This window comes from Lolium perenne, chromosome 3, assembly GCF_019359855.2.
Source record: "Lolium perenne isolate Kyuss_39 chromosome 3, Kyuss_2.0, whole genome shotgun sequence".
NCBI lineage: Eukaryota > Viridiplantae > Streptophyta > Magnoliopsida > Poales > Poaceae > Lolium > Lolium perenne.
Window position 1 is genome coordinate 302265845 of NC_067246.2, and position 72089 is coordinate 302337933.

Consider the following 72089-nt stretch of genomic DNA (forward strand, 5'->3'; position numbering starts at 1 on the left):
ATTATATTGGTGATGTAAAATGCACGTATCCTTAGTGAAGAAGTCGTTAGATCCATGCTTCCAGCGCCCAGACTTCGCACAGACGACGCTGACGAGGGTTAACCTCAGTAGTGCCCATGGTTATGGACTTAGTGTTTCAGGGAAAAGAGTTCGCTGGTGATTTCGTCGACTTGTTAGACAAACGAGGTATTGGACGTATATTTTCTAGAGGCTAAGTCGCCAAGACTGTATTAAATCTAGGGTTTACACTTTACAATAAGATATCAAAAGAAAAAAATTCTAGATCTCCTCCCCGATGACTCCTCCTAGCTTTTATATACTAGGCCAGGTCTCAGAGTCATAACCCGGGTCGGTGACTTGTTACAGTGTCGGTTTACCCGAGATGGGCCTATTCTGTATAGCTCTTGGGTTTTGTCTTGCCTTCAGGCTTCATGGGTCTTGTATACTCCTTCCTGGATCCGTACTAGGGACTACAATATCGAGTAACTAATATGGTATACCCATGTCACCACTTGTCTCATTCATCCACACCAAGTGGAATTATAACCACTTAATTCTGATTTTTTTAAATATTCCTAATTAACTTTATCATCAGGTTTTTCAAAATATTCAAAATCAATTTTGAACTCAACTCCTATTGTTTTTTTTTTATTATAGCTTCATGCAAAATTTCATGAAGTAACATCACACCATACATAATATATCTTCCCTTAATAAAAGCAGTCTAAGATGGTAAGACTGTTTTATCAACAGCTGGATCAAATCTAATGGGCAGAACTTTGGTAATTTTCTTTTAAAGAAAGCATTGGCCAAATAAATGGGCCTAAACAACTGAATTCTATCTGCTCCTTTTTTCTTTAGGGATTAGAGTAATAATGCCAGATAAATCCAATCCTCTAACATGGAAAATTGTTAAACTTGTAAGTCGTTGACCACCGAAAATTAAAAGGGCCTTCTATTATTTGGATGGAGTAACAGAATATAAGCTTTTTAAGAACCTTTCTACAATCATTCCTCTTTATGAGTATTTTTAGCAATGTACTCCATAATTGAAACAATGAACTTTTTTTGGTAAATAACCAGTTCTTTCATCAAATTAGAAACACCAGAAGATAAGAAATTAGGTTTCGTTTGAGGTTCAAACCAAACGATTCCAGTCGACGGAGTCGCGGGTCCATGAGGCGTCCGTGGGCATGGCTCCGCGTCAAAGAGCGATTTCTCTGGCTTGAAACGGTCAAAGAGGGTGTTTTCGCTGCCTCGTTCGCCATCCACACCCCGAGACCTCCTTCTCCTTCCTGTACATTTCTTTCCTCTTCCTCTACCAACCCAGACCCAACGCGCCTAAATCTCTCTCCTCTCTACTCCACCACCGCCCTGCCCTAGCGCTGCCGCCGTGCCCTGCCTCGGCGCCAGCCAGCCACCGCCGACGCCTCGGTCCCCCGCCCCCCTCCTCGCCCCATATCCCCCCACCCCCGAGCACCCCCGCGCGCCTCCGCCATCGCCGATCCCGCCCCCCTGTCGCGGAATCGCGACCCTGCCGTCTCCGCCCCATCCGCAACCTTCGGCCATTGGCTTCTGAGGTACGAGCTTGCTTTCACCCAGTGATTACTCTAAACCTCACCGACCTCCACAATTTCTCGGCCGCCCGGCGCATCACCTAGATCCGCCCCTGGTTCCTGTAGTTCGGGATCCCCGTTTATCAATTTCCGGAGATGATCGGTACAGTCCTAGACGCCCCCACATTCGCGGTGACGGCGAGAATTCGCTGCGCCTCCGTGCGCTGTGGTGTGGAGTATGAACATTTCATGTAACCTGTGCTCCGCCGGGGGCCTGTTTGCGCTAGATGGTGCAGCTCACATGATTTCAGTTTGAATTGAACTGGGCAACCAGCCCGTTCTCCCGCGCAACGGAGCAGCTACCCCCAGCTATCTACCTCGTTTGTGTCGTGTTAATGTACCCCTTCAATCAATTTTGGGTGACGATCGTTACGGTTATAGGCGCCGTGGACGCTTGCGAGCAAAATTCGATGCGTCTTCGTGATCTGTGAAGTACGAGAGACTCATGTAACGCGTGCTATGCTGAGGGCATGTCCGCGTCGCGTCAGTGGTGGCGCTACACACATGTTTGTGATGTCAAGTGGTATCACAGCTTGTGCAAAATAGTCGTAGCTTTGTATTTATATGTAAGCAAAATTATATGTTTATGAAGGCATATAGTGGATTTTCATCACAGGTCGCCAACTCTAGCACCGCCACTGGTTTGCGTTAGATGGTGTAGCTTAGATGATTACGTTCTTAATTGAACTGAGCAACCAGCTCTTGTTCCCGCGCAATTAGGTAGCAACCAGCTCATGTTCCCACGCAATTAGGTAGCAACCCCCAGCTCTATACCTAGCTTTTGTTGCATTAATGGACTAGGTAGTCGCACGTCTCCCTGGTTTGGCGTTATTATTGTCTGGATGTTACGTATTAGTAGGATATACCGTAATACCCTTAATACTGCATGCTGGGTGCTAATTGTTTGTACTCGAGTTGAGCAATACTAAACGGGAAGTTACGTCACCGCCATGAAGCGGAAAGTCCAGAGATCTTCGTTGCGTATTTAATATTAGCACCACGTGCTAATTCTCTGTTGGGCTGTTGGTCCTCGTAATATTCCTTGACCATGGCATGCAACTATTTGCACCTGAAATATCTACTCGGCTAAATAACAGCCCTCCTTGCTTTGTGATTACACTCGGTCTAACTGTTATTATTGCACCAAAATACATTTAGAGTCCCCCAGTCAAGATACTCAGATACATAGATCAACAGGATAGATCAAAATGCAGACAGAAATCTGCCAATGCGCAGCTTATGTTTCTTGTTTTTGACCTAGGTAATCAGAGACTTAGGATCAGCAATCATATGTATGTGCATAATATTTTGTTTCTTTGGAAAGTTCGAATGCTTCATAAAACACCAACCTACTGCATATTCACCAACATATATGGATGGTTTTGGTATTCATGAGTTACAAATCATGTAGGCTTACTCTTAAACATATGGGTCCTTTCACAGGGTTGATGGAAAATTTCTCTCCAAGGACTCTGCTCAATAGTATCTCACGCCTCAGTGTCTTAACTTATGATGGCTCTACTACAAGGCCCAAACCTATCCAGAAGTACTGCCAAAATGTATGTGATATCTCAAGCATTGTGAGTCCTCTCATAGAAGATATATGCAAGTCTCCTGAAGATCAGCTCTATGAGGTATTAATAGAGCTTGACACTGCTATTAACGAAGCTTCAGGGCTTATTGGGAACTGGCACCAAACGACCAGCAAAATATATTTTGTAAGTACACATGAGAGAATTTTATATATCCACATTTCACTTGTTCACACTGCATTTTCAGATATGATGCTTCATAATTAAGTTGATTGAAGTAAATCAGTCAGTCTCTCCACCTTGCCATGCTTTGTTTTTAGAAATAACATCAATTCTTACAAGGCATGTGGTGCCTGTTATTTTGCAGAACTTTTGCTCACATGCAATTTGCTGCTGACTAATGTTCTGCTTTGTTCCAGTGTCACCATTTAATCTTCTTCTTTGCTAGCTAACATTTGCATCAACAAAATGACATATCCTTCAGGTTCCATTAATTAAAATCAAAAATTATATTTGATGCATGTTGCAGCATTGATCTCAAGTTCAGTTGGCACTGATCATTTAATTGAAACTGTAGCTGTTGGAACAGCAAATGTGTTACATTGTGGGCCTATGCCCAACAGCTACGTAGAAAACCAGCAGTGCCAACAGCTTGGGCTCAGTTTATATGTGCAGTAGCAACCTCATGTGTGCATACCTGCATTGTGTAGGCATAGAATAAGGCATGCTTAGGGATAAAAAGAGTCTTAAGAGAGGTATTTGTGTTGGATACAGTCAGGTCTTTCAAACTAGGAATGTTTCCTATTAAATTGGGAAGATGGAGTTATCGGTTGGTCAGAAGTTTGTATTGCAATCCAGTGTGTGGGTTAAGTCAGTTACCTGTATAAACTGCTGTCGTGTAACTCCTTTTATCAACAATTTAGCAATTCACTCATTCAACTAAGCCTCAGTGCACCGCTACCATGCCAGGAGTTTGGCCCTGCAGTGGCCGAGTCATGCCAATAATCAATTACATTGTGTGACTCACTTATATGACCTTAACTGTGATGGTCAGTTCCAAATGTTCAATCGATATGTTGTTCTTGTGTAAAATAACCTTCAAAGGTTGCGGGGGCATTGATCTTCGTCCTTGGTAAACATCCAACTAAATGTAATGGCTAAATTTCACCAAGAAGGTTAACGACGTCTTTAGCAGGGCATCTTGTGATTCTTTAGTAGTATTGTGTAAGTGAGACAGCATATCAACGCAAAATAAACAACATAATTATACTAAATCATACACTGTCCTTGGGATACTTGCATGTCATAAAAGTCATATAGCTAATGCTGCTCTCCTGATTCAGTATGTTTTAATTCCATTATACAGGTTTCTCAAATTGAATCAGCGATCTCGGATATTCAGGGATGCTCCCTTCAGTTGTGCCAGCTTGCTAATTCTTTATTACCTTCTCTGACTGGCTGTGCTTGCATTTGTATTCAGGTAATTGAAAATCATTCGAGCCTTTATCTAATACAGTTAATTACTGAGTTATTAGTACTAGCATTGATTTCTCTTCCACATCCAACTCATTGCTTGCCGTCTGTGATCTTCTATTTCTTTTAGAAACTCGAGGACATAAATTATGAGCACGTGTTTGATTTGGCGAAGGAGGTCGCAATGGAGCTAACTGGGAGGGGGACTCAAAGTCCTGCAAACCTGCCGATAATATCAAGTGCGTTAAGTCTGTCAACTAACCTTGAACTATACATGGAAGCTGTTTCACTTGAGAATCTCAGAACAAGGGCAATGCGAAGTGATAACCGCAATGAACTTGATCTAGTTGAGAAGATGATTCCAATGGTCAACTATATGCATGAGCGCCTTCTCAAGGAAACACAATTGCTTAACATCAACGGGGTGCCTATTCCTGCTGATTTTTGTTGCCCGCTTTCCCTGGAGCTGATGTCTGATCCGGTTATTTTAGCATCTGGTCAGACCTATGAGCGGGTTTATATCAAGTTGTGGCTCGATGAGGGTTTTACCATCTGTCCAAAGACGCGCCAAAGACTTGCGCATTCTAATTTAATTCCTAACTATACTGTGAAAGCTTTGATATCTAACTGGTGTGAGTCACATGACATTAAGCTACCTGATCCCGTGAAATCCTTGAAGTTGAACTTTCCTTCAGTAGCCCCATTCATTCAAGATTTGAGCGCGACAGGCAATAGCCCTCTGCATCCTAGTGTTGTGGGTAGGGGTAATATTCCTGGGTCCCCAGAAGCTGACCTGTATATGAGAAGCTTGAATAGAGCATCTCCTCCCCACAGTGTGGCCCATCAGAGCTCTGATGTACATGTGAACCGCCCCGGTCATGAGGCCTCCACTAATCAGCCTTCAGATTATGCAAATGGCTCTGCGCCAGATATTGCAAGGCTATCTCTTGCAAGTTCTGAAGCAAGAGAGTCTAGTTTGGAAGAAAGACATGCTGGTTCAAATGTACAAATTTCAGATCATTCTACAGAGGATGCATCTCATCTGAACGGTGATACACACGACCATCTAGGCAGTTCTTCGGTTAATGGTAGTCTTCCTAATAGTGGCCAGCTTGATGGGGATGGTGACATCGACAATGGGATGATGCGAGTTTCAAGTGATAGGACAAACTACAGCAGTGATGCATCTGGGGAGGTTGCTGACGGTGGGCCTTCTGCCTCTTCTATCCCTCAAAGGGAAAATGTAATCCTGCCAAGATTGGGCATGAGAGGCCAATTTGTTCGGCGGCAAGCATCTGACAGGGGATTCCCCAGAATAATATCTTCCTCATCCATGGATGCTCGGGGTGATCTTTCTGCCATCGAGAATCAGGTACGCAAACTAATTGATGATTTGAGAAGTGATTCCGTGGAAGTTCAGAGATCAGCAACATCAGAGATTCGCCTTCTAGCTAAGCATAACATGGAGAACAGGATTGTCATTGCAAATTGTGGGGCTATAAACTTGTTGGTTGGTCTTCTTCCTTCACCAGATGCCAAAATCCAAGAAAATGCAGTGACAGCCCTCCTCAATTTGTCGATCAATGATAACAATAAGATTGCCATTGCAAGTGCAGAGGCTGTTGATCCTCTCATCCATGTTCTGGAAACAGGGAACCCTGAAGCTAAAGAGAATGCGGCAGCTACTTTATTTAGCCTCTCAGTTATTGAAGAAAACAAAATAAGGATTGGACGATCTGGTGCTGTCAAGCCTCTCGTGGACTTGCTGGGAAATGGGACCCCACGAGGAAAGAAAGATGCAGCTACTGCATTGTTTAATTTATCCATACTTCATGAGAATAAGGGTCGCATTGTGCAAGCTGATGCTGTAAGGCACCTAGTTGACCTTATGGATCCTGCTGCTGGAATGGTTGACAAAGCTGTAGCTGTCTTGGCAAATCTTGCTACTATACCAGAAGGGAGGACTGCCATTGGGCAGGCGCGTGGTATTCCAGCCCTTGTTGAGGTTGTCGAACTGGGTTCAGCGAGAGGGAAGGAAAATGCTGCTGCGGCGTTGCTTCAGCTATGCACAAACAGCAACAGGTTCTGCAGCATAGTACTTCAAGAGGGTGCTGTGCCCCCTTTAGTCGCACTGTCGCAGTCAGGAACACCGCGAGCAAGAGAAAAGGTTTGCCACTTTCTAGAAAAAAATTACAACTAGAAGCAAAAATATTTGCATATCTTTTTGCTAAGAATTTGAATCTGAATTTGATCCAGGCACAGGCTCTTCTCAGCTATTTCCGCAGCCAAAGACATGGGAGCTCAGCAAGGAGATGATCTCACCATAACTTTTTGTAGTGTACATTGAGGCATTTCCGCGGGCTCCTCAAATGGCGGTTATTGTTGTTGACTGACGCTGTGTACTGTTTATAGTCAGATTGGGATTGTGGGTATTGTGGTGGTCGTCATTGTTGTTGAGATGGTGTACTTTTCGGGTGTTTATCTTTTTGTATAGCTTGCCCATTGGTGATTATCGCTGAGGTTTTGTTCTGTACATGCTGTGATTCACACCTTTGATTTATTGCCTGCAGTATTTAACATTCTCTGTTGTAGCTTTCTAATGCGTCTGATTTTGTGATTCTATCATTCTAGACTAAAGCAGTGTGTACTGGTGCTTTGTCCTCTGTGATAGAATATAAATCAGCTGTTGTTGATTCTAGGAGCCGACCTAGCTCAACTCTGCCAGGCGGGTTTATTGATGCGTTGATAGTTGGTGAATTGGAGTTGTGCATTGCAGTGGTTAACCTCATTGTGCAAAGTGAAATTTGCTCTTAACACATTTCTACCTTTGTGAATGAAAGAAGTGATCTGTTCCTTTTGTCACTGTTCGCATTTCATCTGGTCAGCGAGACAAACGGAAGGATGCCAATCTGTGTTAGCTGCGATAGTGATACACGGAGGAACTCTCGTTGACTATTTATATATAAACATAGTTCATTTCACTATTTCGCATGACAGCCATTATTCAGGAGTATATAACATGCATGGAACCAGGAAACTTGACTAAAAGGGACCAGTATGTAGGTCATCACACAGATGGCACATTTGGTAGCTCGCATGCTCCCAGACAGGCCCAATGGGAACGAAAAACCATTGTTTGGATATTTGGAGGAGGTATGCGTTGTGATCAACACGGGTCTCAAAGCATTCCAGAGAGGAACACTCAAGTTGGCAATTTTTTGAGGACCTGAGCGCGACGAAAATCGACAACACCATGCTCGCGGGAGCTCAGCGGGAGATGGCGGGAGTCCGGGAGAAGGCGAATTTTTGACGGTGTTGCGCGGTCACCTCCCGCTTTCGATTATCTTCTCCTTTAGGGCATCTCCAGCGGAGCGACTGTTTGCGTCCGCCCTCTCCAGCGGCGCGATGCAAAGTGACCGGGCCGTCCGCGGAGACGCAAACCTGGCCCAAATATGCGCCAGGTTTGCGTCTCTACGGACGTTGCGCGGACGCGCAAAGTGTCCGCTCGCGTCTTCACCGGGCCCGCCTGGCAGCGAGTCTGCACCGAGGGCACCGCTTCGGCGGTCAGCGCTTCCGCGTCTGCGTCACAGTCTTCGCCATCAATGGCGCGGCTGCCTATTCTGCGCGCGCACTGGCGGGCGGCGGCTGGGCTTCTGCGCCGCCTTCAATGGCATCGTATCCCGCGCGCGACGGCCCTTAAAAGTCCACCGGCAGCGTCGCTCGTTCGCCCACACCACAACTCCACTCGCACCACCACCGCCGCAGCGCCATGGGGAAGAAAAACGACTTCGAGGCCTCCGGCAGCGGCACCAAGAAGATCCCGCTCCCCGTCACGGTGGGGAGGCTCATGCACGGCAAATGGATGCCGTGCGACGACTCCTGGTCCGGCGTGCAGCTTCCTGGCGGCTGGCGGCTCAGCTGCCGCCGGGTGTCCATCCCTCCAGTACCTGCGCGTGAGCCTGAGCGAACCGCGGAGATCCGGCGCAGGAGGCGGTATCTGCCGGCGGACCTCCGCGCCGATCCGGCGTACGCCATCGACTCGGAGCTTTGGCGTACGTACCTGTCCACGGAGACGGACAGGAGACAAAGGGCATGTTTCATGGGCGACAGGGATTATCCCTTCGGCCCTGCACCGCCGGCTCGTCGACAGCAGGCGCCGGCTCATCGACAGCAGGCGCCGACGCGTCGTGAGCAGGCGCCGACGCGACGTCAGCAGACGCAGCACAATGACGCCAATGACCACGAGGACGACGACGACGACGAAGCCTACGCCGCGTACGATGATGACGACAACTACGTCGAGGCGCTCACGTACCATAACGGGGAGGTGAAGGACGACAGCGACGACTACGTCGTTGTCGTCTTCTACTTCGTTGTCGTCTTCCACGAATGGCAGCAGGCCACGGCGGAGGGCCGGAACTTCGACTTCCCGGAGAACATGACGGACGACGAGATGGCGAAGGTCGCCGTCCTCGTCTCCGAGTACGACGCGCCTGTGCAGTCGCCGCTGCCCCGCTACGTCACCACCGTCATGCCGTCGGGCCTGTCGGCGGATGAAGCACTTCGACAAGCGCTTCTGGAGTCGGCGGCGCCTCCTCCACCGCCGCCACCGCCGCCACAGCCTTATGTCTGGGCACCTCCTTCACCGCCGCCACAGCCTTATCCCAGGGCGCCTCCTCCACCGCCGCCACAGCCTTATGTCTGGGCGTCTTAACCGCCGCCACAGCTGCAGCCCTGGGCGCCTCCACCGCCGCCACAGCCGCAACCTCCTCAACCTCGAGCACCGGCGGCGCGCCCGGCGTACGCTCCCCCGGATGGCAACTGGCCGTGTGTCATACCGGAGCTCATCCTGGTCGACAGCGACGAGGAGCAGCACAGCGACGATGAGCAGCAGTAGGCGTTTAGGTTCTTTTTCAATGTTTTAAGTATGTAAATTATGTTTCATGTTTAAAAAAATGATTCGTCCTAAAAAAATGCGTCGTGCCGCTGGAACCACCCCCGACGCAAACGGACGCGCGGTCGATTTCGACCAAAAGGGCCGACGCAAACGGACGGGCGCGGACGCTAAAATGTGTCGCGCCGCTGGAGATGCCCTTAGCCTTCACTGAAAATCGCCATCCCTCTTTGACACCAACGGCGACGGGGACGTAGATCTACCACTCCGGTAGATTCCTTGTAATCCCGCAATGTACCCTCGCTATCCTCTGGAGGAGGAGCTCCTTGGTCTACGGCACCGAACTCGCATCGCCGTGTGCAACGAAGATAGAGATTGATCTCCTTCTTAGGCTCCGGCTCCTCTCCATCGTCTGCCATGATGGAGGTAAACGACACTGTTCTACTCTACTGTCTGGCCTAGTGGTACATCCATTTATCTAGAACTCCGTAGGGTTTATTTGGTCGTTCCTAATCGTAGATCAATTTTATTAGGAAGACCACATCTAGCTTTTGCATCACTGTCCTGTTGTTGCACAAGAAAGCAGTCAAGCGTGCTGCCTTTCATCATCTCACCTGGCAAACCTAAACTACATCTACAACTGTAACAATGTAAAGACTACCAGATGCTTCGGTTGGGAAGATCCCCGTTTTATGCAATTGTCAAAACGTTTAGGGAGAGAGGACAACTTTAAGATAGCATCCACACCTCCATGGAATAGCAACTACCCATGTTTCTTCATGTTGTGGGTCCCAACCAGAGGTTTAGAGTGATCCATATCACATTCCGGCGATCAATGGAAACTATTTCTCGCTACTTCTACCAGGTGTTGTTTGCAGTTGGAGAACTAAGAAGCGAAATGGTCAAGCCTCCATCCAAGAACACACCTCCCAAGATCAACAAAAACTATAGATGGTGGCCATATTTCAGGGTGAGTGATGTCTACGGGTGCTTCTATTCTTGTAGACAGTGTTGGGCCTCCAAGAGCAGAGATTTGTAGAACAGCAGCAAGTTTCCCTTAAGTGGATCACCCAAGGTTTATCGAACTCAGGGAGGAAGAGGTCAAAGATATCCCTCTCAAGCAACCCTGCAATCACAAAGCAAGAAGTCTCTTGTGTCCCCAACACACCAAATACACTTGTCAGATGTATATGTGCACTAGTTCGGCGAAGAGATAGTGAAATACAAGTAGTATGGATGTATATGAGTGGTAATAACAATATGAATAAAATATGGCAGCGAGTAAACATGCAACAGAACAGTAAACAAACGGAGATTCGATGCTTGGAAGCAAGGCCTAGGGATCCTGCTTTCACTAGTGGACACTCTCAACAATGATCACATAATAGAACCACTCTACACTCTGTTGTTGGATGATGAACACCACTAATTGTGTAGGATTACGCGAACCCTCAGTGCCGGAGTTAACAAGCTCCACAATATTCGATATTCATGTTTAAATAACCTTAGAGTGCAAGATAGATCAACACAATTACACCGAGAACTAACATAGCATGCACACTATCACCATCACACTATGAAGGAGGCATAGATCACATCAATACTATCATAGCAATAATTAATTTGATAATCTACAAGAGATTACAATCATAACCTACGCCAAGTACTACACGATGCACACACTGTCACCATTACACCGTGCAGGAGGAATAGACTACTTTAATAACATCACTAGAGTAGCACATAGAATAGTAGTGATACAAAGCACATTGCAATCATAAAGGGATATAAATAAGCACTTCACTATGCTATTTATAACAGTGAATAAGTATTCTGTGAAATATAGCCTAAGAGACCCACACGGTGCACACACTGTCACCTTTACACACGTGGGACAAGGAGTCTCCGGAGATCACATAAGTAAAATCCACTTGACTAGCATAACGACATCTAGATTACAAGCATCATCATATGAATCTCAATCATGTAAGGCAGCTCATGAGATTATTGTATTGAAGTACATAGGGAGAGAGATGAACCACATAGCTACCGGTACAGCCCTTAGCCTCGATGGATAACTACTCCCTCCTCATGGGAGACAGCAGCGGTGATGAAGATGGCGGTGGTGTCGATGGAGGAGCCTTCCGGGGGCACTTCCCCGTCCCGGCGGCGTGCCGGAACAGAGACTCCTGTCCCCCAGATCTTGGCTTCGCGATGGCGGCGGCTCTGGATGGTTTCTCGTACCGTGGCTTTTCCGTATCGAAGATTTAGGTCAGGGACCTTTAAATAGGCGAAGAGGCGGAGTCGGAAGGTCGACGAGGCGACGACACAGTAGGGGGGCGCGGCCCCCCTCTGGCCGCGCCGGCCTACCATCTGGTGGGCCTGTGGCCCCCCTCTGGCGGCTCTCGGGTGTTCTGGAAGCTTCATCCAATTTTAAGACTCTGGGCGTTGATTTCGTCCAATTCCGAGAATATTTCCTTACTAGGATTTCTGAAACCAAAAACAGCAGAAAACAGCAACTGGCCCTTCGGCATCTCGTCAATAGGTTAGTTCCGGAAAACGCATAAAAACGATATAAAGTGTGAACAAAACATGTAGGTATTGTCATAAAACAAGCATGGAACATCAGAAATTATAGATACGTTGGAGACGTATCAGCATCCCAAGCTTAGTTTCTACTCGTCCTCGAGTAGGTAAACGATAAAAGATAATTTCTGAAGTGACATGCTACCAACATAATCTTAATCATACTATTGTAAAGCATATGAGATGAATGCAGCGATTCGAAGCAATGTAAATGCAATGAGTAAACAATTGAATCATATAGCAAAGACTTTTCATGAATAGTACTTTCAAGACAAGCATCAATAAGTCTTGCATAAGGGTTAACTCATAAAGCAATAAATTCAAAGTAAAGGCATTGAAGCAACACAAAGGAAGATTAAGTTTCAGCGGTTGCTTTCAACTTGTAACATGCATATCTCATGGATAGTTGTCAATGCAAAGCAATATAACAAGTGCAATAAGCAAGTATGTAAGAATCAATGCACAATTAACACAAGTGTTTGCTTCTAAGATAGAGAGAAATGGGTAAACTGACTCAACATAAAAGTAGAAGAAAGACCCTTCGCAGAGGGAAGCATTGATTGCTATATTTGTGCTAGATCTTTGATTTTGAAAACATAAAGAGAGCATAAAAGTAAAGTTTTGAGAGGTGTTTGTTGTTGTCAACGAATGGTAGTGGGCACTCTAACCCCCTTGCCAGACAAACCTTCAAAGAGCGGCTCCCATGAATTATTTTTATTTTTGTGTGGCACTCCTTTCAACCTTTCTTTCACAAACCATGGCTAACCGAATCCTCGGGTGCCTGCCAACAATCTCATACCATGAAGGAGTGTCTTTTTATTTTAGTTTTATTATGATGACACTCCTCCCCACCTTTGCTTTCTCAGGCCATGGCTAACCGAATCCTTCGGGTGCCGTCCAACAATCACATACCATGGAAGAGTGTCTATTTAGGTTAATTAATTTGGGACTGGGAATCCCATTGCCAGCTCTTTTTGCAAAATTATTGGATAAGCGGATGAAGCCACTAGTCCATTGGTGAAAGTTGCCCAACAAGATTGAAAGATAAACACCACATACTTCCTCATGAGCTATAAAACATTGACACAAATCAGAGGTGATAAATTTTGAATTGTTTAAAGGTAGCACTCAAGCAATTTACTTTGGAATGGCGGAGAAATACCATGTAGTAGGTAGGTATGGTGGACACAAATGGCATAATGGTTGGCTCAAAGATTTTGGATGCATGAGAAGTATTCCCTCTCGATACAAGGCTTAGGCTAGCAAGGCTATTTGAAACAAACACAAGTATGAACCGGTACAGCAAAACTCACACAAAAGACATATTGCAAGCATTATAAGACTCTACATTGTCTTCCTTGTTGTTCAAACACCTTACTAGAAAATATCTAGACCTTAGAGAGACCAATTATGCAAACCAAATTTTAGCAAGCTCTATGTATTTCTTCATTAATAGGTGCAAAGTATACGATGCAAGAGCTTAAACATGAGCACAACAATTGCCAAGTATCAAATTATTCAAGACATCATACCAATTACTACATGTGTCATTTCCCGTTTCCAACCATATAACAATTTAACGAGGAAGATTCAATTCAACCTTCGCCATGAACATTATGAGTAAAGCCTAAGGACATATTTATCCATATGCAATAGCGGAGCATGTCTCTCTCCCACACAATGAATGCTAGGATCCATTTTATTTAAACAAAACAAACACAAAAACAAACCGACGCTCCAAGCAAAGTGCATAAGATGTGATGGAATAAAAATGTAGTTTCACTAGAGGAACCTGATAATGTTGTCGATGAAGAAGGGGATGCCTTGGGCATTGATACGTCCAATTTGCATCACTATTTTATATCATAATTTGCTGTTATTCATTGATATATTTCATATTGGGACACAATACTTATGTTATTTCATCTATTTTGCATGTTTCATCATTATTGGAGGATCGAACACCGGAGCCAGGATTCTGCTGGAAAAAGCACCGTCAGAACGCAATATTTCAGAAGATCAACTCTGGAAGGAAATTATACCAAAAATCCTATTTTTCAAGATGACGAAGGAAGCCAGAAGGAGGAGCCCGGGAGCAGCCGGGTGGGCCCACACCCTAGGGCGGCGCGGCCAGCCCTGGCCGCGCCGGCCTATGGTGCAGGGGCCCACGACCCTTTGCCTCCTTTTCTTCGCCAAACCCTTCGTCCCGAAGACCTAAGCCACAGAGGGTACCTCGCGAAGAGTTACTGACCACCTCTGCGGGGCGGAGAACACCAGAGAGAAAAGAGCTCTCCGGCGGGCAGGAATCCTGGGGAAATTCCCTCCGGGAGGGGGAAATCGACGCCATCGACACCGTCATCGAGCTGGACATCATCGCCATCACCATCATCATCATCTCCACCATCATCACCGCCGTCATCACCGCTGGACACCGCCACCGCCGTAGCAATTTGGGTTTGATCTTGATTGTTTGATAGGGGAAACTCTCCCGGTATCGATTTCTACTTGTTGTTGATGCTATTGAGTGAAACCATTGAACCAAGTTTATGTTCAGATTGTTATTCATCATCATATCACCTCTGATCATGTTCCGTATGATGTCTTGTGAGTAGTTCGTTTAGTTCTTGAGGACATGGGTGAAGTCTAAATGTTAGTAGTGAACTATGGTTGAGTAATATTCAATGGTATGATATTTAAGTTGTGGTGTTATTCTTCTAGTGGTGTCATGTGAACGTCGACTACATGACACTTCACCATTTATGGGCCTAGGGGAATGCATCTTGTACTCGTTTGCCAATTGCGGGGTTGCCGGAGTGACGAAACCTAAACCCCCGTTGGTATATCGATGCGGGGAGGGATCGCGAGGATCTCGAGTTTAAGGCTGTGGTTAGATTTAATTCTTAATTACTTTCTTGTAGTTGCGGATGCTTGCAAGGGGTATAATCACAAGTATGTATTAGTCCTAGGAAGGGCGGTACATTAGCATAGGTTCACCCACACAACACTTATCACAACAATGAAGATTATTTAGCCGTATGTAGCGAAAGCACTAGACTAAAATCCCGTGTGTCCTCGAGAACGTTTGGTCATTATAAGTAAACAAACCGGCTTGTCCTTTGTGCTAAAAAGGATTGGGCCACTCGCTGCAATTATTACTCTCGCACTTTACATACTCGTACTTTATTCAACTGTTACATCAAACCCCACGAATACTTGTCTGTGAGCATTTACAGTGAATCCTTCATCGAAACTGCTTGTCAACACCTTCTGCTCCTCGTTGGGATCGACATTCTTACTTATCGAAGATACTACGATACACCCCCTATACTTGTGGGTCATCAAGACTATTTTCTGGCGCCGTTGCCGGGAGTGAAGCGCTATTGGTAAGTGGAATTGGTAAGGAAAACCTTTCTTGTTGTGCTGATTTTATTTCTTTCTTTGCTATAAGTCATTATGGAGAGATCTTCTCTTCAATTTCTATTTGGGAAATCTACTACTACTGCAACGGTAGTGGATGAAGCGCCAGTGAGGAAGTGATACCATATAAAATACCTATGAAAATTATTGAACGTGTTATGGATAACCGCTATGAAGGGGATGGAACTGTCCATCCTGGTGATCATTCTTGTTTTTGCATGAATTATGCGGGTTATTCAAATGTGCAGGTATTGCTATGGATGAAGTGAGGAAAAAACTATTCTCTTTGTCGCTGTCCGGTAATGAGGCTCATTGGTATAAATTACTGGATAATGGGGATTCTCTTGAATGGAATGATATTGTGCCCGGTTTTATTCTAAGTTCTATCCTCCAAGTGAAATTCATAAGGATCGGAATCGCATATATAATTTTTGGCCTCATGATGGAGAGAGTATTGCCCAAGCTTGGGGAGATTGAAGTCTTTAATGCTCAAATGCCCCATTCATGAGCTTCTGGTAATGTTATTATTGATAATTTCTATGCAAGACTTTCTTTTCAAGACAAGACCTTGCTGGATACTTCTTGTTCTGGATCATTTACACGCAACAAAGAAGAGTTTAAAAGGGACCTTCTTGATCGGATCCAAGAAAATACGAAGGTTGGTAGAACGACAAGGATAGAGAATCAGGTATAATTTATGATTATAAATGCATTGAAGCTTTTATGGATACTTGATAAATTTCGTAATATGAGTGCTATATATGGTCTTGATTCTCAAGTTGCTGTAAATCTTTATAAAGCTTTTGCCTCTCATTCGGACTTGCCAAAGAAGAATTTTGATAAGGATCATGAACCGTATAAAGATAAAATTGATTCATCTCTTCATAAATGCGGTGTAGTGGAAGCTGCTGAGCGGGTTATTCCGGAAGCTTAGATTGACAAATCTCCTTTCCCTGCTAAAATGAAAGAGTACTCTGTTATAAATAGTGCGGTTCATAAAAGTGAAAAGAAACCTGTAGAACACGAAGAACAAATAAAAAGTTGAACCTGCTTGTTGCAATAGTTAAAGATCTTGTGACTGAAAATGTGGAGGATGGTCATATTATTTTCTCGTGAAGATGCTTCTAATATTGTTTCACATCCTAAGCAACCCAAACAAGCTAGTGTTCCTATGATATCTGTTAAAATTGGTGATCATTGTTATTATGGATTATGTGATATTGGTGCAAGTGTTAGTGCTATTCCGTATGAGCTTTACACGGAGATTAGGCACGAAATTGATTCTTGTGAACTTGAAGATATTGATGTGGTTATTCAGGTGGCTAATAGAGAAACTATTTCTCCAATTGGTATTGTTCGAGATGTGGAAGTTTTATGCGGTAAGATTAAATATCCTGCTGACTTTTTGGTACTTGGTTCTGCTTGCTAGTGATTATTGTCCTATTATTTTTGGTAGACCTTTTCTAAATACTTGTGGAGCTATTATAGATTGCAAGAAAGAGAAAATTTTGACTAAATTCGCTGGTGAATCTTATGAGTTTAACTTCTCTAAATTTACTAAAACTCCTTATAAAGCTGATTTGCCTAGTAATGATTTTAAAATGGAGCAATGTGCATCTATTGTTCTAGTTCCTAATAATCCTTTGCAGCAACATTTGGAGGATAGCGAGAGCGAAATTTTAGGAAAGAAAGAGATGAGCTTGAGGAAATTTTTCTTCGCCAACCTATTCTCAAGCATGATTTACCGGTGGAAGATTTGGGTACAACACCGCCACCAAAGGAAGATCCTGTTTTGATTTAAAGCCTTTACACGATAATCTTAAATATGCTCATATTGATGATAAGAAAATATATCCTGTTATTATTAGTTCTAAGCTTTGAGAGATTGAGGAAGAAAGGTTATTGGAAATATTGAAGAAGCATCGAGGCGCTATTGGCTACACTCTTGATGATTTGAAGGGGATTTCTCCGTCTATATGCCAACATGCTATTAATATGGAAGATGATGCAAAGCCTGTTGTTGAACCTCAGCGTCGTCTAATTCCGAAGATGAAGGAAGTGGTAAGGAATGAGGTATTACGACTTCTTGAAGCTGGTATTATATATCCTATTGCTGATAGTAGATGGGTTAGTCCTGTGCATTGCGTTCCCAAGAAAGGAGGTATGATTGTTGTGCCTAATGATAATGATGAGCTCATTCCTCAAAGAGTAGTTGTAGGGTATAGAATGTGCATTGATTTTCGAAAAGTTAATAAAGTTACTAAGAAAGATCATTACCCTTTACCATTTATTGATCAAATGCTAGAAAGATTGTCTAAAAATACTCATTTTTGCTTTCTTGATGGTTATTACAGGTTTTCACAAATTCTTTGTTAAAGCTAAAGATCAAGAGAAAAACCACCTTTACTTGTCCTTATGGAACTTATGCTTATAGACGCATGCCTTTTGGTTTATGTAATGCTCCTGCTACTTTTCAAAGATGCATGTCTGCTATTTTTCATGGTTTTTGTGAAAGTATTGTAGAGGTATTCATGGATGATTTTTCCGTCTATGGGAATTCTTTTGATAGTTGCTTGCGAAACCTTGATAAAGTTTTGCAGAGATGTGAAGAAACTAACCTTGTTCTTAATTGGGAGAAATGCCACTTTATGGTTAATGAAGGAATTGTATTGGGACATAAAATTTACGAGAGAGGTATTGAAGTTGATAGAGCTAAAGTTGAAGCAATTGAGAAGATGCCCTATCAGGGATGTTAAAGGTATTCATAGTGTTCTTGGTCATGCTTTGGGTTTTATAGGAGATTTATTAAAGATTTCTCCAAGATTTCAAAGCCTCTTACTAATCTTCTTCAAAAAGATGTACCATTTGTTTTTGATGATGATTGTAAGGAAGCTTTTGAAACTCTTAAGAAAGCCTTAACAAGCTGCTCCTATAGTTGAACCTCTGATTGAACTTACCCTTTGAAATTATGTGTGATGCTAGTGATTTTCTTTGTAAGTACTGTTCTTGGACAATGAGTAGATAAAAAACTGAATGTTATTCATTATGCTAGTAAAACTCTTGATGCTGCTCAAAGAAATTATGCTACAACTGAAAAGGAATTATTAGCTGTAGTCTTTGCTTGTGATAAATTTAGATCTTATATTGTTGATTCAAAAGTTACTATTCATATCGACCATGCTGCAATTAGATACCTAATGACAAAGAAAGATGCTAAGCCTAGGCTTATTAGATGGGTACTTCTTTTGCAAGAATTTGATCTACATATTGTAGATAGGAAAGGTCTTGATAATCCTGTTCTTGATAATTTGTCTAGATTGGAAAATATTGCTTATGATCCTGTTCCTGTTAATGATAGTTTTCCAAATGAACAATTGGCTGTAATAAAGGTGAGCTCGCGAGACAGTCCTTGGTATGCTGATTATGCTAACTTTATTGTTTCCAAGTACTTGCCTCCAACCTTTTCAGCTCAGCAAAGGAGGAAATTCTTTTATGACTTGAGGCATTATTTCTGGGATGACCCACACTTATATAAAGAAGGAGTGGATGGTATTATGCGAAGATGTGTTCCTGAGTATGAACAACAAGAAATATTGAGTAAATGTCATGGTAGTGCTTATGGAGGACATCACTGGAGAAAGAACCGCACAAAAGGTTTTACAATCAGGTTTTTATTGGCCAACTCTCTTCAAGGATGCGAGAAAGTTTATTTTATCTTGTGATGAATGCCAAAGGGTTGGTAATATCTCCAGACGCAATGAAATGCCTATGAATTATACTCTTGTTATTGAACCGTTTGATTGTTGGGGATTTGACTTCATGGGACCTTTTCCGTCTTCGGAAGGTAACACTCATATACTTGTTCCGTTGATTATGTTACTAAATGGGTGGAAGCTATACCTACAAAAAGTGCTGATGGTGAGACCTCTTTAAGAATGCTCTTAGATATTATTTTTCCTAGATTTGGAGTACCTAGATATATTATGACTGATGGAGGTTCTCATTTTATTCATGGAGGTTTTAGAAAAACTCTTGCTAAGTATGGTATTAATCATAGAATTGCTTCTGCTTATCATCCTCAAACTAGTGGTCAAGTAGAATTATCAAATAGAGAGATTAAATCTATTTTGGAAAAGACCGTTAATAAAACTAGAAAGAATTGGGCTAGTAAATTGAAGGATGCACTTTGGGCTTATAGAACTGCTTATAAAAATCCCATGGGAATGTCACCTTATAAAATGGTTTATGGGAAAGCTTGTCATTTACCTCTAGAACTAGAGCACAAAGCTTATTGGGCTGTTAGAGAATTAAATAAAGATCCTAAACTTGCTGGTGATAAGAGGTTGTTGCAATTGAGTTCTCTAGATGAATGGAGAAGTGAAGCATATGAAAATGCTAAACTCTTTAAAGAGAAAGTTAAAAAATGGCATGATAGGAGGATTATCAAAAGAGAATTTAATATTGGGGATAAATTCCTATTGTATCGGTCTCGTCTCAGATTCTTTGCAGGGAAATTACTCTCGAAATGGGAAGGACCATATGTTGTCGAGGAGGTGTATCGTTCAGGAGCAATCAAAATTAGCTCTCTCCAAGGCAATGCTACGCAAGTGGTGAATGGACAAAGACTCAAGCATTATATCTCAGGTGATTCCTATAATGTTGATGTTGATATTATTCAAGTGGAAACACCGGAAGCTTTCATCAAAGGACAAATTGACAGTCCGCCAGAACTCGACTTTGAATAGGTAACAGTACTGGTAATGAAAAGTACGCAATTTACTTTTCGAACTATATTTTTGCTGTTTTTGGAAAATATGAGAAATTACGAGTTCGAAACGGAGTGGAAAGGACGCACGAGGGGGTGCCACCATAGGGCGGCGCGGCCTGACCTGGGCCCGCGCCGGCCTATGGTTTGGCCGCCCCGTCGCCCTTTCCGACTCTGGTTCGATCTGGTACTTTCCTTTTGTCGAGAAATTTTTTGCTATATAATCCCCCCAGACCCCTGGAGGTCCGTATATCGTTTTCTCGACGTGTTTTGTTTCGAGTTGTTTCTGCCAGGATTTGCTTCGGATCTAGAGCCATCATGTCTTCGTCGGAAACTCCGAAGGACAGCTCCAGCAAGGATGTTGGCAATTTGTACATGGAGGAGCTGAGGATGCACCCCAAGGAGTTGCTGCTCGTTGAAGGAGAACTGCAGGTCAAGGATGTCCAGGGTCCTAAAGGAGAAGGAAGCCTGGAAGACAGGATGGAGAAGCTAGAACAAGAGGTTTTCAAATACAAGAAGATGGCTGAGCGTGAGGTGGATATTTTCCACAGGATTGTGTCTGAACTCATTGCTGAACATGAGAAGGAAACTGCAAAGCTTTGGAGCGATATCCTCTCACTTCACGACACCACCAACAAGCTCCAAGCACAACTCTATGATTTTCGAATCGAATCGTGAGTATGAAAACAGGTTTAAATACATAAGCCGTGCTGCTAGTTTCAGGATCCCCGAGACCAAGATGTCGTTTCTTGATGGAGAGCCTCTTCCTTGGAAGTTTGATGACGGGAGTTCATCACCACCATCACCGCAGGAGTAATTCATCATCGGTATTGGCATCCCCTTGGTTTGTTCCAAGCTTGGGGGAGTGCCGCGGTATCACATTATCACTACCTTTTTACTTTTATTGTCAAGTAGTATCATATCATGAGTAGGAAAGTTATCATATAAGATGGGTTGCGTTTGGAAGTATCTCTCCTTTAGTTGGTTATCTATGTATCCCTTGGTGTGAGTTATCGTTATGGAATATTAATGAGAAGTCTTATCATTTACATATTGCACATCTTATTCTAGTTTGCAATCTCTACTATATGATTCACCTTGTTGTTAGTATTGGTATCACTTTGGGAGCATTGAATAAATCTATTTGGTTTTGGCAAACATAGCATTGGTCAATAGCAACAACACTTTGAGGTTTAAATAGAAAAGAGAAATACATGTAGATGTTTCATTGTCTTTCTTGTTAGCTCATAGCTTATTATTACGAAGTTAAAATTGTTTGTACTTACAAGGAAGATGCATGATTGTTTCTATCACATGTATATTTGTTTGTTTCCCCGACTCTTATGCTTGCTAATTAACCTTGCTAGCCAAAGACCTGTCGAGAGGGAATACTTCTCGTGCATCCAAACCTTAACCCAAACCTATGCCATTTGTGTCCACCATACCTACCTACTACATGGTATTTTCTGCCATTCCAAGTAAATACTTCATGTGCTACCTTTAAACAATTCAAAACTTAGTATCTCTTATTTGTGTCAATGTTTCATAGCTCATGAGGAAGTGTGTGGTGTTTTATCTTTCAATCTTGTTGGGCAACTTCCACCAATGGACTAGTGGCTTCACCCGCTTATCCAATAATTTTGCAAAAAGAGCTGGCAATGGGATTCCCAGTCCCAAATTGATTAAACTAAATAGACACTCCTCCATGGTATGTGATTGATGGACGGCACCCGAAGGATTCGGTTAGCCATGGCTTGTGTAAGCAAAGGTTGGGGGGAGTGTCATCATCATAATAAAGCTAAAATAAAAAGGCACTCCTTCATGGTATGAGATTGTTGGCAGGCACCCGAGGACTCGGTTAGCCATGGTTTGTGAAAGAAAGGTTGGAAGGAGTGCCACACAAAATGAAAATAATATGGGAGCCGCTCTTAGGAGGTTGTCTGGCAAGGGGGTTAGAGTACCCGCTACCAGTCGTTGACAACAACAAACACCTCTCAAAATGTTACTTTTATTCTCTTTATATGATTGCAAAAATTGAAAAAGCTCTAGCACATGATTTAATCCCTGCTTCCCTCTGCGAAGGGCCTGTCTTTTACTTTATGTTGAGTCAGTAAACCTATTTCCCTCCATCTCAAGCAAGCATTTGAGTAGTTGTGATCAAACCATTATATTGTGATTTGCTACATCATGTCTTTTATTCTTCTTTGTTTAGTACAAGTTTTATCTGAATGAATATAGCTTTGCAAGTTATCAATGATCATGAGAAAACCATTATGATTGAGTATGCAAGTTGTGCCTTATGAACTTTAACATGGGAGCGCTGCTCAATGAGATATAATCATTAATTGTTCTCGACCAAGAACGAAGTTTGCCATCACCAATTATGATTTCTTATGCACCTTTACTTGTGATTACCTTATACTTGTTTCAATATGAGTTATAAGAGATTGTTTACTATAATGTCCTGTGTGAATGAATATGATGCTTCTTGTCCGTATTTTATTCATCGACTCTTCACTCCATAAACATGTGGTCATGTCTATCGAGCTCGGTTCGCTTGGGGACAAGCGAAGTCTAAGCTTGGGGAAGTTGATACGTCCAATTTGCATCACTATTTTATATCATAATTTGCTGTTATTCATTGATATATTTCATATTGGGACACAATACTTATGTTATTTCATCTATTTTGCATGTTTCATCATTATTGGAGGATCGAACACCGGAGCCAGGATTCTCGCTGGAAAAAGCACCGTCGAACGCAATATTTCGAAGATCAACTCGACGGAAATTATACCAAAAATCCTATTTTTCAAGATGACGAAGGAAGCCAGAAGGAGGAGCCAGGAGCAGCCAGGGTGGGCCCACACCCTAGGGCGGCGCGGCCCAGGCCCTGGCCGCGCCGGCCTATGGTCTGGGGGGCCCACGACCCTTTGCGCCTCCGTTTCTTCGCCCAACCCTTCGTCCCGAAGACCTAAGCCACGAGAGGGTACCTCGCGAAGAGTTACTGACCGCCTCTGCGGGCGGAGAACACCAGAGAGAAAAGAGCTCTCCGGCGGGCAGGAATCCGCCGGGGAAATTCCCTCCGGGAGGGGAAATCGACGCCATCGACACCGTCATCGAGCTGGACATCATCGCCATCACCATCATCATCATCTCCACCATCATCACCGCCGTCATCACCGCTGGACACCGCCACCGCCGTAGCAATTTGGGTTTGATCTTGATTGTTTGATAGGGGAAACTCTCCCGGTATCGATTTCTACTTGTTGTTGATGCTATTGAGTGAAACCATTGAACCAAGTTTATGTTCAGATTGTTATTCATCATCATATCACCTCTGATCATGTTCCGTATGATGTCTTGTGAGTAGTTCGTTTAGTTCTTGAGGACATGGGTGAAGTCTAAATGTTAGTAGTGAACTATGGTTGAGTAATATTCAATGGTATGATATTTAAGTTGTGGTGTTATTCTTCTAGTGGTGTCATGTGAACGTCGACTACATGACACTTCACCATTTATGGGCCTAGGGGAATGCATCTTGTACTCGTTTGCCAATTGCGGGGTTGCCGGAGTGACAGAAACCTAAACCCCCGTTGGTATATCGATGCAGGAGGGATCGCAGGATCTCAGAGTTTAAGGCTGTGGTTAGATTTAATTCTTAATTACTTTCTTGTAGTTGCGGATGCTTGCAAGGGGTATAATCACAAGTATGTATTAGTCCTAGGAAGGGTGGTACATTAGCATAGGTTCACCCACACAACACTTATCACAACAATGAAGATTATTTAGCCGTATGTAGCGAAAGCACTAGACTAAAATCCCGTGTGTCCTCGAGAACGTTTGGTCATTATAAGTAAACAAACCGGCTTGTCCTTTGTGCTAAAAAGGATTGGGCCACTCGCTGCAATTATTACTCTCGCACTTTACATACTCGTACTTTATTCAACTGTTACATCAAACCCCCCTGAATACTTGTCTGTGAGCATTTACAGTGAATCCTTCATCGAAACTGCTTGTCAACACCTTCTGCTCCTCGTTGGGATCGACATTCTTACTTATCGAAGATACTACGATACACCCCCTATACTTGTGGGTCATCAGGCATCCCCAAGCTTAGACGCTTGAGTCTTCTTGAAATATGCAGGGGTGAACCACCGGGGCATCCCCAAGCTTAGAGCTTTCACTCTCCTTGATCATATTGTATCATCCTCCTCTCTTAACCCTTGAAAACTTCCTCCACACCAAACTCAAAACAACTCATTAGAGGGTTAGTGCATAATCAAAAATTCACATGTTCAGAGGTGACACATTCATTCTTAACACTTCTGGACATTGCTCAAAGCTATTGAAAGTCAATGGAACAAAGAAATCCATCCAACATAGCAAAAGAGGCAATGCAAAATAAAAGGCAGAATCTGTCAAAACAGAACAGTCCGTAAAGATGAATTTCTAAGAGGAACCAGACTTGCGCAAATGAAAATTCTCAAATTGAATGAAAGTTGCGTACATATCTGAGGATCACTCGCGTAAATTGGCATAATTTTCGGTGTTACCTACAGAGAACGCTGCCCAAATTCGTGACAGACAGAAATCTGTTTCTGCGCAGTAATCCAAATCTAGTATGAACCTTACTATCAAAGACTTTACTTGGCACAACAATGCAATAAAATAAAGATAAGGAGAGGTTGCTACAGTAGTAACAACTTCCAAGACACAAATGTAAAACAAAGTGCTGTAGTAAAATAAACACATGGGTTATCTCCCAAGAAGTTCTTTCTTTATAGACATTAAGATGGGCTCAACAGTTTTAATGATGCACTCGCAAGAAATAGTATTTGAAGCAAAAGAGAGCATCAAGAGGCAAATTCAAAACACATTTAAGTCTAACATGCTTCCTATGAAAAGGAATCTTGTAAATAAACAAGTTCATGAAGAGCAAAGTTACAAGCATAGGAAGATAGAACAAGTGTAGCTTCAAAAATTTCAGCACATAGAGAGGTGTCTTAGTAACATGAAAATTTCCACAACCATATTTTTCTCTCTCATAATAATATCCAGTAGCATCATGAGAAAACTCAACAATATAACTGTCAAGTGAAACATTCTTATCATGAGTCTCATGCATAAAATTATTACTACTCTCAACATAAGCATAGTCAATTTTATTAATTGTAGTGAGAGCAAATTCAACAAAGTAGCTATCATTATTATTATCATCATCAAATATAGGAGGCATATTGTAATCATAATCAAATTTATCCTCCATAACAGGTGGTACCAAAAGACTACTATCATTATAATCATCATAAATAGGAGGCAAAGTATCATCAAAGTAAATTTTCTCCTCAATGCTTGGGGGACTAAAAATATCAAGCTCATCAAAACCAGCTTCCCCAAGCTTAGAATTTTCCATAGCATTAGCAACAATAGTGTTCAAAGCATTCATATTAATATCATTCCCATTATCATGCATATAAAGTTCCATGGGTTTTTTAATTCTCTCTTCAAACACATCATGTGCTAATTCAAGATAAAGTTCATAAAGATCTCTCATATTTTTGTTGTTTTCCATTATGCCAAACTAGTGTAAAATAAGAAACAAAAAGATGCAATTGCAGGATCTAAAGGAAATAGCTTCGAGTACTTACAACGGCGCCGGAAAAGTGCTTAGTAGCCGAGATCCGGAGTGTGAGTACCTTTTACCTTTCCTCCCCGGCAACGGCGCCAGAAAAGTGCTTGATGTCTACGGGTGCTTCTATTCTTGTAGACAGTGTTGGGCCTCCAAGAGCAGATATTTGTAGAACAGCAGCAAGTTTCCCTTAAGTGGATCACCCAAGGTTTATCGAACTCAGGGAGGAAGAGGTCAAAGATATCCCTCTCAAGCAACCCTGCAATCACAAAGCAAGAAGTCTCTTGTGTCCCCAACACACCAAATACACTTGTCAGATGTATAGGTGCACTAGTTCGGCGAAGAGATAGTGAAATACAAGTAGTATGGATGTATATGAGTGGTAATAACAATCTGAATAAAATATGGCAGCGAGTAAACATGCAACAGAACAGTAAACAAACGGAGATTCGATGCTTGGAAGCAAGGCCTAGGGATCCTGCTTTCACTAATGGACACTCTCAACAATGATCACATAATAGAACCACTCTACACTCTGTTGTTGGATGATGAACACCACTAATAGTGTAGGATTACGCGAACCCTCAATGCCAGAGTTAACAAGCTCCACAATATTCGATATTCATGTTTAAATAACCTTAGAGTGCAAGATAGATCAACACAATTACACCGAGAACTAACATAGCATGCACACTGTCACCATCACACTATGAAGGAGGCATAGATCACATCAATACTATCATAGCAATAATTAACTTCATAATCTACAAGAGATTACAATCATAACCTACGTCAAGTACTACACGATGCACACACTGTCACCATTACACCGTGCAGGAGGAATAGACTACTTTAATAACATCACTAGAGTAGCACATAGAATAGTAGTGATACAAAGCACATTGCAATCATAAAGGGATATAAATAAGCACTTCACTATGCTATTCATAACAGTGAATAAGTATTCTGTGAAATATAGCCTAAGAGACCCACACGGTGCACACACTGTCACCTTTACACACGTGGGACAAGGAGTCTCCGGAGATCACATAAGTAAAATCCACTTGACTAGCATAACGACATCTAGATTACAAGCATCATCATATGAATCTCAATCATGTAAGGCAGCTCATGAGATTATTGTATTGAAGTACATAGGGAGAGAGATGAACCACATAGCTACCGGTACAACCCTTAGCCTCGATGGAGAACTACTCCCTCCTCATGGGAGACAGCAGCGGTGATGAAGATGGCGGTGGTGTCGATGGAGGAGCCTTCCGGGGGCACTTCCCCGTCCCGGCGGCGTGCCGGAACAGAGACTCCTGTCCCCCAGATCTTGGCTTCGCGATGGCGGCGGCTCTGGATGGTTTCTCGTACCGTGGCTTTTCCGTATCGAAGATTTAGGTCAGGGACCTTTAAATAGGTGAAGAGGCGGAGTCGGAAGGTCGACGAGGCGACGACACAGTAGGGGGGCGCGGCCCCCCCTCTGGCCGCGCCGGCCTACCATCTGGTGGGCCTGTGGCCCCCTTCTGGCCGCTCTCGGTGTTCTGGAAGCTTCATCCAATTTTAAGACTCTGGGCGTTGATTTCGTCCAATTTCGAGAATATTTCCTTACTAGGATTTCTGAAACCAAAAACAGCAGAAAACAGCAACTGGCCCTTCGGCATCTCGTCAATAGGTTAGTTCCGGAAAACGCATAAAAACGATATAAAGTGTGAACAAAACATGTAGGTATTGTCATAAAACAAGCATGGAACATCAGAAATTATAGATACGTTGAAGACGTATCAGTGAGTACTACTTATGTTCATTCAGTTCATCATACAAGTGCTATGGTCAGAAACATGACCAACTCTTCCTTGCTTCACAATATTTTATTGGGGTTACCGATGGAACTCATGTGACAACAAGAGTTCCCAAAGAACATTCTTCAACGTTCAAGGGAGGATGGGAAAAACTACACCATCTAGAATGTGCCGGCAGCTATGGATTTTGATCTGAATTTTAGCTACTACTAGCTCGTAGGGAATGTTCTGTTCATGATGCAAGCATCCTAGATGGCAGCTTGTTTAGGCTTGATGGATTGAAGATCTCTGAAGGTAAGTTCTACCTAGGGGATGCTAGATATGCATGCTGGTAAAAGGAAAGCATGAACTTATGTTTGTCCGTGGTCTGACATTTTACGTTGAGCAAACCACCCCTGGTTTTAGATGTTTGACATCAATAGCTCAAAATATAGCAAGCCAAATTCAGTTTACGACATTCATGTTAGAAGACAAAAGTACATACTTTGCTCCTGATTGAAGTGCAAATTCACCTGAATCAGTTCTCTATTTATTTTTCCTTTTGAAACAAAAATTCAGCAATAAGACTTTCTATTATGTTTATTTGCAACCTCCACTATTAGTTTCTTTGTTTTCTGTTGTTCTGGCAACTGAAAAACGGGTTTAAACTTTCTTTTTGCCGATGTTCTCCAGTCCATCTACGTTGGTGGCAGAGGCGGGACTAGATGTGTTATGGTACAAGATGGGATACTCACTGGCAGTCTGATAGCACTATCTGGCAAGGTGTTATCTGGTAATAAAATCACTCCTTCTCACTTAACCGTTTACTCTGCATTGTTATGTTGCTTGAAAAGTTTAGTAGGCCTCCATGTCATGTACTCTTATTTTGTTGCCATATAATTATATATTTGTTTCTAGAATTAGCTGGGTGAGATGTCCCTTTAAAAAAAAATTCTATCTTGAGACATCCATATTTGTGTTATGGAGTTCAAAATATTATAACTCTCAAAATAGATAAATCCAGATGGTAAGATTCAAATGTGATTAGCATTGGCATTATGCATACTTATTTCATTGATTTATAACCATACTTTATTTTGGGTTCATTCCTATATCTCATCAAATAGTTTATCATTTATTGTTGTCCCATATAAAGCATATACAATATTCGGTTGCTTGTGGATTGCGGTTGTATGCTACATGTTGTATTTTAGGGATTGGGCAATCAAGATCAGTATCGGAATGGTCTTTTGACCTACTCTCTTTGTTCTACTTTGGAATGGCCCCAAAGGGCCTAGCTGCATCATTGATAACGTCGATGGGGGTATAATTTACAAAGGAGATTTTACAGAAAGGACCCTAAGCAGATGACAAGAAAATCGGTCAAGTCTTTCTCCTCCATGGCTACCTGTCCTTGCCGCCACCAGTGAGAAAACCACTTGGGTCCCACCAGGGAGAAAACCACTTGGTTCCGCGAGCACGAAGGTCGAAGAACGCCAATGAGAATACATTGAAGGGCCTTGGAACTGGAGGTTGTTCTACCTATTTTGTCCTATTCTTGACCGGTATAAAAACTAAAGTAGCACAACTGCACTTAGTTCTAAGTTCTGTTGTACACATTGACTCTTTAGGATGACCAAATTTCTCCAATGTTTATTTTTTATACATATTGATTGTTGATACCCTCGGCCTATAAGTTCAGGGATCTTGCCATTTTTGTTCATTGGCTTATTTGTCATGTTCCATGTCTCCCACTCAGGGAAGATAAATTGATTTTGAGTGGTCTACTAACACCCTATGGTCTAAAGTGTTTCCTCTGCTGCCACAGTGTGTTACCAGTTTTGTTGATCACATGAACTATGAAAATGCATTACTGTTTTGCCCCCCTTTTGCCAACAGCGTGTTATGCCGACAGTGGTTGAGAAGACCCAAATAACTGCAATGCTACCATGACAACCACGTTATGTCAGGACAAAATGCAGGCGGTGATAAGGCGGCACGGCGAAGCGCGCCTTTCATCTAGTATAATGAAAAGTTCACTAAATTAGTAGGCCCATGACTAGTTCAAGTAGACAAATATAATTCATTTATACTAAACTATTTAACTTGCAAACATAATTCAATACAATTTATTCTCTCTACATATGATCTTAACCAATAATGTATTTGTTATAGTTAGGAAATTAACCACATCATAATGTAACAATCAATCAAGATACAATCATTTGTTATCTAATTTTATCTTCCGGTCGAAATTGCACTTGCACTAAATCTGTAACTTACAAACAAACTTATGCTATTCCCTTTGTTTCTTGAAATGTTAGAATTTACAATTATTTCCTTAAATTGTATTCTTCTTGGTGAGAGAAAAAACAAAAAAAACTGCATGTCTTCACAAATAAATGTTTGGCACTCAGATGAACTGCAAATGTATGTACATGCTTATGTGTATTCCAGTTTCCTTAAATATAAGGAGCAGGCTTGAAAGCCGATAGAAGGTTTCTTGAGTACATGCTTTTCTATCTTAGGTGTAAGTAGATAGAAGAGACAAACAATCAATATACTAAACATAAAGTTCTAGAACATACAAAATATCTACGAGGGGTCTGTCCTATATTTTGTTTTTGCAAAAAAGGCCACCGATCTATTAATTATCATCAACAACAGTACAAAGAACAACAGAAGTAATAAAAAATATAAAAAGGTCTTTGGACTGCCTAGCGGAGACTATGAACGCTGGAGCGAGCTGAAGGCACGCCGCCGTTCTCGCCCCTCCATCACCGGAGCCGAGCAAAGCTTGTCGAAGTAAAGCTTGTAGTAGTACGAGAAGTCGTCGTGCTAAGGTCCCAAAGGGCCAACACAACGGAGCAGCAACCAACGCCAATGATGAGAACCGTAGATCGGTAGAGCCAAACATATAATCACACCGACGAACACAAAGATGGACCGGATCCGAGGAGATCCGCCGGATACAAAACTCCACGCGCCCTCTGCTGGCACTAGGTGCACCACCGGAGCGAGGATATGACGGAGAGGACCTTATTCTGTCATCAGAATGTAGCCGCCGCCTCATCATTCCGAAGAAGACACTAAAAAAAAACCTGAAAAGGAACAAGAAACCTCCCGCCGATGAGGGCCATGGTCCGCCACACCTCCAAGACCCTAAGATCACCGACAGCGTCGCCAGCGAGAGGATAGAACCCTAGATGGGTTTCAGAAGTCGCCTCCCTCTTGGAGCCCATAGGTTGCGTACCGGTTCGTGATGGAAAAAAATCTTGTCCTCTAATTTTTGCATTGCTCGTTTACAGGTTAATTCATGGCCAAGTATGTCTTTCACGTTCCTGGATTGCATCACATGCATAATTTGCACTGGGTATCGAAACAAAAACTTTCAACTCAATTCGCATATCGACTTTAGTGTATTTGATCCATATTTTTATAAAAATGATTATCTTGCACTTGGTAAAGTAATACCACTTGGAAAGCCCTGTGCAAGGTTCCTTGCTGGTCACACCGGATAGCGTTCGCCGCATGTGCATGCAAGGACAATGATTTGATGCACATGGATACCAGAGTGTGCAAGGTTACCTCGTATTTATTGGCTAAGTTGTGAGTTAGTAGGTCATGCACGGACAATGATTTGATGCACATCGATACTAGTGATCTTTAAAAGAAAAAAAATCAGAAATCATGTTTTTGAGTTCCAATTTTTTTTTGAAAAAAATTACTATATAGTCAAAGATGTATCCAACAAACCTATAAAATATTAATTTCAAATATTTTATGTTCTAAGCCACACAAAAATAACAAAAGTGTAGATCCAGTAGTCATTTTCAAATCTTCAAAACATATCAGATTTTGTCATTTTTATATAGCACAAAAGAAAAAGAATTTCGGGTTTAGATTTTGCATGATTGTGGGATGTATCACTGATAATGATAATCTCCAGAATTATTTTCATATATTTTTGTAACTTTATTTCTCAAATCTCCAGTTCCTCAAATATCTAAACCTAACTTTATTTCTCCATAAATCATTAACCGAACTAATAAGCATACATGTTATTTCTTATATACAGAAATTATCCTCAAGTCAACATTTTTGTGGAAAAAAAGTCAGCGGATGATTCAAGGTGTCGCCTCAACGTCGTATCCCCTCCCCGAACAGTCGCTACACCTTCCGGCCGAGCGATCATCGCTATCATTGCCTCTCTCCCAGTCGGCCCCATTTCCCCTCCCTCGAACAGAACAAAACTATCTAGAACTAAAACAATCGTGGGGCACTAGTTAATGGACTAGATGCGGAGGGGACGATCTGCGAACTTCTAGGAGCGCTAATGTAAGTTCTAGATGTGGGAGGGGAACTACGTCCATGTGCTGTCCACGTCAGCTCAATTTTAACGGTAAAGATGATTTATGAAAAACTCATGTCCAATTAATAAGTACACGGCTAAAATTCTGTAAATTGCGAGTATCGGGGCTAAATTGAACCAAATGTACAGATACAGGTCCTACTGTGTTTCGTCTGGAGCGTTTTCGCTGCTCTCCACCCACACGAAGAAGACCTGAGAGAGGCTGAGACCTCCATCTCCTTTTTCTCCAAAAAAAAAAAGACCTCCATCCCCTTCCCGTACACTTCTTTCCTCTTTCCTACTCAGCGCGGCTAAAATCTCTCTCTCAGTCCGCCACCGCCTTGCCCTAGCGCTGCCGCCGTGCCCTACCTTGGCGCCAGCCAGCCACCGCCGACGCCTCGGTCCCCAGTCCCAGACCTCGCCCCCGCCCCGCCCCCCTTTCCCGATCCCCCCACCGCCGAGCATCCCCGCCTCCCACGCGCGTTTCCACCATCGCCGACCTCGTTCCGCCTCGTCGCAGAATCGCGTCCCGGCCGTCTCCAACCCGTCGTCAACCTTCGGCCAGCGAGTCCTGAGGTATGGGCTTGTTCTCACCCAGTGATTAGTCTAAAATCCACACACCTTCGCAATTTCTCGGTGCGCCTGTGCGCGCGCGCGCGGCACGTCGTCGTCTCGATCCGCGCGCCTCTGGTTCCTGTAGTTCGCGATACTTGATGTACCCCGTTTATCAATTCTGGTCGATGATCGTTACAGTTGTAGACGCTGTGGACGCCCGTATTCGCGGTGGGGGCGAGAAATTTTTTTTTTCGAGAATATGGGGGCCGAGAATTTGTTGCGCCCTCGTGTGCTCTGAATTGGGAACATTTCGTGTAGCGTGTGTTTGCTTAGATCATGTACCTCAGATGATTTTACATTTCGACTTGAACTGGGCAACAGTCTGATGTTCCCGCGCCATTGAGTACCTGCCACCCAGCTCTCGTCATTTTTTGTTTTGTTTCATTAGCTACCCCCAGCTATCTACCTACTTTTATTGCATTGATGTACCCTTTTATCAATTTTTGGCGATGATTGTTACATTTATAGGCTCCGTGGACACCTGCATTTGCGGTGAGTGATAACTAGCTGCGATTTCATGTGCTCTGCAGTAGGAACTTCTCATGTAGCGCGTGGTATGCTGGGCGCGTGTTTGTGTTAGCATCCGTAGTTTGGATGGTTACATTCTTAATTAAACTGGGGAACCAGCTCATGTTCCCACGCAATTGAGTAGCTGCGCGCAGCTCACTTCCTAGGTTTTTGTTCCATTGATGGAATCAACATCTCTATGTTTAATTGAGGAAGCTACCTTCCCCTTTATTATCCCTCAACTCAAGTACAAACAGTTACCATCCAGCATGCACTATTAATATCCAGACAAATAGTGCAGAATCCAAACTCAATTGCGTGGAACAAAATACATCAAGGTATGCACTCACAGTCTCCAAGTCGCCATATCTGATTACTTTATGCCCCGCTTACTTCTAATTGATTTTATGAAGAAAATGAATGTAGAGTGTGTAAATTGTGTGCTGACATTCCAATTGCTATTTTATCAACAATTTAGGGCATGTATTCATTCTCTTGGTGTGCCATGTTTAATTCATTCAAGTTACTACAATAGCTTCCTCACAGCAAGCTTTTAATTCAGTGCAAGTGTTTTTGTGGATTACAATCTGGCTGTCTTTGGTTATGCATTTCAACTTTCAATATATTTAGTGGTTGGTGTAGTTACTTACTGGTTGACAACAGCATTACAATGATTGCTAGCGTCTAGTGCTGCCTTGTGATTTAGCTTGCAAATCTTTCAAGTGCTCAGTATGTTCCTTCTATTGAAGAACTTCCAGCTGGTTAGAAATATTTTTCAGATGCTCCTTCTAGCATCCTAGTAAATCCTGTAGCTGGTAAGTTTGGTTGGTTGGTGTTGTTTGTTTGCAAATGAAGCTTCTATCTAGTTTGAACTGTTAGTTGCACTTCAAATGTTTGGTTGCGATGAGCTCCTGGCATGGCTAGGAAATTTATACTCCAGTTTGTGCATCTACTTGTGAATTCTACAGAAATAGTCACTCACTGCAATGTACCATGTACTTCTATCCTCACAAAGTAAATTTGTACTTAGGTGATATTCTGGAGGCGAAGAAGTACCTTGGCGCATGCTTTCCTCACATCTCTAAATTGATCGATGATAATCCCACTATAGCACATGGCACTTATGAGTATCTCCTTACATCTCTGCAGGAATACTTTGATGGTAATGATTTATTTGCACTACTTTATATTCAAACTAATTGGGTGTACCGAATTGAAGGTTTTCTCATTTATGTGGTACAGGTGAAGAACTTGATCTGTCCATTGATACTAAGCATTATTTGGCGTCTTTAGCTTGCTTCAGGCTGATGAATTTGAAGGCAACGAATTTGGGTTTTATCATCACTATTGTTGAGTCCTTTGTATCAGATTTGGAAAGGAAAAGAGATCACTTGATGGAGCGACCATGATTTTTGAGTCGCTGAGTCAAGTCAAATCGCCAAGGCTGAGACTCCTGACTTGCTGACTTGACTCAGCGACTAGGGCTTGTATAGTCGCCCCAAGTCGCCTGCAGTAAACGACCAAAATACTCTCATTTGCGAAGCCCATTAAGGCCACATGAGCAAAATTGGCGTGGTCATCTATCCCAGCCAGGCTGACCAGGCCCAGCACGGCCCAGCTAACAACTCCCAGGCTCACCTCTCACTTAACCTAGCAATTACATGAATCGATCCTCCAAGCGCCGCCAGCCGCACTCAGGCACGCAAGCTCGCTCGAGCCTCTCACCTCTCCCCTATTCTTCCTCTGCGACGCCGGCGAGGAGCAGCGGCGACCGGCGGCAGACGGCGGCGGCTCGAGCCTCTCCTCCTGAGCTCAGCCCTTTCTTTCCCATCCCATCCCCTTCTCTCTGAAATACCGACACAGGGAGAGATCCCCCACAAAAATTTTCTGGCTGACAAACAGGGGTGACCGACGACTATTCCCCGCCGAGGTATAGTCGCTGTATAGCCGCCGGCGAGCCAGGAAGTCGCGCGACTCGCTCGCTGAGTCAAGTCGCTAGTGCGGCTCGTCCATGGCAGAACGACTTGGCGATTAGTCGGCGATTAGTCGCCGACTCAAAAATCATGGGAGCGACTCACGCTCCCAACATTGATAGGTGCTGCTTCTGCAAACTAGGGTAAATTTCACTAATCCCATACCCTTTACAACTTCAGCTCTATGTTCAACTTATTGGCTGACACCTTAGCGCAAAAATCGCCAAACAAAAAAAGTTATGTTTGTTGAGCACACCATTACATAGCATACCAAGCAAGAAAAAATGAATACATGGATATAGTCACAGTAGTACTCTACCCGTTTGTTCAACACATCAATCCACGCGTTGCTGCAAGAGATGTGCAACTGCTCTTGAAGTCTTGAGTAGTTCCATCTGATTTCTTTGCCACTTAATTTGCATTTAAATTTTGCATTCCCTCCACTAGCACTACTTGATATATCCAAGCAAATGTAGTAAGTCTAAGCTGGTTTTAGTAAACAAAATCAATAAGTAGGACCTGCTCTGCTGCACCTTCACCACCGCCTCGCCTGGCTTGTGAGCGGGGCGCGGGAGGTGGCCTTACGAATTTTTTTGAAATCTTAATATGGCCATTGATGTGTCCTTACATCTTGTGCAGTCCTCGCTGATGAAAGTCTGGAACTGAACAAATATTGTTGCTGGTTACTGCTTGATTTTTTCAATTCATGAAAGCTGTATCTGAAAATGAACTCAGTTGTAGTTATCACCTGATAGTGTTGCATTCTGATACTGTGCTTTGTGCATTTGTTTTGTAGGTCCGGTGATCACCATGTTGCACATGAAGGGAGTCTGTCTCGGTAGTCATAGTCCTCTTTCATTGCTACTTCGTCCAGTTTGTCGGAATCGAAACTGAGATGTTAGCTCAATGTGCCCGTAAACATGGTGTCCGGAGGGCAAGTTGGGCAGCTTTAGGCAACAATGCTCACATGCCTGAATATTTTCGTGAAACTTGTGATGTTGTTGTGCACTCGTGCCCCTAGTTTCTAGTGATGCTATTGTCGCGGTATTTGTTAGTTGCTCGTCTTTTGGTAACCGTTGAATCAAACTATACTGAAATTTGAATTATGTCTGCCATTTTGGGTTTACATCATTGGCAAGGAGATTTTTTTGTTTGAACTGAAGGAGATGAGTTGGAGCTCTTAGGCTAAATGTAGGCTCGTTGCATGGACCGTCCATGTTGTAAATTTTGATGATGTGATATCTGTCAGAGTTAAAGCATAGCAAACATTGATGTGGTGTTGCTGGCTTTGCTGGAACTGTCGTGAATTAGTCTGGCGAGCTCGAAAATGGCTATGTCAAGGTCCTGACAAGCTCAAAATTTTGACATTGATTGAATCATATATTCCTTATTTTATAGTTCAGACATACTGCACAAACTTTAATATCTTGAATCAGCGCTGGTCCAGCAGTTCCATTGAACTCCCTAGTAGAAAGGATTACATGTGGCTGGCTCACATGCGATCAGGCTTTTCTCAAACATAAATTGATAAATACGATTGCTGAAATTTTCTTAGATTAGTAAGCTCCTGGAATACGTACACAAATAAACAAACAAACAAAGCTTCAAGGCCCTTCAGAAGATCTCAATCTGCACATCAGGGTAGTCTTCAGGCAAAATGTTCTTCAAGACACATTCCCTGCCCGTTTTTATGTCAATATCTAACCCTGCCCAGTATCCAAAGACACGATCATATGCTGTCACCCTCGGTTCTATGGACATGCCCCTCAGAGCCACCGCATTGTCAAGGATGTACAATACCAGCTCAAGCTGACCATTTACGCCGATAAACCCTGAAACCTCGACCTGCTCAAGATGACGGTGGGTGCATGGCTGAATGTGCCAGTAAGCTTCAGGTACATTGTTTAAAAAGCCCGTCGACACATGTGGAAGCATCTGGAAATATAAAAGTTGTTGAAAGTTAGATAACAACACAATCAAGATTAAAAATCAAAACTTACAGTCATCCTCAGTTTAAATTTATCCAACCATTCGAATTACAGTTCCATGTAGTTGGATCTAGAAAAACAAGTGTATCACATACTATGGAAATTTTAAAGTGACAATCATCAAGCAGCCTGAGTTTGTCCCGAAGATAAACAAGAGACATGCACCAGAGGTAGACGGACACTTACATTCAACTCGAGCCTTTGCAGGTGATGGGCCACCTCTAGAAGATTCGCTAAACGAAGAATCCCATTTCGGTTTCTTGAGTCACCCAGAATACTTACAGTCACCTCCAGTTTTATCAAATGATTGTACTTCACCAGACATCTTGAGAATCCAAACACCTACAAGGTCACCAAAACGGCATTTAGTTTACAGAAATGGAAATAAAACAAGCATGCATATCATCAGGCTGGTTGGCAAAGTACCTCAGTGTTTATGCAAGTTCTCACAGACAGTGTCTCCACATGAGACAGGGTCTTTGGAAGTTCAGTTAAGACATGTTCAAGAGTGTCGTCATACCCCATGAGCGCCACGGTGGCTTGTGTTAACTTCATGGATTCACTGAGTGTAATGGGTATGGCCTGACCCGAATAGTCCAATTTCGTTAGATTAGGAGCATTGAATTCCATACCCCGCGGCAGACACTCCCGAACAGATAAATAACTTAGCCGGCAGAGTGGTTGCTGCACTTTCAGATTAGGCATCGGGCAACAACGACTCAAGCGCAAACACTCCAATGCATTGCACTTGGACAAGAGCAGATCAAGATTTCCTCCCAACATGTAAACATACTCGAGATCCAGCACCCTAAGGTTTGCAAAACCATCGAAATCGTGCGGTGGCTTCAAAGACACGCAGCCAAGCTGAAGCATCTCGATGCAAGATGCACACTGACTGCTAAACATACGAACCGGCAAGGTGTATGTTTCCTCCCAAGACCTCACAGAACCCTTGTGCAACACCGGGCGCAAATTAACAGAAAGTATAGACGCCTTCGAATCAAGCGCGAAATTGAGCCATGGATCCAGATATTTCGCGTGCCTTATGTCGAGAGTAAACGCAATCTTAAACCTCCTTAGCCTTGTACCGTCGTGGGATTCCAAGATAGCATTGACACGCCGGATGAACCTGTGCCTCCTCCTCCTGCTCCTGCTGCCGGGCTCGCGGTTCAGGATCGTAGGACCGTCGAAGCATAAGTCAGGATGGCATCTCCAGAGCCGTCTCCAGGTTGTCGACACGCAACTGGTCCTGACAGCATCCTTCAGTGTCAGCCTTGATACTATGTCATGCATAATACCCTGGATGGGGATAGATTGAAAATTTAGTACAAGTTATTAGAGCAAAAAAGAAGTTATGTTGAAATCTGATGTCCTTGGACCTACCTCAGGAAGACTGTCGATAAGAGGCTCAGATCTGCTTCTTTTAGACGAAACAGCTGATCTCATGTTTGCAGGGTGTTGGCGTCTGCTCGACATTATTTTCGCATGAGCTGCTGCTGCAGACTGAATTGATAAATTATGGTCAGTACCTAGTCATACTGAAACTGATACTCTGATGGAGTTTCCTATAGCAGATTATAAAATCAGTGCTTTCTTTTAGGGAGAAGAAAGACCGACGGATTGGTGTGATTAGTTGAGCACTAGGGATAGACACAGGAGATAGCGGTCAGCTAGCTGTGCAGGGATGGAATTTCATAGCCTATTGCCTATATCCATCCATCTATGATCTATCAACTGATGTTCACTAGTACTACGAATCGCTGCAGAGAGCCAGAGATGGAGTAGTTGCATCCTTATCACTGTAATCTTACCCTGCTGCTAACTGGTGCTGGCCGGCGGCTGTGTGAGGAGGAGTCGTAGATTGGCGATTTGGTGAACCCAGATCGACGCCCTCCCCTGTCTTCGGAGCTGCGGACATTATATGGTTCCCCCCTACCGGTTTGGGGTTCCGTTTCCTCTCCAGCGGCAGGCGTCAGCTTATGGCCTACGAGGCTAGCAAGCTAGCGTTGCCGTCTCGCCGACCGCCTCGGTTTGGAAAATTCGCATCGCCGCCGCTCTCCGCAGAGGCTCCCCGCGCTGATTCGCGGCGGGGATGGACCGAGGGAGCAAAAGCCCGGCCGCAAAAGCCATGGCCGGCTCAGATGCAACAGTACAGGGGCGAGTCAAACTCAGCCTGGCCTCGTCTTGACCCGCATCTCGTCATCCATTTTTGGCCCGTTTTGTTAACTGCTCTCGCCCACGTTCTTGCACTAACCGGTTCTCAAAACACCCTCGGACCAGGTTTTAGAGAAACCCCTGGATCGGCCATTTCTAGCAAGCCATCCTCGTCTCCGCAAAACTTGAGAACGTCGCGTTCCCGTAGAGTCACCGCGGGAGATGGCGCGAGCTGGCGCAGGACGGCAAAATCTCGGCGAGATGAATTCGGTTACTGCGTTTCAAATTCGCCACCGTATATAGGGGAGGCTTTCTCACCACCAAATCCATATTCCCCATTTTCCCTTATTTCGAGCTCATCCACCCTTTCCAATCTAACGACATGGCCGACTCTTCCTCACCTACACGGTCGGGCGAGGCTTGCGGTGGCGACGGTAGCTGTGGCGGCGGCTACTGGCCGCGGGTGGTAGTCTTCTTCCTCTGTGTCGATGACTTTGGTTGTGGTAAGCTTCTGTAAACCCTAGCTTTAGATCTAGATCTTTTGGGTACATAGGGGGTTTGAAAGAATTCATTGTAGGACATTCCTTCGTCGCCGATCGAGGTTTTCCAGGTTTCATCTGACTCTACCACGGAGAAGGTTCTCGCCGTTGCATCTGACTCTTCCACTGGGATAGTGGTGCTGCCTGCATCTTTCGCCAGCGTCCCCTGCTTTCCCGACCTTGGTGCTGCGTGTGGCTCCTTTGACTGTAAGGCCGCTCTAACTTTCTCGTTGTACATTGATGTGGTAGTGCTTAAAGACGTGAATGTGGTAGTGGTAGTTCATTGATCTGCTAGTGTTTATCATGTAAGCGATCATAGCATTGGGCTCCCCTGATCTTTCTGCTCCTACTGTCAATGCTCACCAATGTCTTATTTCAACCAAACCTGCTCTTACATGTTAGTTGATGGTTAATACAAGCAAACATCTTGTATTTCCTGTAGTCTATCCGCATGTCAAGTTAGCATATATCTTCTTATCATCAGTGCGTATGTGGAGAGATGTCCTTTGAGAATGAAAATAGTGAAGACACTGGTACATAATAACATAGATGATGACTTTAAGAATCACCACATCATTTAATGTAAGAATGCCATAGACTATTTGCAAATATGAAAGAAAAGTAGAGCCAGATAAAATTAGAGGTAACTAAATTTGTAAAATGAACAGTTCTCTCTATATGTGTCTTCTTCTTCTTCGAATTAGGCTTTCGCCCCGCTTTATAAATAAAGCCACACACGGCCAAACCGATACAAGGTAGAGGGGGAGACCTCTTTACAAAGCAGATCAAAGATAAAAAACAGAGAATAGAAAGGAGATGTCACACCCTCCAAGGTACAACCGACACTCCTAACTAAAGATGCACCCCGCCTCCTTGTGAAACCACCGGACAACGTCATCTCGTACCCACCAAGTTATTTGCCGGGAAGGGCCGCCTGCCCTCCCGCTCCGGGCCGTGGAGCGCCGATCCTGCCCGCAGACAACAAGTACCAGGAACCAAGACCCCAATGTCACGTGTAAAAGATAGGAAGCCGCCAAGTCCACCCTTCGCCGGGATCGAAGCACCGAGAGAGGATCTAAGCATGCCCGCCGATGACAACGAGAACCGCCCACGGGAATCCAAGCTCCACGACGACGCCCCCAAGAGGGTGACGACACAAGGTGCCGCCGTCGCCGAGACCAAGAACGGTCAAAGGTTTTCACCCGGAGCTCAAGCACAGGGGAGCAACCACAACGGTGCCCCCAAGAGGGACACGACACCCGCGGGCGCCGTCACCGTTGGCGCCAAAGCGCTGGGCTTTCGCCCGAAATCGACTCCCGCCGCACAACGGACCGATGTGCAGCCCGCCAAACCTATATGTGTCTTCTATTATATACAATATAAAAAACGCCATTTTCGTGACTTGGTTCGCCAAACCATGTATTGCCGAGTTCTCCTGCACAAACCTAATGAGATACTCTATCTGTACGAATCACTAGCCAGGTACAAAGTTACTCTTAATATTATGGTAACTACTTGCAAATTGATCCGTCGAAACGACTGGTTACTACATCCGAATTTAAAATGTACATATAAAAACATGTATATAAGGTTTCTGGTTATGCCATATTAGATCCTAGTTAACGATTTTCATTTATGAAATATGTTATCACTTGTTTCTCGGTAGCTTCGACGGCATGATATGCCACTTCAGTAGTTTATGCATTTAACACATGTTGGTTTATCAAACTTTACTATTTTGTTGAACATTCGAAAGTTTATTATGTGAGTTACATGTGTTATCCTTTTATGTACAGAAAAATGATTTGTCCTTGTCATAATTTTCTCAAGAAATAAGGATTGTTACTTTCTGAAAGAAAAATGATTGCTATTATCGAAGGGGAATTAACACTGATTTGGTGTCATGTAGTACTTTGCTTCATTTATAACTTTTTCCTTTCTCCCTCGTGTTGTTTACTAAAGTTGGAATTTGGAAGACATGTCATGTGATCGATTATATAATGCTATTACATTAGGCAAAGGAAAAAAAAAATCGAAGGCACTAGCTACATGGGACGATATCAATTACTGGCACTGCTAATGGGGTTCTAGAAGTATCGAGCGCAAGCTGACGTGCCGAGATCCCAACCTTAACAGCGAAGCAAATCCCCATTCTTTGCTTCGTGTACGAATCTCCCTTTTCTCCCTTGACTGCAAGAGGCCGCGCGGTTCGATCGTAGCCGTCCACGACGATTTCGGTGGTCGGCACGAAGCTTCTGGTGCCCATCCGCCATCGGACTCCCTCGAACGTGTCGTCCACCTAGACCGATCCACCGCTCTCCTCCCCGCTCCGCTCGCTAAAGCCGTCCCCAAATCTCAGACCCAAACTTCTCCCCATCTCCCAAATCCCTCTTCCCAAAAATCTCAATCTCCGGCAAGGTGTATGTTTCCTCCCAAGACCTCACAGAACCCTTGTGCAACACCGGGCGCAAATTAACAGAAATTATAGGCGCCTTTGAATCGAGCGCGAAATTGAGCCATGGATCCAGATATTTCGCGTGCCTTATGTCGAGAGTAAACGCAATCTTAAACCTCCTTAGCTTTGTGTAAGAGTTTAGGAACCACACATTGTGGTGTCTTGTATTGATCTATACATATAGGGGGAATACAAGACAGAGTCCTTGTCACATACGACACAGACACATACAGGATTACACATATACAACCATATCTCTATACAAATACATATACGGTTCATATTCTAACACCCTCCCTCAGTCGAAAATGGGCGTCTTACGAATGTTGAGACTGTCCCGAAAATCCAAAAAGAGAGGAGATGGTAATCCTTTAGTGAAGATGTCCGCAAACTGTGAAGAACTCGGCACATGAAGTACCCTAACATCGCCTGTGGTGACTCGATCCCGTACGAAATGAAGATCAATCTCCACATGCTTGGTGCGCTGATGGTGCACTGGATTCTGTGTCATGTAGACTGAACTGACATTATCACAGAACACAATAGTTGCACCCGAGACTGGCCGATGAAGCTCCTGCAGAAGCTGGCGAAGCCAACAAGTCTCGGCCACCACATTTGCAACCGCCCGGTATTCAGCCTCAGCACTAGAACGGGACACCGTGTGTTGACGCTTGGCAGACCATGACACGAGATTGGAACCAAGGAACACGCAGTAGCCAGAGGTAGATCGTCGAGTGTCGGGACATCCTGCCCAATCAGCATCTGAATAGGCCGTCAGTTTACTTGAGCTCCGGCGAAACAAGGTCAGTCCATAGTCTGTGGTGCCGCGAATGTAGCGCAGAACACGCTTGACAAGGAGCAAGTGATTTGCTCGAGGATCATGCATGTGTAAGCAGATTTGCTGCACCGCATAGGAGATGTCTGGCCGGGTAAACGTCAAGTATTGGAGACCTCCTGCAAGACTCCGATACTCTGTAGGATCTGCCACTGGTTCACTGGATTTGGCTGATAACTTGGAGGCGGTATCAACAGGTGTGGTGATGGACTTGCACTGTGACATGCCAGCACGCTCAAGAAGCTCTAACGCATACTTCTCTTGGGAGAGAAACAGACAATCCTTGCTGCGCTTGACGGAGACGCCGAGGAAGTAGTGAAGGTCTCCCATATCTGTCATACGGAACTCTGACCGAAGCGAGGCAATTAAGCTAGCCAGCCGAGCTGAGGAGGAGGCCGTCAATACTATGTCGTCCACATACAGCAAAAGATATGCTGTGTCTGGTCCACGCCGATAGATGAACAAGCTACTGTCTGACTTGGAGCCAATGAACCCAAGAGATGTGATGTAGGTGGAAAACCGCTGAAACCATGCCCGAGGTGCTTGCTTTAATCCGTATAAGGACTTGTTGAGACGACACACTTTGTCAGGAAAGTTGGGATCAACAAACCCTGACGGCTGACGAGCATATACTGTTTCCACTAGAGTGCCATTGAGAAAAGCGTTCTTGACATCGAGCTGATGTATGGACCAGTTGCTAGACAGAGCAATAGACAACACTGTACGGATGGTGGCTGGTTTCACAACAGGGCTGAAAGTTTCATCGAAGTCAATCCCTTCACGTTGGGTGAATCCTCGCAGAACCCAACGAGCTTTGTATCGATCCAAGGAACCATCAGACTTGAGCTTGTGACGATAGATCCACTTGCCGGTGACAATGTTTGCATTGCGAGGAGGATCAACAAGCTCCCAAGTATTGTTTGAGAGCAGAGCACCGTACTCATCAGTCATAGCTGAGCACCAGTTGGGGTCCTTGAGTGCACCACGATATGTCTTCGGAATGGGAGATAAACCTTCGACGTGAAGATCAAAAATCTTCTTGGGCTGCACAACCCTGACTTTGCGCGAGTGACCATGGTATGAGAGGGCGGTGGCGGTGGTGCACGCGGTCGTCGAATCGGTGCAGTTGCAGCAGGCTCGGGCGGCGAGGCTGCAGTGGAGGGTGCTGCCGCGGCAGAGAGACGAGGCGCGGCAGGCAGCCGGGCAGCCGAGGGCGAAGCCAGGGCAGGTGAGGGCGCGGCAGGCTCATCTGCCGCGACAGAGAAACCAGGCGCGACAGGCTGCCGGGCCACAGACGACCGATCCGTCGCAGGGGGCACGGCTGGAGCGACCGTGGCAGGCACGGTGTACGGTGTCGGCACCATCGTTTGCTCAGGGACCTGCAAAAACTCATAGGTATGCAAGGAAGGAGTGGACGATGGAGAGGACACAGTGTTAGCGAAGGGAAAGCTCGTCTCATCGAAAACAACGTGACGAGATATGATGATCTTCTGGGTAGACCTGTCGAGGCAGCGATAGCCTAGATGATGGGACGGATATCCGAGAAACACACAAGGCACGGAGCGGGGAGCAAGTTTGTGCGGTGCAACAGCCGAGGTGTTGGGGTAACATAGACATCCGAAAACCCTAAGACCAGCATAGGAGGGGTCCTTACCAAGAAGGGCGCGGAAGGGAACGCGCCCCGCAATGGCTTTGGATGGAAGCCGATTATGAAGAAGAACGGCTGTATGAGCTTCGACCCAGAAACGAGGTGGCATGCTAGCTTGTAGTAGGAGAGTGCGTGTGATGTCGTTAAGAGTGCGAATAATCCTTTCTGCTTTACCGTTTTGTTGAGATGTATATGGACATGAAAAGCGGAGTGCTATTCCATAGTTTTTAGCAAACGTGTGAAGGAGAGAATTATCGAATTCACGACCATTGTCGCATTGAATAGCTTGCAGGCGTGCTTGAAACTGGGTATGAGCCAAGGCATGCAGGGACGCTAAGTGAGAGAAAACTTCAGACTTTGCTCGTAGAGGATAGACCCAGGCATACTGAGTGAAATCATCAAGACAAACAAGGTAGTACTTAAACCCAGAAATACTCTCAACAGGAGACGTCCACAAATCACAGTGTATTATTTGAAAAGGGGCGACAGTTACACGATTGGTGGAGTAAAAAGGAAGACGAACATGACGACCTAACTGACAGGCATTGCACAAGCTAGTCTTATCTTTATTCTTTTCCCTAGGTATAACTGAAGAGCGAACTAAGGAGTCCATGACAGGCCGGCCTGGATGTCCGAGTCGACGGTGCCATAGCGCAGAATCGGCAACGAGGAAGGCAGTGGGTGGACTGGTGGAAGAAGCTTGGACCGGGTAGAGAGCTCCGAAGCTATTGCATCTGAGAATCTCGGTCCTGGTACGCAGATCCTTCACAGAAAAACCAATAGGGTCAAATTCAACAGAGACACGATTATCAGTAGTGAATTGACGCACTGACAGAAGGTTTTTGACAATGTGAGGAGCTACTAAGACATTACGAAGGTAAAGTGGGCGAGTGGAGGAGGAAAGGGGACGTGCGTGGCCGGTAGCAGTGATCGGAAGAGAGGAACCATTACCGACAATAACCGCACGAGAGGAAGGTGAAGGGGGAGACACGGATGTGAGCATACCAGGGTCGGACGCGAAGTGGGAGGATGCGCCAGTATCCATTACCCATTCACGAGGAGGAGCTTGCAGTCCCATAGTCTGGAACTGATTGAGCAGAGCCTGCTGGTCCCAGGAGGCCGTCGATGGTGCCGGAGATGGAGGTGCAGCGATGGGAGCGGTGTTGCCGTAGCCGTGGGGCAATGGTGGAGTGCCATAGCCGTAGGAGGGAACCGCACCATATGGGCTGTGCGCGTAGTAGGCATGAGAGGGCGGCGTGGGGCGGGGCACGTAGTGCTGCCGACCAAGCAAGCCGGCCTGGCCGTAGGGCCACATCTGGAAGGCGCCGTTCCAGGGAAGCTGCATTGGCGTCCAAGATGGGGCGGCTGGGGTCGGAGCCGTAGCGGGCGCGCCCTATTTATCCTGCTTCTCCTTGTCCTGTTTCTTTTTCTTCTTCTTTCCCTTGTCCTGTTTCGGACGGAGCAGCCGCGTCGATGTGATCCAGCAGGGCGTACTTGCGAAGGGCGGCGCGGAAGAACGTGCGCCATTGGCGGTGAACGCCGGTGTCGAGGGCGAGCTCGACGGGAACGTGGCCCTTGATGGAGGAGAGGCCGACGGCTTGGGCGTGCAAGGAGGAGATGGAGAAGAGTCCCGCGCTGGAGTTGGCGGGGTTGGCGATGGCAAGCTTGCTGGTTGCCTCGCGTTCCTGCTTCTCCTTGAGCTCCCTCGCATCGCGCTCACTGTCGTCGCCCATGGCTGCCAAGAAGGGATCTAGGGTTTAGGAGGTGGGTGGCTCGCAGAGGTGGCGGCGGAAGAGGAGGGCGACGCGGTCCGGGTTAGGGTTTTGCGTCTGATACCATGTAAGAGTTTAGGAACCACACATTGTGGTGTCTTGTATTGATCTATATATAGGGGGAATACAAGACAGAGTCCTTGTCACATACGACACGGACACATACAGAATTACACATATACAACCATATCTCCATACAAATACATATACGGTTCATATTCTAACACTTTGTACCGTCGTGGGATTCCAAGATGGCATTGACACGCCGGATGAACCTGTGCCTCCTCCTCCTGCTCCTGCTGCCGGGCTCGCGGTTCAGGATCGTAGGACTGTCGAAGCATAAGTCAGGATGGCATGTCCACAGTCGTCTCCAGGTTGTCGACACGGAACTGGTCCTGACAGCATCCTTCAGCGTCAGCCTTGATACTATGTCATGCATAATACCCTGGATGGGGATAGATTGAAAATTTAGTACAAGTTATTAGAACAAAAAATGAAGTTATGTTGAAACCTGATGTCCTTGGACCTACCTCAGGAAGACTATCGATAAGAGGCTCAGATCGGCTTCTTTTAGCAGTACATTTGTCTGATGACGAAACAGCTGATCTCATGTTTGCAGGGTGTTGGCGTCTGCTCGACATTATTTTCGCATGAGCTGCTGCTGCAGACTGAATTGATAAATTATGGTCAGTACCTAGTCATACTGAAACTGATACTCTGATGGAGTTTCCTATAGCAGATTATAAAATCAGTGCTTTCTTTTAGGGAGAAGAAAGACCGACGGATTGGTGTGATTAGTTGAGCACTAGGGATAGACACAGGAGATAGCGGTCAGCTAGCTGTGCAGGGATGGAATTTCATATCCTATTGCCTATATCCATCCATCTATGATCTATCAACTGATGTTCACTAGTACTACGAATCGCTGCAGAGATGGAGTAGTTGCATCCTTATCACTGTAATCTCACCCTGCTGCCAACTGGTGCTGGCCGGCGGCTGTGCGAGGAGGAGCCGTAGATTGGCGATTTGGTGAACCCAGGTCGACGCCTTCCCTGTCTTCCGAGCTGCGGAGATTATATGGTTTCCCCCGACCGGTTTGGATACGGACACGGTTCCGTTTCCTCTCCAGCAGCGGGCGTCAGCTTGTGGCCTAGGAGGCTAGCGTTGCCGTCTCGCCGACCGCCTCGGTTTGGAAAATTCGCAGCGCCGCCGCGCTCGGCAGAGGCTCCCCGCGCTGATTCGCGGCGGGGGATGGAGTAAAATACATCAGGGGTATCTTGTCCGTCTTACTCACCGTACTTAGAAATACGCGATATATGGTAACTGAAGATGGATCACGGCTCGTATCAGTCACTCGCAAAGGTAGAACATCGTATTTTGCTAACGTGGCCTACATTTGACCCCACACATGTCAGCCACTTACTTTCACGGCGATTATTTCTTTACTATTAAATGGGAGTTGGTCGTTTGACACTCAACGCACTTTGATGGTCGTCATTGAAAGCATCATGTCCGATTGGAGTTGAACATATAACATCGTCCAATCATTTCTTTTTGCAAGTTCCTCCCTAATTTTGCTTGCTGAAATCTCCATCATTATCTTACTTGCCAAATTCTCCTCTTCGGAGGCAAGCACGGTATGGAAACAAACCTCACTAGCCAAAACTGTTTTAATCTGCTCACAAATAAAATCTCACCTACCAAAATCACAATCCTGAATTTTAGGTACCCAGAGCAGGCCGCCCATACAGACATACGGTAGGAGTACATCACATTCAGCCATACCTCTCCCTTCTTCCCCTAGAGAAATCACCGTCGCCTCTGCCTCCAGTCATCCACCTCTTCTCACACCTAGATGCCTGCCGGTAATAATCGAAAGGACTAGGAGGAAGGCGGGGAAGGAGATCGATAGTGTAGTGGGGAAGAGAGGGAGGGGGAGGGGTCAGTACATGCGGATCAGCACTTCATGCGGAGTTCCAGGAGCACCGCACGCAGGCACACCACTCTTGCCAATGTCGAGGTTTGCGAACACCACCGGCAGCGATTGCGCTCTGCCTCACGCCATACCTGCATCTAGCTCTCTCTGTCTCTGTTGGTGGCGCCTTCGCGGTTGAAAGCAGTCAACTGGTCCATGCATACCTGCAGGCGCAGCGGATATCCATCCTGCTGATACTCGATATCTACAAGAAGATCGGGTTGTTTAACTCGACTTATTTTTTAAGAGACTCAAGGTCAATGCAGAGCTGCAGACAAAGACGAGATAGGCGAGTAGTTCGAGCTTGCACTGGACACTGGTAACGTATTTTCTGTCCTAGTATACGTGTTTTCATATTCCACGAACAAAGTTTTATGTGGTATCAAAGGATCTGGTTGGAAACTTGCATACACATGCTTTGTAAAATATTTGAGGTTGTAACAGTCAATTAGTATGCATATTATATGCTCCAGTTTGCAAGTTTGGCAAGCTCGATGGGCTTGGATCAACAACATCGACCAAGTGCACGGGTCTGTGGCTTGTATTTGCGCAGAGTTCCTGAAGATTGGATCGAGAGTAGCAACGCTGGATGCAGCACCATGCCTCACACCAAGGTAGCATAAACTTATCATGCAAATGTTTTCTTCAATATTTTGATCATTGAGAATTTCTACCACACTAATTAAATTTGTTATTCGTAAATCGTAATACAGGGTTGCACTGAAGAGAGAATATAAGGCTAAGCAAAATATATGGTGCTAATTATTCTGATCATGCAGAGATAATTGTCTTGGTAAGCTATCTCTCTTATACTCCAGCTTAGAAGAACCTCAGTTTTGCATTGTAGTAAAGATATCCAACTACATTTTTTAGTTGGGAGCATAGTCACTGATTTTGCATAGTAATCAATGCCATTCAGAAGAACCTCAGTTTTGCATTGTACATATTCGAAATCAGTGTTTGTGCTATACCATATTCAAGTTCAGTTTGAGAAAGTATACCTATCATTTCTACATGTATGCCCATAGAAAGACGCTAATAATTTATCTAGGTCACCACCGATCTCCTCAGGCCACCAGGACCATGGCCCGAGGCGCCGCAACAACAAGCAGGCTTCATTGTAGTAGCCACTGTAGCACTGAAGGTGGCCCGGGTGCGCCTTGATCCTGGGTTTGCTAGCGACCACAAATCCGGGGCTGCATAGCTAGATTTGGGCGCGGCGATTCTGACGTTGAGTCCTCGGCCTCCTCAGATTTGGTAAGAATAATTCGATGATGTTTCAAAGTAATTTGATGTTCACAGAGTACACATGTTAGCATGGTTTGTTTCTTTTTGAGAACTTTGGATTTGGAGTAAATTAGTTCAAATACATGATTTGTCCCTGCACATATCTACACGTAAATTATATATTCTGCAACTGTGGGCATTCATATCTATGTAGTATTTTGTGTTGTTAGTATTTGCATGTATAAAACCAAAATGATCAGTGCATAACAAAGTCAGTTTTATGATTAATGTTAAACCAATGAAAGCAAAGTCATAATTCTTGAACTGATCTGTTTGAAAGATATGAGTTTAATGGACTGATGGTGAAACTTTCACCTCTTGTACCTGAAGTGTAACACTTTTATCATTATGGTGGAGCATCCAGGCGTGGGTGGCGTCATGCTCCTGCAGTCCTGCTAATCAGGACGGCGTGAATACGGGATACTCTCTCTGCATGCCCTACCTCCCCACCACCCCGCTCCACATCGTCTCCATGACAATTTGATGAGGTGACGTCGATTGCTCTTCAAGTTTTGATTTAGGGAAAATATAATGCGCGCATTTTCTAATCTCACCAACAGAAATCCGGCCATCCGATTTGTGCAGCTGGGACGGCAAGTTTCATTTTTTTGTGGTGCCATGTGGCATCTTGCCACTGGTCCGCGCTCTAAAACTCCGTGCGTGATTGGTGTCCTTTTGAGTTAATGCCTGCTTGTGTTGTTCTACGTGACTACTGTGCGGTGTTGACTATTAAGGATTTTACAATTGCTAGGGAGATGGTCTGAATGTTTCTTTTGATTCATGTGAACGAGAAGAACTATGGAGCTAGCCCTCACAAACTTGTATTGGGGTTTGTTGCATTCATGCAGTTAAATAAATGGTCCATGCAAGCAAACATCTAAATTTAACTTTGGAAGGATGTGAATGAATTGTCGTACAATATAAGTGTTGATTAGTAGACTTGGCAGATAAACATCTGAATAGTTCTTTTGTTCACAGAATATGCATTACAAACAACATGATCAATCAAATGGTTCTTGCCTGTTGATGCTAATCAACTAATGTAAGCCTCTTACAATTGTTCTTTTTCTGTACGAAAGCTAGAAAAATTACTTCTATCACACTTACTCGTAAGAAACCAATGATTGCAGAACCAAACCTACGATTGGCTGTTTTCAAAATAATTCATGGCAATTTAGTAAAGTACTACTAAAAGAATGGAACTGGTTGGATGTACTAGGTACTTTGGTAGTGTTGATGTTATATAGTTATTGGATGGAGAAGATTAGTTTCTGTGATGTAATGAAGTTAAACTTTTGCCCATACTAATTTTTGTCTGGTTTGCAGGAGAGTGGGAGTTGGTGACTGATACGCGTACAGCACGCGACCGTTGGGAACCCCAAGAGGAAGGTGTGATGCGTACAACAGTAAGTTTTCCCTCAGTAACACTGTAACACTACAACAGGACAGAGCTTTGGTAACACTGTCTTGTGTTACTACAGGTCCAAAACAGTGTTACTAGGCTGTTTAGTAACATGTTTTCAAATGTGTTCCATTAGGCCGTGTTACTAAGTGGTGTCCCCAGTCACATATAATAATTGTTACCATATGTCAAAATTTGTGTTACAAGTTACATTATTGTAACATGCACATATTGTGTTACTAAATATACTAGTAACATTCTTTTGTAGTTATAGTAACATCAGTAGTAACATATTTCTGTTAACATAGTATGTTAGTAGTAACATTTTTGTAATTCTAGTAACATAACTAGTAACATCTTGTCTAGCTTCAAGATGCAACTAGTAACATAATATTCAAATATTGTAACACCACCATTTATAATTGTCGACTATGATAGTAACAGAGTTTGTAATTGTAGTAACACCATTAGTAACACTAACATATTAGCAATAAATGTATTTATTTTCTATTATTAAGCACAAAACTAGCTACCCATTTTACGGAATATACATTTATATCAAAAAATCATTATACATGCTAAATTAATTAATGAGTTTATTTTGATGCTTAGCACTATTAAATTCATAGAGATATTGAAGCACATCACATCCACATATTTAACATATGAAGAGATCTATGATAATATAAAAGAGTGCAAATCTATCTGCATTCCAATAAAAATATCACGAATTAACCTTTATATAAATTTTACTATGAATAATACACTTGTGACAAATATTACACAGTATCTTTTACATCAATTCAAACAAATAAAAAGATCTTTAAATGAATTGCATTTTTCAATCTATCAATGTGAACTTAATGTTTCGCTAAGAAAAATCCTTTTGGCTTTATTTGCTTCTTGATCCAACCAGAGAATCCAGATAAAACTCAATGATCCTTCACTCGAATCTGTAAAAGAAAATTGAACATCACAGTTATACAACTAAATGTACTCAAATGTGATTCTAGAAGATGGAAGAAAAAATAAACTAACAAAACGTGAAAGCCAAGCAATTAAGTATCCTGCAGAAAAAGCATTCGCCAACTACAAAGTCTACCCAAAAGTTTCTTTTTAACACAGTAGTACATATTAGTAACTATATTTTCTCTCAAGAAAATATACTAAGGTCCTTACAGGATATCACGGAGCTACCAACTGGCATAAATTTGTAACAGACACTGAATATTAAGTACAACATCAAGTAATGTGCCACTACTTTTTTTTAGATGCGCAACAATTCCATAAGTAGTTAGAACTGATATAAAAAGATGTAGTTTACTCCATTTAACAGTTCTGCCTAAAGGTTGTATATATAGAGGATGACTCTCGGTGGATAAAAATACTGATAGTTAAGCTACCATCTTTTTGAATCTAATGAATCGAATATTTATCCAAAATATTCGAAGGGCCAATGGCTGAACTTTTATTAAGAAGAAAAGAAGCGTTTGTACAAGGTGTACAAGGGGACAAAGAAACGCGCAGAAGTGCGACAGCAACTAGCTAAACAACAGCTAGCTAACAAAAGGCAAAACCCAGAGCTAACAGGCTACACACTGAACTAAAATGAGGCGATGCAGCCTGCAGCACGCCATGAATGGATCTCCTCGATGATGAGCTCCAGAACTCTGTCAACCGTGCAGAATTCTTGCCTGAAAATCCTGGCATTACGCTCCATCCAAACTATATTTATCCAAAATAGTCTCTTAATGCATCAAAATGAAATGTGTACTGATTAAAAAATAGAATACATGCAACATGAAATACATGTATAAATAAGTATCATCTAAAATGATCTTACTTCTACCAAAGCTCTCGAAATGGCACATTTTTATTAAGATCACTGTATACTCTCAGCTATTTCAAGTCTTAAGAGGACTTGAATTCTTTTGTCAGTTCAAAGATGACTAATGTAAAGTCTTCAGTTTCACATATTAGGCAAGCAGAATGAAGCAATAAGAAGAAACATGCACAGCTGAACACTAATCTATTGTGTGCACTGAGGCTTCGGTTACCTTCTCATATGGGCAGACCATGCAAACTGCAGCTGTCTGGTGTATTTGAGATACTGCCGCCACGAACGACCGGATCGATTTGCTATGCTCTGTGTCTAGGCGAAGTCTTCAGCCAGCATGATCCCGAGGCTGAACGGTGCACTCAACCACCTTCTCAAGCCTATATCATCAACTGTAAAACTTTATGACATACATATACTGGAATAAAATAGTAATATGCTCTTCAAACATTGGACATTGGAGTAAGAGATTATACCATCATTATTTAGGACCTTGTGACAGTGATTTTTTAGTTAAATTAATCTCTTGTTGTACGTAGCTATGATTAGTTTACAGTATAAGGAAGGACCGTGCAATATGACATAAAGCACAGTAAGTACCTTCAGTAGCACAAACCTCTATTATAAATTACTTCAACCTTCATGTAATGTTAAACCCATACGTGACCAATTCTATCAAGCAGTTGGTTATTCACCTAAACGCAAGTATTGCAGAAGGGGAAACAACAGAAATCGAATTTAAAAATCATCAATATAGAAAGTCTGCAAGTAGGCCAAACGCTATAAACATGAAAGCTCCCTACAATAACACCGATGAAGCATTAGAAAATATGACAACAAAAGAGACACGATCTATCAGTTTTCAGGCCAAGACATTGGGAAATACATGAGTCATGAGCATCAGTCTATGGTGACATGAAGAGTGGGTATTACTATCGAAATTCTTTTGGGTCATTGGCCGCCTCACAACGCTTGGTGTTGATTACATCTGCCTTCTGACACATCGCTGGCCACTGGAGATCATAACTTCCTTGCCCTAATGCCTAGCACATGGCTGATATGTGCCATAGTTCCCGATGGCGGAAGCCAATACAAGCTTCGTTCAAGAGGAAATTAACAAACAATTGAATTTGACTAACAGTAGGTAGACCCCAAAAATGCAATTCTAACTAGCATAAGGGACGAGGGATCTCTGCGATACCTCCCATTCTCCTAGGGATAGAAGAGTACTAGCCGCCATCACCATATTTCAAGGACCATCCCTCATTGATAATGTCCACAAATTTCGGACGAAATTAAGATAAAGTACAGAGAAATTTTTCTGGATGAATAAAAGCATACTTTTCACTCATCCAATATCAAGCAGCACCACTAGTACATGCATATAATCTTCTCAACAGATCTTTGCAAAGTAACAAAACGCGTGGAGCTTTTTCTTAATGCATAACAAGGAAACTATAAAGAAATAGAATGGTTGAGTAACGCATGCATGGCCCAGGTTTACATACACGGGAACTGAGGATAAACTAGGGTTCAAACAAAACAAATTGAGACTGTCAGCAGGACGATTAGACAGAAGGAGTACTTGGTGGCTGCAGAATTACCTCGTGCTGCAGGGGCCTGAACAAATGCCTACAATTGACGTTAGCAGCAAGGTCAACGTGGTAGGAGGGTGGCCAGGCCTTGGCAAGAACACACCACGGAGAGCAGCGGACGGCATGGCTGGGCCTTGGCGAGAAGTGGCGATGGGGAGCAGCTGGCGGGGTGGCCGGCGCAACGGTGAACAACAGGACGGAGTGGCAGCGTGACGGGGAGGAGCGCACGGTGGTGGGCGGATCAGCGGTAGGGGGTGGGGGAGCGGCACGGTTGGGCGCCGCTGTGATGGAAGATGATGTGGGGGTGGGGGGTGGCGGCGGCGCGGTTGTGGGAGGGGCGATCGGGGAAATTAGTGGGCGACTCTATGCGTTTATAGATCAGATAATTGCGGGAGTAGGTTTGGTGAATAGCTGTATATATAGGGCCTATTGATGGAGGAAAAAATGTACATTAGCGGGAAGCGTCAAAATTTTCCATACTTTGGTTTTTCATCTCACCCAAAATAACCAGATTGGCGCGAGAAAAAGGATTTTTTTTTTCAAAATATGACTTTTAAATGTATTGGTCAAACAAGTACAATAGATAGCACCAACGATTAAAAAAATACACCTAGGGTGACTGTCTCCTTCCTGATATAATTTCTATACATAGATAACTGGAGAGAAATTTTTGCGAGAACTATGTGGAGACGGTTCGAAATGCAATTTCAAATTGGCCAAAGAAAATTGAGAAGTGCGTTAGAGAAAAATAGAGCATACTATGTATGCATTTATTTATTAGAGCGAGACTACATTTAATAAATAACATAAGAACTAACAAATTAATGAAATAAATATGGATGTATACTTTTGCGGATTTATATGACATATGTAAAAATTGATTACACACTTCCCGGACATAAGCCGCTTGGTTGGTGCCGAGCCCAATTTTTTGCCGAAGCTCTTAGACTAATGTATAAAAATCCCTCAAAAGCCCTTCATTACGGGATGCAATATATTTTACGAAGAAAGATAGGGTCACCACCTACATCGATCTTCTATTCAAATACAAATTAGTTTATAAAATTACAACTCGGATCCCTGCCTGATTTTACATGATTTATGACAAGGTATGTCACACTACCCAAAGTGTCATTTGGCTAAGTCAAGAAAAAAAGACACATTCCAAAAAAGTCTTCTTCCACGGAAACACGTCAGGCGAATGGAATCCCCTCCCGCAATCAAGGTGCACGCACCTTAACTAAGAACCACATCAGCGTCTCTCGTTGCTCTCCTTCTCCTCATGTATGATCAATGTTGTTGTTTTTGGTTTATCTGTCAGGTTAGATATATGTCATATCTATCAGGTTGAGATATGCCTTACTCTTACTAATGGTTGTAACAGTCCCAAGAACAAATATCTTTGTGTTACTAGGTCAACATACTTGTATCACATTACCTCCGACACATATTTATATGTTACTATGTTGATATATTTGTAACATAATTCTCGGCCTTATATAGTTTGTGTTACAGTCGGTCGTTGGCACACAAATTATGTGTTACCATAATTTTACCGGTAACAGATTTTACTATGTATTACGTGATTGTGTTACCAAAGCTCTGCCCTGCTGTAGTGTAAGAAACCAAGGTTTATCGAACCAGTAGGAGCCAAGAAGCACGTTGAAGGTTGATGGCGGCGAGATGTAGTGCGGCGCAACACCAGGGATTCCGGCGCCAACGTGGAACCTGCACAACACAACCAAAGTACTTTGCCCCAACGAAACAGTGAGGTTGTCAATCTCACCGGCTTGCTGTAACAAAGGATTAGATGTATAGTGTGGATGATGATTGTTTGCAGAAAACAGTAGAACAAGTATTGCAGTAGATTGTATTCGATTAAAAGAATGGACCGGAGTCCACAGTTCACTAGAGGTGTCTCTCCCATAAGATAAATAGCATGTTGGGTGAACAAATTACAGTTGGGCAATTGACAAATAGAGAGGGCATGACAATGCACATACATGATATGATGAGTATTGTGAGATTTAATTGGGCATTACGACAAAGTACATAGACCGCTATCCAGCATGCATCTATGCCTAAAAAGTCCACCTTCAGGTTATCATCCGAACCTCTTCCAGTATTAAGTTGCAAACAACAGATAATTGCATTAAGTATGGTGCGTAATGTAATCAATAACTACATCCTCGGACATAGCATCAATGTTTTATCCCTAGTGGCAATAGCACATCCACAACCTTAGAACTTTCTGTCACTGTCCCAGATTTAATGGAGGCATGAACCCACTGTCGAGCATAAATACTCCCTCTTGGAGTTAAGAGTAAAAACTTGGCCAGAGCCTCTACTAATAACGGAGAGCATGCAAGATCATAAACAACACATAGGTAATAGATTGATAATCAACATAACATAGTATTCTCTATCCATCGGATCCCAACAAACACAACATATAGCATTACAGATAGATGATCTTGATCATGTTAAGCAGCTCACAAGATCCGACAATGAAGCACATAAGGAGAAGACGACCATCTAGCTACTGCTATGGACCCATAGTCCAGGGGTGAACTACTCACTCATCAATCCGGAGGTGACCATGGCGGTGTAGAGTCCTCCGAGAGATGATTCCCCTCTCCGGCAGGGTGCCGGAGGCGATCTCCTGAATCCCCCGAGATGGGATTGGCGGCGGCGGCGTCTCTGGAAGGTTTTCCGTATCGTGGCTCTCTTCGGGGCTATTATCGATGAAGGCTTAAGTAGGCGGAAGGGTAGGTCAAGGGCGTCACGAGGGCCCAGGACGACAGGCCGCGCGGCCAGGGTCCAGGCCGCGCCGCCCTGGTGTCTGGCCACCTCGTGGCCCCACTTCGTTTCTCCCTCGGTCTTCTGGAAGCTTCGTGGAAAAATAGGACCCTGGGCGTTGATTTCGTCCAATTCCGAGAATATTTTCTTACTAGGATTTCTGAAACCAAAAACAGCAGAAAACAGCAACTGGCTCTTCGGCATCTCGTTAATAGGTTAGTGCCGGAAAATAAATAAATATGACATAAAGTATGCATAAAACATGTAGGTATCATCAATAATGTGGCATGGAACATAAGAAATTATCGATACGTCGGAGACGTATCAGCATCCCCAAGCTTAGTTCCTGCTCGTCCCGAGCAGGTAAACGATAACAAAGATAATTTCTGGAGTGACATGCCATCATAACCTTGATCATACTATTGTAAGCATATGTAATGAATGCAGCGATCAAAACAATGGTAAATGACATGAGTAAACAAATGAATCATAAAGCAAAGACTTTTCATGAATAGTACTTCAAGACAAGCATCAATAAGTCTTGCATAAGAGTTAACTCATAAAGCAATAATTCAAAGTAAAGGTATTGAAGCAACATAAAGGAAGATGAAGTTTCAGCGGTTGCTTTCAACTTGTAACATGTATATCTCATGGATAGTTGTCAATGCAAAGTAATATAACAAGTGCAATATGCAAGTATGTAGGAATCAATGCACAGTTCACACAAGTGTTTGCTTCTTGAGGTGGAGAGAGATAGGTGAACTGACTCAACATAAAAGTAAAAGAAAGGTCCTTCAAAGAGGAAAGCATCGATTGCTATATTTGTGCTAGAGCTTTGGTTTTGAAAACAAGAAATAATTTTGTCAACGGTAGTAATAAAGCATATGTGTTATGTAAATTATATCCTACAAGTTGCAAGCCTCATGCATAGTATACTAATAGTGCCCGCACCTTGTCCTAATTAGCTCGGATTACCTGGATTATCATCGCACTGCACATGTTTTAACCAAGTGTCACAAAGGGGTACCTCTATGCCGCCTGTACAAAGGTCTAAGGAGAAAGCTCGCATTGGATTTCTCGCTTTTGATTATTCTCAACTTAGACATCCATACCGGGACAACATAGACAACAGATAATGGACTCCTCTTTTATGCATAAGCATGTAGCAACAATTAGTGTTCTCATATGAGATTGAGGATATATGTCCAAAACTGAAACTTCCACCATGATTCATGGCTTTAGTTAGCGGCCCAATGTTCTTCTCTAACAATATGCATGCTCTAACCATTAAATGAGTGGTAAATCGCCCTTACTTCAGACAAGATGAACATGCATAGCAACTCACATGATATTCAACAAAGAGTAGTTGATGGCGTCCCCAGGAACATGGTTATCGCACAACAAGCAACTTAATAAGAGATAAAGTGCATAAGTACATATTCAATACCACAATAGTTTTTAAGCTATTTGTCCCATGAGATATATATTGTAAAGGTGAAGAATGGAAATTTTAAAGGTAGCACTCAAGCAATTTACTTTGGAATGGCGGAGAAATACCATGTAGTAGGTAGGTATGGTGGACACAAATGGCATAGTGGTTGGCTCAAGGATTTTGGATGCATGAGAAGTATTCCCTCTCGATACAAGGTTTAGGCTAGCAAGGTTATTTGAAACAAACACAAGGATGAAGCGGTGCAGCAAAACTCACATAAAAGACATATTGTAAACATTATAAGACTCTACACCGTCTTCCTTGTTGTTCAAACTCAATACTAGAAATTATCTAGACCTTAGAGAGACCAATTATGCAAACCAAATTTTAGCATGCTCTATGTATTTCTTCATTAATAGATGCAAAGTATATGATGCAAGAGCTTAAACATGAGCACAACAATTGCCAAGTATCACATTATCCAAGACATTTTAGCAATTACTACATGTATCATTTTCCAATTCCAACCATATAACAATTTAACGAAGAAGAAACTTTCGCCATGAATACTATGAGTAAAGCCTAAGGACATATTTGTCCATATGCAACAGCGGAGCGTGTCTCTCTCCCCCACAATGAATGCGAGGATCCATTTTATTCAAACAAAACAAAAACAAAAACAAACAGACGCTCCAAGCAAAGTACATAAGATGTGACCGAATAAAAATATAGTTTCAGGGGAGGAACCTGATAATGTTGTCGATGAAGAAGGGGATGCCTTGGGCATCCCCAAGCTTAGACGCTTGAGTCTTCTTGATATATGCAGGGGTGAACCACCGGGGCATCCCCAAGCTTAGAGCTTTCACTCTCCTTGATCATATTGTATCATCTCCCTCTCTTGATCCTTGAAAACTTCCTCCACACCAAACTCAAAACAACTCATTAGAGGGTTAGTGCACAATCAAAATTTACATGTTCAGAGGTGACACAATCATTTTTAACACTTCCGGACATTGCACAAAGCTACTGAAAGTCAATGGAATTGAAAAATCCATCAAGCATGGCAAAACAGGCAATACGAAATAAAAGGCAGAATCTGTCAAAACAGAACAGTTCGTAAAGACGAATTTTATTGAGGCACCAGACTTGCTCAAATGAAAATGATCAAATTTAATGAAAGTTGCGTACATATCTGGGGATCACTCACGTAAATTGGCATAGTTTTCTGAGTTACCTACAGAGAATTAGGCCCAAATTCGTGACAGCAAAGAAATCTGTTTCTACGCAGTAATCCAAATCTAGTATGAACCTTACTATCAACGGCTTTACTTGGCACAACAATGCACAAAACTAAGATAAGGAGAGGTTGCTACAGTAGTAACAACTTCCAAGACTCAAATATAAAATAAAAGTACTGTAGTAAAAACATGGGTTATCTCCCATAAGCGCTTTTCTTTAACGCCTTTCAGCTAGGCGCAGAAAGTGTGTATCAAGTATTATCAAGAGACGAAGTGTCAACATCATAATTTGTTCTAATAATAGAATCAAAAGGTAACTTCATTCTCTTTCTAGGGAAGTGTTCCATACCTTTCTTGAGAGAAAATTGATATTTGATATTACCTTCCTTCATATCAATGATAGCACCAACAGTTCGAAGAAAAGGTCTTCCCAATATGATGGGCCAAGATGCATTGCATTCAATATCCAAGACAACAAAATCAACGGGGACAAGGTTATTGTTAACGGTAATGCGAACATTATCAACTCTCCCCAAAGGTTTCTTCGTAGAATTATCAGCAAGATTAACATCCAAATAACAATTTTTCAATGGTGGCAAGTCAAGCATATTATAGATTTTCTTAGGCATAACGGAAATACTTGCACCAAGATCACATAAAGCATTACAATCAAAGTCATTGACCCTCATCTTAATGATGGGCTCCCAACCATCTTCTAACTTCCTAGGAATAGAAGTTTCGCGATTTAGTTTCTCTTCTCTAGCTTTTATGAGAGCATTTGTAATATGTTTCGTGAAAGCCAAATTTATAGCACTAGCATTAGGACTCTTAGCAAGTTTTTGTAAGAACTTTATAACTTCAGAGATATGAAAATCATCAAAATCCAAACCATTATAATCTAAAGCAATGGGATCATTATCCCCAATGTTGAAAAAAAATTTGGTAGTTTTATCACAGGCAGTTTCAGCAGTTTTAGCAGTTTCAGGCAGTTTTTCGCGCTTTGCATTAGAAGTGGAAACATTGCCAACACCAATTCTTTCACCATTATTAGTAGGAGGTGCAGCAACATGTGTAGCATTAGCATTGCTAGTGGTGGTAATAGTCCAAACTTTAGCTAGTTTTTCATTTTCTTCTCTTTCCCACCTAGCATGCAATTCAGCCATTAATCTTATATTCTCATTAATTCTAACTTGGATGGCATTTGCTGTAGTAACAATCTTATTATTATGATTTTCATGAGGCATAACTTTCGATTTCAAAAGATCAACATCAGCAGCAAGACTATCGACTTTAGAAGCAAGTATATCAATTTTCCCGAGCTTTTCTTCAACAGATTTGTTAAAAGCAGTTTGTGTACTAATAAATTCTTTAAGCATAGCTTCAAGTCCAGGGGGTGTGTTCCTATTGTTGTTGTAAGAATTCCCATAAGAATTCCCATAACCGTTGCCATTATTATAAGGATATGGCCTATAGTTGTTACTAGAATTGTTCCGGTAAGCATTGTTGTTGAAATTATTATTTTTAATGTAGTTTACATCAACATGTTCTTCTTGAGCAACCAATGAAGCTAACGGAACATTATTAGGATCAATATTTGTCCTATCATTCACAAGCATAGACATAATAGCATCAATCTTATCACTCAAGGAAGAGGTTTCTTCGACAGAATTTACCTTCTTACCTTGTGGAGCTCTTTCCGTGTGCCATTCAGAGTAATTAATCATCATATTATCAAGAAGCTTTGTTGCTTTACCAAGAGTGATGGACATAAAGGTACCTCCAGCAGCTGAATCCAATAGGTTCCGCGAAGAAAAATTCAGTCCTGCATAAAAGGTTTGGATGATCATCCAAGTAGTCAGTCCATGGGTTGGGCAATTTTTAACCAAAGATTTCATTCTTTCCCATGCTTGTGCAACATGCTCAGTATCCAATTGTTAAAAATTTATTATGCTACTCCTCAAAGATATAATTTTAGCAGGGGGATAATATCTACCAATAAAAGCATCCTTGCATTTAGTCCATGAATCAATACTATTCTTAGGCAGAGATAGCAACCAATCTTTAGCTCTTCCTCTTAATGAGAAAGGGAACAATTTTAATTTTATTATGTCACCATCTACATCTTTATACTTTTGCATTTTACAAAGTTCAACAAAATTATTGAGATGGGCAAAGATCATCAGAACTAACACCAGAAAATTGCTCTCGCATAACAAGATTCAGTAAAGCAGGTTTAATTTCAAAGAATTCTACTGTAGTAGCAGGTGGAGCAATAGGTGTGCATAAGAAATCATTATTATTTGTGGTTGTGAAGTCACACAACTTAGTATTTTCAGGAGTACCCATTTTAGCAACAGTAAATAAAGCAAACTAGATAAAGTAAATGCAAGTAACTAATTTTTTTGTGTTTTTGATATAGCAAACAAGATAGCAAGTAAAGTAAAACTAGCAACTAATTTTTTTGTGTTTTGATTTAGTGCAGCAAACAAAGTAGTAAATAAAATAAAGCAAGACAAAAACAAAGTAAAGAGATTGCGATGTGGAGACTCCCCTTGCAGCGTGTCTTGATCTCCCCGGCAACGGCGCCAGAAAACAGTCTTGATACGCGTACAGCACGCGACCGTTGGGAACCCCAAGAGGAAGGTGTGATGCGTACAGCAAGAAGTTTTCCCTCGCAAGAAACCAAGGTTTATCGAACCATGAGGAGCCAAGAAGCACGTTGAAGGTTGATGGCGGCGAGATATAGTGCGGCGCAACACCAGGGATTCCGGCGCCAACGTGGAACCTGCACAACACAACCAAAGTACTTTGCCCCAACGAAACAGTGAGGTTGTCAATCTCACCGGCTTGCTGTAACAAAGGATTAGATGTATAGTGTGGATGATGATTGTTTGCAGAAAACAGTAGAACAAGTATTGCAGTAGATTGTATTCGATTAAAAGAATAGACCGGGGTCCACAGTTCACTAGAGGTGTCTCTCCCATAAGATAAATAGCATGTTGGGTGAACAAATTACAGTTGGGCAATTGACAAATAGAGAGGGCATGACAATGCACATACATGATATGATGAGTATTGTGAGATTTAATTGGGCATTACGACAAAGTACATAGACCGCTATCCAGCATGCATCTATGCCTAAAAAGTCCACCTTCAGGTTATCATCCGAACCCCTTCCAGTATAAGTTGCCAAACAACAGACAATTGCATTAAGTATGGTGCGTAATGTAATCAATAACTACATCCTCGGACATAGCATCAATGTTTTATCCCTAGTGGCAACAGCACATCCACAACCTTAGAACTTTCTCACATCGTCCTGCATTTAATGGAGGCATGAACCCACTATCGAGCATAAATACTCCCTCTTGGAGTTAAGAGTAAAAAATTGGCCAGAGCCTCTACTAATAACGGAGAGCATGCAAGATCATAAACAACACATAGGTAATAGATTGATAATCAACATAACATAGTATTTTCTATCCATCGGATCCCAACAAACACAACATATAGCATTACAGATAGATGATCTTGATCATGTTAAGCAGCTCACAAGATCCGACAATGAAGAACATAAGGAGAAGACGACCATCTAGCTACTGCTATGGACCCATAGTCCAGGGGTGAACTACTCACTCATCAATCCGGAGGCGACCATGGTGGTGTAGAGTCCTCCGGGAGATGATTCCCCTCTCCGGCAGGGTGCCGGAGGCGATCTCCTGAATCCCCCGAGATGGGATTGGCGGCGGCGGCGTCTCTGGAAGGTTTTCCGTATCGTGGCTCTCGGTACTGGGGCTATTATCGACGAATGCTTAAGTAGGCGGAAGGGTAGGTCAAGGGGCGTCACGAGGGGCCCAGACGACAGGGCCGCGCGGCCAGGGTCCAGGCCACGCCGCCCTGGTGTCTGGCCACCTCGTGGCCCCACTTCGTTTCTCCCTCGGTCTTCTGGAAGCTTCGTGGAAAATAGGACCCTGGGCGTTGATTTCGTCCAATTCCGAGAATATTTCCTTACTAGGATTTCTGAAACCAAAAACAGCAGAAAACAGCAACTGGCTATTCGGCATCTCGTTAATAGGTTAGTGCCGGAAAATGCATAAATATGACATAAAGTATGCATAAAACATGTAGGTATCATCAATAATGTGGCATGGAACATAAGAAATTATCGATACGTCGGAGACGTATCATTGACATGGACTCATGATCTTTACAAAGTGCCATTTTATTATTTTTGGAAACTCGATTGCTATCTCTTTCTATACAAATAAATTTTTATGTGTATTATGTCTACGTATGTGTGAGAAGAAATTAAGTCTCGAGAGCCGTAGCAACGCACGGGCATTCAACTAGTTTGAATAGTTAAAAACCATGTGCTAGCACCGGCGGCTGCTCGTGGATGGCCTTCACCTCGTGCAGGGGTCGCCGTCGACGCTCCTCCTCCTCCTCCTCCTCCTCCTCCGTGTCAGCACCGGCGTGCCAGCACCTGCTGCTGACGTGCCTCCTCTACCAGCCTGCTGGTTCCGCGCTGCCCATCGCGTTGGTACTTCCGGGAGGAGAAGGCCATTGACCTCGCACGCGCGCCGAAATCCAGCAGCCTCACTACCTCATGCACCCCCGCCCGCACTAGCGACGCTGGTGGTCCACGCGAAGCAGTGGGGCATCTCGTCGAGGTTGTCATCCATGCGGAGCTCGATCGAGGAGACCAGGAAGGTGGGGATGGGGATAGCGGGGCGGTGGCCTCCTAGGATATGCAGGAGGCTACTGGGGCTTGAGGTGTGACGCGCGCGGGGACGGCGGGCGATGGGGGGCAGCGCCAAGCGGGAGACAGGAGGTGAGGAGCCGACGAGGAGGAGGTGGCCGGAGTGCAAAGCGACGTAGCAGGCACCTCTACTCCTCCGGCGCGCCGCCCACCTCCTCGTCGTGTCTTCTCTGCTCCTCTGGTGAGCCACCCGCGGCCACCCCTGCTCCTCGAGCGTGCCGCCCACTTCCCTCTCCAACTCATGGAAGAGCACATCGTCCTCGTGTGGTATGCCGCCACGCGGTGCAGTGCTGGCGCGCTTCATACATATTTAGTAACCGTAGAATGTGTATTTCTATGTACGATGATTGGAGGTGAACTAGACTGCCAAATTTAGGTACACCCGATGCATTTTATTCCGGGGGATGGACCAAGGGAGCAAAAGCTATGCCCCGTTCATCTAGCTGTGCATAACCGAACTGAAACCGAAAACCGAACCGAAAAAAACCTAACCGTAACTAAATTATGGTTTTTTTCAGTTATAGGTTAGGTTACAGTTAGCAAAATAGCTAACCATATGACAAACAGTTAATTCGGTTTAAAACCGAAATAATTCGGTTTAACCGAATGAAACCGAATTGAGTAGACATCGAACATTTTTCTTTGATGGCCCAGCCAAACTTCACAGTATACTTTTATATAGAGTCGGTATTAAATTCCATACAGAGAAATGCTCTAGCATGCTGGTTTAGACATGCAGTTTAGCCTTACAAGAGAATAGGTCGTGAGTTCAAGTACCAACATTGCACATATATTTTTTTCGTCCGCAGATTTTTTACATTTTTGTATCTTTCTCTTGTAAAACATTCAGTTCCATCGTAAAAGTAAAATAATATGAAATATATGTTCATAAAATTTATGTGTTATTTAAAAATTCGCGTCAACTTTGGTTAGTATGGTTATTACCGAAACCGAACCAAAATTTAATGGTTATTACCGAAACCGAATCGTATTTTTATACGTAACCGTATTAACCGAAGTATTGAAACCGTATTTACCGTATAACCAAATAAACCGAACCGAATTAACCATATTAACCGAACGCGCAGCCGGACCCGTTCAGATGCAAACTCCCATTCACTTGTTTTTTTCCTCGGCACCGCATTTCTCACCGCTCGGTCGGGCTAAACCTTGAATTTGGCCCAAAGGCCCACGGGTGTCCCACGTTGTCCCAACCCGAGTCTAGTGTTCCTCCACTCGCCGCTCCGATCGCCACCGCTTTCCGCAGTACGCTCCGATCGCCACCCCGAAGCTGCCCATCGTCCCCGCGCCGTCCTTGCCCGAACCCTAGCGGCGCGATGCCCTCTTCCTCCTCCTCTCGCCGTCGCCCAGGCGGACGTCGCGGCCGCAATCCGCCGCCGCCGCCGCCGGCGGCGGCGGAGGAGGAGACAAGGGACTGGGCGGAGCTGCCGTTGGACGCGATATCGGCCATCCTCCACAAGCTTGACCACGTCGACATCCTGATGGGGGCCGGGCAGGTGTGCCGCTCCTGGCGCGGCGCCGCCCGCGACGAGCCCGAGCTGTGGCGCCGCATCGACATGCTAGGCCACGCCGAGCTCTTCAACCAGCTCAACCTCCACGGGATGGCGCAGGCCGCGGTCCGCCGCAGCGCGGGGAGGTGCGAGGCGTTCTGGGGCGAGTACGCCGGCGACCACGACTTTCTCCTCTACCTCGGCGACCAGTGAGATTTCCAACCCCCCTCCCCTTCAGTCCACCACACACACCAACCCTTACATTTTTGTAATTGGCTACAAGTTATGTTCTCCTTGCAATTCCCTGCAATTTATTTGTACCTTCGGGTTTAGTTTATTGCGATAAATAGCAATTTTGTTGTGTTATGGAGAGTGGGATTGGTGTGAACTAACAACAGAATGGCTGCAACTTGCAACACATCTTTGTAAAGATAGCTTCCTAGGTCTGTGCTGAAGATACGTCGTGAATAGATCTGTTGTTGATTGGTGAAGATACAGCCGCACACATGGGATGCAGCTAAAAAATTATGTTCCTTTTTTGGTGCTTATAGGGGCTTGGAGTATTACAGATCATATTTTGTAGACTTGTTACGGAGTACCATTAGTATTTATATATATATACTTCAGTAAGGGCAGTGACTATTCTTAGTTGATAAAGACAAAGTGCTAAAGGAACCATGCATTGCTCTTGTACATCATACTGCCTTCATTAGCCAGCATAGTTCCAACAATTGGATGATTCTGACATTGCCTCACGTTTTACTCTGGTGATTTCTCTTATCCCGGCATTTAACCAGCATCAGGTGATTGGTACTTATCTTCACACAGTTAAGCTACCCCATGCGACACACACACGAACCGCCCAGTCAAAAGGAATGCTGAGTTTCCGGCCAACCAAATATTTATGTCGTCTTATGCATTGATCTGGCAATGAACTCAGCTGAGCTCTTCACGTATTGGTTTCTTAAAACAATGTGGGAAGTCTTCTTTGGTTTGGTTTGAAACAGAGGACAATTGGGAGTTAGGTTAATTGTTGAACAGAGTGTACTCAGCTGAGCTCACATGCTACAGTTTAGAATTTATGTCAATTGGGAACTTGGCAATCCTAGGCATCAACCAGTTAGCATACCTGAAATTTCATCTGTCAAATATAACAACTAGTCATTAAGTGCATTTTCACTAAACCCCTCTAAATTCTTTATCTATGACCTATGAATCTAGGATGCTATGCAATTATCTAAATTTTTGAAATGTTCTTCGTGCTATGCAAGTCTGTCAAAACATACATTCTAGCTACTTGTTGTATACATCGTGCTTATGTCCTTCTATATGCATGGCATGTTTGTTGGTTATTGAGATCTGAGTGCTATATTTGCAGGGCACCATCTCTCAAGAGCCTTCGCCTTATTTCTTGCTATAATTTCTCTGATGAAGGACTTACAGAGGCTATAGTGAAGTTCCCTTTGCTCGAGGAGCTTGAGCTTTCATTATGTTCAAATGTGGGTGAGAGTGGTGTGTTTGGGGTTGTTGGCAAGGCATGTCCACAACTGAAGCGCTTCAGATTCAGTAAGGACGTGTTCTATGATTTTGAAGCTAGTGGCTATGACAGGGATGATGAAGCCCTGGGGATTGCTAGTATGCGTGAACTACGCTCTTTACAGCTGTTTGGCAATTGCCTCACCAATAAAGGACTGACAGCCATCCTAGACAACTGCCTCCACCTGGAGTCCCTTGACATTCGTCACTGCTTCAACGTCAACATGGACGAAACCCTGCGCGCAAAGTGTGCCAAGCTAAGCACACTGAGGCCTCCCCATGACTCAACTGATGACTATGACTTTCAGGTTCAGGAACCTGTTTGGGCGGATTCAGAGCCCTGGTCGGGTGACTCTATGGGTTATGGTTCTGACTATGAGCTTGACTCTGAAGATTACGATGATTACTGCGATCCGTCCCGCTACCTTGACGGTGTGTACGAGGACGATCTTGATGAAGAAGATAGGATGATTCTCAGGGGCATGCGTGCGCTTATGAAGTAAAGTCCAATGGGTGCTGTGATCGAAATGGCTGGATGTTTCACCTTTTTTCCGAAGTATGTGCACTATCGGGTTCCCTAGGCTGGCATGATCTGTACTTTGCTGCTTGTGCAAGTGGCATGGATCTGCGTCCGTATCGACTTCTCCTAGAATATCGTGGACAATGTCTGTAATTTGTCCAACCGTCTTGTGGAACATCTTGTGTTGTAGGAGTCCTTTACCCTGCAGTTTAGTTGAAGTTGTTGTGGAATAGTATGCTTTGCACCTTGTAATGTGTGGAGCATGTCGTGTGTTAAGAGTCCCTTACTTGCAGTTCAGTGACTTCAGTCGCTGTTGAAATAGTATGCTTTAACGTTTGTATTAAGTACTGGTTTGTTTAGTTTTTTTTTCTGAGAATTTCTGGTTTGTTTAGTTGTGAAAAAGACTCAGCATGTTTGATCAATGCATATCCCTGTGGGCCGTGGCGGATACCAACTCTGTGTGCGCCCATTCGCGTTGTTGCTTCCGGAGCTTGTAAGTTGCGACTCTCAAGCGACTTTGCTGCTTGGTTTGCTGCAGCACCAGGACTAGAGCTTCACGACGACTGTGACCTTAGTTCTGAACTTCTGATTGCATTGGTATGCACCAGTGGGACTAATCCATATGTGTAGAATGGCCACATCACAAGATAATTGTCCCGCATGGCACTTTTCTTGTGCTTTGGTTCAAGGACACCTGTGGCCTATCTTCTGTGCTACAAGCCTAAAACCACTGTGCGTGTATAATGCACATAACCACATGATATGCTTAGCCACATGATATGCTCAAATCGTCTCTGATTATCTACCTAAGGCGATCAGTGGAATTTCCGCAAAAAGAAAGAGACATGTCTTGATTTGGCGACCATCAACCGAGAGACATGTCTAACATCAGAAGTAGAGTAGAGTCTACAAATTGTTTGTGGACATGCAAGTTATGTTTTTGTTGCTGTTAGAATTTGCATCTGCATGGTTCTGGCTTGTTGCTACCTCATCTCCTCACCAATCACCATGTCGGTACAGGAAGGTCCTTTGCCTAGCGCGATGGCTCTGCGATGTTTTCCGAAACCGAGGTGTCCAGCGAGATATCATCGCAAGCTTCCTAACCTCTTATGAAAATACATACCGACTTGTTAGGCGCTTTGCAAAGACAATTGTCAAGTGTTTTTTTTTGCCACATTACATCACACACCCAATGCTCAAGATAGAAGAGGCTTTTGTCGATGAACACTGCAAGGGAGTTTTAGGGGATGCTTAGCTCGGTGGATTGCATGCATTGGAGGTGGATGAACCACATCCAGCATGGCATGGACATTCACCGACCATGTCAAAGATCTAACCATCATCCTTGAGGCCAGATCGGGGCACATGGTTTTGGCATGCCTATTTTTAAGTGGTTGGATCTTGCAAATGACATCAATCAATGTACTTAAACGATCGCCACTTCAGCCAATGGAGAAGCACCACCGATGGTGTTTGAGGCTAATGGGCACAAACACAATATGGGATAGTATGGGATATAGCTGTGGTGGCAATATTTTTCAATCCCATTCCCAATCACCAAGGTAATTAACAAACTGTTATAGTGCTCAAGAGCTGCTACGAAGGATGTAGAGAAAGTATTTGAGATTTTGCAAATCTAATTTGTTACTGTGCATGGTCTAGCTCGATTTTGGGACCAAAAGACACTTTGAAGGGTCACAACAATTTTTGGGGGATCTTGCACAATACGATCATTGAGCATGAGTGTGATATAGATTTTACGAGATATTGCGCGAACTTCTCTTTTTTTTTTTAACATGAGAAGGGTCCGTAGGACCCGAAGCTTCATTTAACTCGGCAGGTTACATGTACAAGCAAGACGCGAAGGAAAGTAAAAATTACAGAATAGTACTTGCTTTTTGCAAAAAGGACCTCGCGGAATATCTAGAAACACGATCAAGTTCTTCTCTACCGACGAGCGACGACCACCTTCTCCGCTCCGGGGATGAAACCACTTGGTGAGGAGGCGGTGATGTGCGCCGTGCTAAGGCTAGGAAATCCTCAGACGTTGGAGGAAGAGATGACCTCTTAGTAGAAACTCGGGAGGTGCGGAGCGGCCCCGTCGGCCGAAAATAGCAGCGGCATCGGTTGCCGTCGTTTGGGAACATTCGCGCAAGAAGCTTCGCCGTCTTCTCCGATGCCTCTAGATCCTGCCTCCTCCAAGTCTTGGTCACCACCATGGGTACCAAAACGGAGGGGAAAGGCAGCATCCAAGGGCAAGCACAACCTCGAACCACCACCTTGTCGGTGAAGAAAGAGATAAGCCGCTTTGCTTTTCCCCCTCGCATCCACGGCCGGCCGGAACAAGCTGTAGACCACGCCACACCGCCTCTCCCCCTCGCCACCATGGCCGACCAGGAAAAGCTTCACTACGCTATACTCTCTCACCATAAAGTGACCATCAACTTCTGCTTTATTTGGGGAAGCGACGTTCAATCCATCTGCATCGTGATCCAACCAGAGGAGCAATAGAAGCAAAAGGAAGAACCCTAGAACACTCGGGATCTCGCTAGAGAAATCCCAAGCTCCGCTCCAACTACCGGGCATAGAGCCCACTACTGGCAGAATGCCAAAACTACTACTACTATGTACACGACATGCAACCCCTCCTTTTCTTCTCCAGACGGCGGCACCGCCGGAGTTGAGTCGGGGGAGCGCCCAGGAGGGAGGGAAGACTCTCAAGGTACTGTAGCTGAGAGAGAGAGGAAGGGGGACTAGCTCAATTAAAATCCTTTTTGAACCGAAAGGGTCCTCCTTGATGAGGACGAAAAACTCAAAGAACTCGAGGTGGAAGCAGTCCCGCGATGGCGAGCGCTGAGGGGGTGGGGATCCTACATCCTGGACCCTGCCGCAGCGGCCTCGGGCGGTCGCATCCGCGACCGCGGCCCATAGAACCGGTCATGGATCGCTTGGGGGAGAAGGTGGACAACGGCGCTAGGGTTTGTATGAGGAGGAGTTGGTGTCCGAAGACCTCGTTTTATACACAGATGCAGGTGTGGGGCGGTGGTGCGCAATTATTGCTTGGCCGGAGGTAGGCAAAGGTTGGTGGATGGTGCCGCCATTAATCTCCGGCACACATGGCTAGGTCATTACGCTGACTGCTCATTCAACGACTGCCAAGCGGTCCAGGAGGCTTTCATCCGACGTGGCGCGAGGAGCCGACGTGCCCATTCGGCACCCCACGTGAAGAGGCCGACATAGGGTGGGTTAGCGGTGATTGTATTGGACTCCAAAACTAACCGGCTATTTTTTAGACACGCCGGTGTGGCCTAAAAACAGCTCCGGACTCTAAATTATTGGGATCGCTGTGAACGTACCGGTCGATATGTTTTTAGAGTACCTTGGATTGCATATGCTAAAATAGATGCGAGTCAACTAGTATCTCGTATTGTCAACTCGCTCCATGCGACCATGCCTCCGGACGACGAGGGCACTACCGGAGTCTTCTGACTTCTTCGCTCTCGCCACCGGTTTCCTCACCGTTCACAGTCGCCACCCCCAAACTGCCCATCATTCCCGCGCGGCCGCGCCTCCATTCCCCAAACCCTAGCCCTCCCAACCACGCAGCGCGATGTCCTCTTCCTCCTCGTCTCGCCGCCGTCGGTTAGGCCGCGGCGACCGAC

General features: G+C 43.9%; 4 protein-coding genes and 1 long non-coding RNA gene across 6 annotated transcripts in view; 4 read left to right on the plus strand and 1 right to left on the minus strand.

The window, feature by feature from the left end:
* The first annotated feature begins 1280 nt into the window (after window positions 1–1280).
* On the plus strand, window positions 1281–7203 carry LOC127345259 (U-box domain-containing protein 4). Of its 2 annotated transcripts, XM_051371705.2 has the most exons (5): window positions 1281–1580; window positions 3060–3334; window positions 4515–4628; window positions 4752–6788; window positions 6878–7203. In XM_051371705.2, the coding sequence occupies exons 2-5, from the start codon at window positions 3065–3067 to the stop codon at window positions 6935–6937; spliced, it is 2481 nt and encodes an 826-aa protein (XP_051227665.1). In that variant the 5' UTR covers window positions 1281–1580; window positions 3060–3064; the 3' UTR covers window positions 6938–7203. The 2 variants fall into 2 exon arrangements, with proteins under 2 accessions (XP_051227665.1, XP_051227664.1); XM_051371704.1 differs by lacking the exon at window positions 1281–1580 and having other exon boundaries at window positions 3029–3334.
* Window positions 7204–34578: 27375 nt separating this feature from the next.
* LOC127345262 (uncharacterized) lies at window positions 34579–36271 on the plus strand. The gene is made up of 2 exons (XR_007878605.2): window positions 34579–35288; window positions 35942–36271. It is a non-coding gene; the product is annotated as an uncharacterized lncRNA (long non-coding RNA).
* A 233-nt stretch (window positions 36272–36504) lies between these two features.
* Window positions 36505–38609, minus strand: LOC127345260 (F-box/FBD/LRR-repeat protein At1g13570). Its single transcript, XM_051371706.2, has 4 exons — window positions 38517–38609; window positions 37560–38432; window positions 37320–37475; window positions 36505–37080 (listed from the first exon to the last, which is right to left on the minus strand). Exons 1-4 carry the CDS (start codon window positions 38607–38609, stop codon window positions 36760–36762), a joined length of 1443 nt encoding a protein of 480 aa, XP_051227666.1. The 3' UTR covers window positions 36505–36759.
* A 27499-nt stretch (window positions 38610–66108) lies between these two features.
* LOC127345263 (F-box protein SKIP19) lies at window positions 66109–68818 on the plus strand. Its single transcript, XM_051371707.2, has 2 exons — window positions 66109–66580; window positions 67750–68818. Exons 1-2 carry the CDS (start codon window positions 66198–66200, stop codon window positions 68408–68410), a joined length of 1044 nt encoding a protein of 347 aa, XP_051227667.1. The 5' UTR covers window positions 66109–66197; the 3' UTR covers window positions 68411–68818.
* A 3140-nt stretch (window positions 68819–71958) lies between these two features.
* The window catches only part of LOC127345264 (F-box protein SKIP19-like), a 2045-nt gene continuing 1914 nt past the window's right edge, over window positions 71959–72089 (plus strand). Inside the window, exon 1 of the mRNA XM_051371708.2 lies at window positions 71959–72089. This exon is cut by the window's right edge and continues 340 nt beyond it. Within this exon, the coding sequence (XP_051227668.1) occupies window positions 72038–72089 (52 nt within the window). The 5' untranslated portion in view covers window positions 71959–72037.

What these genes read in the sequence shown, in the direction of transcription:
- LOC127345259 (XM_051371704.1), top strand. Translation starts at nt 3,044, where the DNA reads ATGGGTCCTTTCACAGGGTTGATGGAAAATTTCTCTCCAAGGACTCTG. An exon ending in GTGCTTGCATTTGTATTCAG is followed by an intron (nt 4,629 to 4,751) that starts GTAATTGAAAAT and finishes TATTTCTTTTAG; the next exon opens with AAACTCGAGGACATAAATTA. An exon ending in CACCGCGAGCAAGAGAAAAG is followed by an intron (nt 6,789 to 6,877) that starts GTTTGCCACTTT and finishes AATTTGATCCAG; the next exon opens with GCACAGGCTCTTCTCAGCTA.
- LOC127345260 (XM_051371706.2), bottom strand. Translation starts at nt 38,609, where the DNA reads ATGTCGAGCAGACGCCAACACCCTGCAAACATGAGATCAGCTGTTTCG. An exon ending in TTATCGACAGTCTTCCTGAG is followed by an intron (nt 38,433 to 38,516) that starts GTAGGTCCAAGG and finishes ATCCCCATCCAG; the next exon opens with GGTATTATGCATGACATAGT. An exon ending in GAACTTGCATAAACACTGAG is followed by an intron (nt 37,476 to 37,559) that starts GTACTTTGCCAA and finishes GTGACCTTGTAG; the next exon opens with GTGTTTGGATTCTCAAGATG.
- LOC127345263 (XM_051371707.2), top strand. Translation starts at nt 66,198, where the DNA reads ATGCCCTCTTCCTCCTCCTCTCGCCGTCGCCCAGGCGGACGTCGCGGC. An exon ending in CTCCTCTACCTCGGCGACCA is followed by an intron (nt 66,581 to 67,749) that starts GTGAGATTTCCA and finishes CTATATTTGCAG; the next exon opens with GGCACCATCTCTCAAGAGCC.